General features: G+C 33.9%; 2 protein-coding genes across 4 annotated transcripts in view; both read right to left on the bottom strand.

The window, feature by feature from the left end:
- The window catches only part of PKNOX1 (PBX/knotted 1 homeobox 1), a 149,901-nt gene extending 144,436 nt beyond the window's left edge, over nucleotides 1-5,465 (bottom strand). For 2 of the 3 annotated variants that reach the window (XM_074300550.1, XM_074300549.1), the window contains exon 1: nucleotides 5,123-5,237. The gene's annotated coding sequence lies outside the window, so the exon portion shown is untranslated. Of the gene's footprint in view, nucleotides 1-5,122 lie in introns of all 3 variants that reach the window. The other variant, XM_074300548.1, reaches the window with a different exon arrangement.
- An 18,520-nt stretch (nucleotides 5,466-23,985) lies between these two features.
- NDUFV3 (NADH:ubiquinone oxidoreductase subunit V3) lies at nucleotides 23,986-54,069 on the bottom strand. The gene is made up of 4 exons (XM_074300551.1): nucleotides 53,777-54,069; nucleotides 52,688-52,808; nucleotides 27,426-28,397; nucleotides 23,986-24,225 (listed from the first exon to the last, which is right to left on the bottom strand). The coding sequence occupies exons 1-4, from the start codon at nucleotides 53,822-53,824 to the stop codon at nucleotides 24,074-24,076; spliced, it is 1,293 nt and encodes a 430-aa protein (XP_074156652.1). The 5' UTR covers nucleotides 53,825-54,069; the 3' UTR covers nucleotides 23,986-24,073.
- Between the last annotated feature and the right edge of the window lie 3,503 nt (nucleotides 54,070-57,572).

Here is a 57,572-nt window from a genome sequence, read left to right on the forward strand (position 1 = left end):
GAAAACTAGGGGGAAGGGTTCAGAAAGTCAGTAGAATTGATTCTAAGAAAATCTAGCTCCTTGAGACCAGGAATTATCTGAAGTCAGTTTTTGAATTTTCCAAGCTTAACACAGATCCTGGCATTTTATGTATTTAATAAATGTTTGGGAAAATAGAACATAAAACTGAAATTGTGTTCCTCTTCCAACACTGCTTCTACAAAACCATGTTACTAATCAGTTTACTAGCAAATTTTTGACAATTTCTTAATTTTGTTATTTAAAAAAAACAACAACATGTAAGATCCTGTCCAAATATGCTAAAAAAACAAAAAACAAAAAACAAAAACAACCTTAATAAAGTGGTTTGTATCACCTTAAAGTAGAAAAAAACACTTCTAAAAACTACAATATTATATTTTATTGCACTTTAACAGAGATTGAATTTTTTAACAACTGAAGTTTCGTGGCAACCCTGTATTGAGCAAATATACCAGTGCCTTTTTCCAACAGCACATGCTCACATTGTGTCTGTGTGACATTTAGCAATTCTCACAATATTTTAAACTTTTTTATTATTATATCTGTCATGGTGATCTGTGATCAATAAATGATCTCTGATATTAGTATTATAATTGTTTTGGGTTGCTACAAACCATGCCTATATTAAGATGGTAAACTTAATTCACAAATGTTGTTATATGCATATACATTTTACATTTAATATACATATGTATCTATGTGTGTATATGCATCTTATATATCTGTGATGTAAAACTTGTCTAATCTACAAATATCTATGGCCACTTCTGTAGATTACTTAACCTAAAGATTTATGTGGATCAAGGAATTCTTAAGACTAGCCATAATTTTTTCTCCTGACTTTCAATATGAAGATAAATTAAAACATATTTGTATAAAATAAATCTATTTAAAATAATTTTAGGGTTAATATTAGTCACAAAGACAATATTACTAGGTATTGCCCATAACCTTACATCCAATATCAATATGTGGTAGTTCAAGAACTTATTATCAACTGAAGAGCAACTGAAATACCCATTTGCTTTCTGGTGACTTGTGAGTTCTCTAAGAAAAAAAATTGCTGTTCTCCATCTCAAAATACTTCCTCCACAAATTGTGATATCTGAATGTAACAATATTAATATGCCACCAAAAAAAAAAAAAAATGACAAAAATAATTTCAGAGAAACCCAGCAAGATTCTTAACTGATGCAAAGTAAAATGAGCAGAATCAAAAGAACTATATATTTATGACAATACTGGACAGAAAAATACATTTGAAAGACTTAAGGTCTTTCAATGATCATGATCCACAATTCCTGGAACATGTTATTTGTTACATTTTTTTTTCTTTTTCCTTGGAGGGGGAAAGGGGAGTTGTTACAAGGATTGCCTTCTCTCCCTACCTCAAAAAATGGGGAAAAGTGATTCTTGAAAAAAATTTTATGCACTGAAGAGAACAGAAGGAATGCCAGAATGAAACACAGCCAAACAAAACAGCTTGGGAAGTTATATGATGAATTATATAATTAAAAGAAAAAGCAAGCTGTACTTTAGTTTTATATATAATCCTCTTTTTTGTTGTTCTTTTGATTTAATGGTTAAGAATAAAAAACATCAAATCACTTACTTAATGGAAGACATATCACACCAAGTTTTTAAAAATACAGTCTATAATATAGTGAACCACCTTCCAGAAAAAGTGGTGTTCTGCAAGAATGAGGTATATTTTATCAAAAAAAAATTTTCTGTTACAGGGGAAATGCTTCCCCTTTTTAAAGATGATCATTGAGAAGTACCAGAAATTATTTTCAAAAATCAATATGCTTTTTTGTGTAGAAAAAGGGGAACAGTTTCACTCCTTTCCTGTTTCCTACTAACATGTTCAGAAATACCCCCAACCTTTAAAAATCTCTACTTTTCCATTTCCCCCCACTTTGACTGTTAAACTGATTCCTTTACTCCACCTCCCAACTATCTCTTCCCTTCTCTACCCCTAGACATCTGACTTCTTAAAGAATTATAGGGAAACTCTACTCTTCAAAGTTACCAATAATCAGTTAATTGCTCATGGTCTCTCAATCTTCCAGACCTCTTAAGAAGTTTTTGATATGGTGGAGAGGTTAATGGCAGAGAGAGGATAAATTCTGTTTTGAAGCAGATAGTAATGCAAGATTGGACTGGAACTTGGGAAAGAGACTAGGGCTGCATGTCTGGATCTCTACATAAAAATAATTAAATCTGTAGGAACTAATGAGATCACTAACAGAAAAAGTATAGATAAAGAATTTAGGATAGAATCTTGATGGACAACCACAATGGGGATGGAAGGTCATGCATGATAAGGATGACAAACATAAGAAATTAATAATGTGGAAAAAAGAAGGAAAAGAGAGGAGTGGAAGAAAAGAGGAGGGAGGAAGACAGAGACAGAAGACAACCATCTCAAAAAAAAAAATAATAAATAATATCCAAAAGGAGATAACAGTCAACAGTATCAGCTGTTGTAGTCAAAAAGGATAACAATCAAGTCATATTTTGAGAAATTTAGAAGTCACTAATTGATAGCGAGTGTGGAGTTGGTGTTGCTTTTTCTCAGAAAAGGATAAAAAGACTATTGTGAACTGACTCAGTTACAAAAACAGAAGAAAATAATATAAACATGACAACAGAAATGGAAAGGGTAATTTACCAAGCTTGGTTTAAAAAAAAAAAAAAAGCTATATACAAATATCTTTCCAATTTTTTAAAAATTTAGCAGGGAACATAAGTATTAAATACTATATAAATTCAATTTTTTGATGTAATGCTTAATTTTTCAAATTGTTCTTTTCTCTTTCTTCTCCTTTTCATTATTTAAAGATGCTTTAACTCACTAATATAAAATTGTTGAAAAGATGTCGGCCTGCATTGGTAGAAAGAACAGACCCAGTTCCAATTCTTTTGAGGTAAGGGAGTGCTGTGGGAGGGGACACAATAGATATTTTAAATAACAAAATATATCAATTAAAATTTATTCAAAAAAATTATGAGTGACTTTTAAAAGAGTTTGTTGAATGGATGAGTTAGGAAGCCACTCTTAAAATGAGAAATGAGAGGATTTAAGGTGGAGCTAGCACGAGTCACATTTTTCAAGGAGTTAAATAGGATTAACAATTTGGAACACTGATAAGCTAGTGAAGATTTTAGAAAATTTGTCATTAATAGAGAAAAAAATCAGTAGATAAAGTAGATATTCAGTTAAAGAAGAAAAGGATATTGAGATTGAGGGAAAATGTGAAGGGTTTAGCCCTTGAAAGGTTTAGAAGACATTGAAGCATCAAAAAAGAGCTAAACTTGGGAGTCAGGAAGATTCCAAGGTTCAAAATCCTTTCTGCCATATTTATTAGTAATAAATGGCAGTTCAAGTCATTTAACCTGTCTGAGCTGTTTTCTCACCTGCAAAAATGGGGATACAAATGTGGTGCCTGCTTTTGAGTTGTTATGAGGTCTGAGATCTATGCACTTTAGAACTTCCTAAAATATATTTAAATGTCAGGTATTATTGCTTTGCAGGTTCAGAAATGTCAGCCCTGCAAAGATGACGAAAATTATCAAATTCTATTTGGAATAATAACTAAACATTGCTAACTTTCCCTCGAACTATTCTATGCTTCCACTGATTAGTGACTAATTTGGATTCTAAAATCTAAGCTCTCTTTAAGGGGCCTATTGAACATTTTAATTTGTGTAAGGCATGAGGTACAGAGCTTTTAAAATTATTCGTTTTTAATGATCTGACTCGGTTAAAAAAATGGTATTTGGAAAATTGTGAGCAAATAATCGTGCAAGATGCATCGAAATTTCCAAGTTTATGGTCAATTCACAGGTTTAGTATATTTATATTTTTATTGTGATTAACCACATTTTGACCACCAGATTCCCAACTAGTGCAAACTTTTGGTGATGGGGAACAAATTGCACATCTCACAACATGCAATGTGAGAGCTAATGCTCTGAGAAGAGAGAAGGCCTCAGAAAATCCAAACTAAATTGCAATCTGTCCCATGCAAAAGTCGGAAAGCCAGATATTTTATTTGCCAGATATGACTGCTGCTCATAATCATTAACACAGCAGAAAGGGAGGAAAAAAAGAAAAACCCTCACAAAACTGGCGCATCCAAATCATCCATACACAAGCCTGGAAGATGATTCCCACCTCCCTTTCCCTTCTTCCAGAGTCTTCCCTGCCCCCATCCTTGGAGCAGGAGCCGCCGCCATCTTCAACTCTTCCTTCCTCCATTACACAACCTCTTCTCCCCACTGCCCTCCGCCGTCCTCCAGCCTCTTTTCCCCCCCTACCCCTCAAAAACCACCCCAATGCCTAAAAAGCTGCACCAAAGTGGGTCAGCGGAAGTATCAGAGATGGAGCTTCTCGCCCAACCAGTCCCTTTAAACCGTTTTGCTCCCCAACACCTTCCAAAAGAGTCTCCCCCCAGGCCCGCGCACCCCACGGCAGACGCGAGGAAGACCGCTCGACTGGAGGCGGCGGCCAGCAGCCACCAGCTTCCACCCCGGCTCCCTCGGCCTCTCCTCCCTCGTCCCTTCCTCCTCCTTCGCCAGCTCCCTCCCGCCGTGCTCCACACCCCGCAGCGCGGACAAGCGCGCCTCCCCATGCCCCCTCCCCAGTTCTGCCCTCCCCTCTCCTGCCGTCCGCCTCCCCCTTTTCCCCGCCCCGTGCAGGAGCGCGCGCAGTGCTCCACAAGGGACGGTTTAGGAGCGCGCGCCTCGCAGCGGGGCCCAGCGCGGCGGCTCCTTCCAGAAATTTCCTCCTCCATAAACTCACGTATTAAAACAAATACTGTTTAAACCCTATCAAGATTGCAGGGTGGACCACCTCCCTCAGCCTTTTCCTCCCCCCTCCTTTCTGGTCCCTCCTGCATTCAAACGTGCCCCCCCCTCCCCTTCCCCGTCTCTGCTCCATGCCCTTGGGCGCGGTTTATGTGGCATCTCTTCTCCCCACGAACGACCTGGGCGGCAGTAGTGGGGCGGCGGCAGGGAGGCCGGTGTGATTGATAGGGACGGCGGAGAGCGGCGGCGGCGGCGGCGGCGGCGGCGGAGCGGTTGAGTGACAGCTTACCTGGGTGCCAATCTTCATCACACTGACAAGCGGCTGCAGCAATCGGGACCCGCAGTGCCGCACCCGCGTCCAACCGTCACGCCGACGCCGGGCCACGCGACACAGCCTCATTCAATGGAAGGAGGGCTACGCCGACGCTCACCTTATCAATATTCAAAGAAGAGGCGGGGCCCTCGCAGAAAGGGCTCCTCCCACCCCGTGAGTCTACGTGAAAGGGGTGGGAACTCTGGGGGAAGGGGCGGGCTGGGAGGGAGTTCTGAACGCATCCTTCCCTTTCTAGGCTCCCCTGCCCCTCCCCCCTCCGCCTCCAAGTTTAAGATTAACAGGCCACGCCCTCAGTTATGGTTTTTTTTTTGCTACGCAGCGAGGGAGGAGCCTTTGGCCACGCCCACTCCTTGTCTGGCCAAAGTTCGGAAAATTTGGAAAATGTTATTTGTTGGATGGGTAATGAAATACTGACTCGTCCGTACTGACTCTCTCCTTCTCTAATCGCAATCTCCTGGCTAGCAGGCGGGTTTGTGCAAAGGCATAGAGAGAAGGCGGTCCTTAGGTGGATGAAAACTTCCTCCTCATACGGTAGAAGGGGACTAAAAAGGAGAGATACACTGCTCTCTCCCAAGCGCAGAATTCCATCCTCTTAAAAGAGTTGATTAGCTTTGTTTTCCCCCATCATCAACTCAAGTTGTGATGCATATTAACCTAGCAATCTTTCACAAATTATTGCAGATTCCTTAAAAATTCAAGGTTTGAGATGACACCACCACAAAATTGAAGAGGAATTGTGAGAACCTTGCTGTTCCAATTTTGTGCTGTTTCTTCTTCAGAGATTGAGGATTAAAATGGCTATCTTGTCCAACCTTTAACTGAAAAAAGAATCCTATTTATGAGACAAGTGGGCCAGCCAAAGACCTCCTGAGGAGGAGGAGATGACACTATAGGAAGTGTTTCCTCACCTGAAGCCTCAGTTTCCCCCTTTACAATCTCTGCCCATTATTCCTGTATTTATCTACTGCTATCAAGAATAAATCTATTACGTTCTGGCTGTAAACCTTCAAATATTAGAAAAGAGCTGCCAGGTCATTTTAAGTCTTTTCACCTCCCTGCTTTCAAAAAGTTCTTACATGTCATGAACTCTTCTCCATGGAGCCCATGAATGTTTTGCTAAATAGTGGGACGTGTAAATACTCCAAAAGCGGTGTGAGCAAAGTATAACTGCACTATCTTTACCTAGTTTTATAGTTTTTAAAAAACTATATCCAACATAGCATTAGCTTTTTTTTGCTTTCACGTCACACTATGAATTCTTCTTGGTTTTAAAATGAAAGGAAAGAAACATCTATTAAATATGCAGGTATTTACTGTTCTCACAACACCCTAAGAAGGTAAGCACTAATACTATTAGTGCCATTTTACATTTGAGGAAACTGAAGCTGACAGGTTAAGTAACAGTGTCTGAGAATTTGAACTCAGAGCTTTCTGATTTTAGGCCAAAGCACTCAATCCACTATGCTATCCAGCTACCTAACCCAACGAAACTCTTGTCTCTCTGCTTGTCAATTATGAAGTTGATTTTTTTTAAACCATGGTAATGTTTTATGTTTACCCAAATGCTCAAATTGATATAAAATCTCACTAACTTGGAAATTCCTTCTGCTTAAAAGCTATACAGCTGCTATCCTCTTCCTATTCGACTTTTAGCCCATGTAATTGTCTTGAAAACTCTGTTTCAGATATATATATATATATATATATATAATGATGAACAAACTTTAGTTTGTCCATAAAAACATGTAATAATGTGATGAATAGATATTCTTTATTCTCTTGGTATTTTCTTTGTGGATTCTCAGGCTGAGAGGTTATTTATCTCTGTTAGGAACCTCTTCAGTATTCCTAAACTTAGCTACAACCAGTAAACAGTAAACTTGGAGGACATCACCATTTATGGGTAATAGATCTTCAACTTGAACTCTATACTGTATCTACTCCAACACAATGACTACTTTTGTTTAGCATATGTCTCTTATGTATTGATATTATTTTTTTTTTAAATTTTTTCACTTGAAAATCCATCTTTCTGGGACCTGTATGTGCTAAAATGTTTGTGGCAGCTCTTTTCATAGTGGCCAGAAACTGGAAGATGAATGGATGTCCATCAATTGGAGAATGGTTGGGTAAATTATGTCATATGAATGTTATGGAATATTATTGCTCTGTAAGAAATGACCAGCAGGAGGAATACAGAGAGGCTTGGAGAGACTTACATCAACTGATGCTGAGTGAAATGAATAGAACCAGAAGATTGCTGTACACTTCAATGTTGTATGAAGATGTATTCTGATGGAAGTGGATATCTTCAACATAAAGAAGATCCAACTCACTTCCAGTTGATCAATGATGGACAGAAACAACTACACCCAGAGAAGGAACACTGGGAAGTGAATGTAAATTGTTAGCACTACTGTCTCTCTACCCAGGTTACTTATACCTTCGGAATCTAATACTTAACGTGCAACAAGAAAATTGGATTTACACACATATATTGTATCTAGGTTATACTGTAACATATGTAAAATGTATGGAATTGCCTGTCATCTAGGGGAGGGAATAGAGGGAGGGAGAGGAAAATTTGGAAAAATGAATACAAGGGATAATGTTATAAAAAAAAATTACTCTTGCATCTATACTGTCAAAAAATTATAAATTAAAAAAAAAAAAGAAAATCCATCTTTCCCTCCCACCTGCCTCATGAAAAAAGAAAGAAAAACCTTTATAATATTCATAATCAAGCAAAATAAATTCATGCATTGGACATGTTCAAAAAATGTATTTTACTTTACACTATGAGTAGTCACCTCTCTGTCAGGAATTATATTTCATTGTGAGTCCTCTGGAATTCTGGCTGGTCATTACATTGAGTACAATTCTTATGTCCACTGTAATGTTTATCTTTATAATGTTATTACTGCATAAATTGTTCTTATAATTATGCTCAAACACGAATCTTCTCAAATTATTCAACTCCTCTTTTCACATTTCTTAAAACACAATAATATTCCATTATATTCACAATTTGTAGTCATTCCCCAATTAATGGATGCCATCTTAATTTCTGGTTCTTCACCACTGCAAAAAAAAAAAAAAAAAAAAAAAAAAAAGCTACTGTTTTTGTGCATATAGGTCACTTCCCTCTTTCTTTAATCTCTTTGGATTATAGGCCTACTTGTATCATAGAAGGGTCATACCACAGATTGTTAACTTTCTGGTCAAAAATGGCTATGCAAGTGTAATCGATGGTGGTGGTCACTCTTCATTCATGAAGATATGCTCCAAGAAACATATTAATGCAATTCTTTATCATATGAGGCAAATCCTGCTAAAATATTTTATGTTATTTTAAAATGAAGATGGTTTATGAGACTTTTATAATCTGAACCAAGGAAAAGTGAGATGGATTAAATTCTGTGATATTTGGTTAGACTTTCTTGGAAAAATTATTTTAAACAAGTGCATAAAGATTGACCAAATCAAATAACCTCTAATATGCACAAGTCCATCTGTTTTTCATCAACCCCACCATTTTCCTCCTTTATCATCTTTTCTTGTTTGACAGATAAGATAAAATATCAAAATTGCTTCAATTTACATTTTTCTATTAATGTTTTATAAGATTTCTCATATTCAACGATGTTCCAAATCACTATTGATCAGTGAAATGCAAATTAAGACAACTCTGAGATATCACTACACACCTGTCAGATTGGCTAAGATGACAGGAACAAATAATGATGAATGTTGGAGGGGCTGTGGGAAAACTGGGACACTGATGCATTGTTGGTGGAGTTGTGATTGGATCCAGCCATTCTGGAGAGCAATTTGGAATTGTGCCCCAAAAATTATCAAACTGTGCATACCCTTTGATCCAGCAGTGCTACTACTGGACTTGTATCCCAAAGAAATACTAAAGAAGGGAAAGGGACCTATATGTGCCAAAATGTTTGTGGCAGCTCTTTTCATAGTGGCTAGAAGCTGGAAAATGAATGGATGCCCATCAATTGGAGAATGGTTGGGTAAATTGTGGTATATGAATGCTATGGAATAATATTGTTCTGTAAGAAATGACCAGCAGGATGAATACAGAGAGGCTTGGAGAGACTTACACCAACTGATGCTGAGTGAAATGAGCAGAACTAGGAGATCATTATACACTTCAACAATGATACTGGATGAGGATGTATTCTGATGGAAGTGGATATCTTTGACAATGAGAAGATCCAATTCAGTTCCAACTGATCAATGATAGATAGAATCAGTTACACCCAGAAAAGGAACACTGGGAAATGAATGTGGACTACTTGCATTTTTGTTTTTCTTCCCAGGTTATTTTTACCTTCTAAATCCAGTTTTTCTTGTGCAATAAGAGAACTGTATGGATCTGCACAAATATATCTAAGACATACTTTAACATGTTTAACATGTATGAGACTGCCTGCCATCAAGGGGAGAGGGTAGAGGGAGGGAAAGGAAAAGTTGGAACAGAAGTGAGTGCAAGGAATAATGTTGCAAAAATTACCTATGCATATGTTCTATCAATGAAAAGCTATAATAAATTAATCATTTATCTATAGAGAAATCCTTCTTAGTCTTATAAATTTGAATCAGTTCTTTATATATCTTGTATATGAGGCTTTTGCCAGAAAAAATTCTTAAACATTTTCCCTAGTTACTTCTAATTTTTACCATCTTAGATTTGTTTGTTAAAAAACAAACTCTTAAATGTTATATGGTCATAGTTGTCCATTTTATCTTCTGTGATAACTTATTTAGTCCCAATTTTTCCTCTATACAGCAATCTAAAAAGTAATTTCTTCCTTGTAACCCTGATTTGTTTGTAATGTAACATTTACCAAGGTCATATATTCATTTGGAGCTCATTTTGGTATATAAGTCTGTCTAAACCTATTGTCTACCAGAATGCCATCCCATTTTCCCATAGATTTCCTTCCTTCCAACTTTATTTAATTATTATACTTTAGATACTTGATTTTCTATTCTTCCAAAAGAATTTTATTAATACTTAAATTAATAAAATACTAGTTTGGCAGATTGACTAAAATAGTGCTACATATGCAAATTTAGATAGTATTGTCCTTTGTATTAAATTGGCTCAAACATAAGTAATTATTTTTTTCTCCAATTATTTAGGTTTATTTTAATTTCTGCAAAGAATATTCTATAGTTTAGATTAGTAGAGTACCTGGGTAAGTCTAGGTGGTGGTTACACTCCTACACAGCATTTATTGTTATTTTTCTGGAATTTCTCTTTCTTCTTCCTGCTAGATTTTGCTGGATTTCATGCGCGCGCGCACGCACACACACACACACACACACACACACACACACACACACCTCAGAATGTTGAGAATTTATATGAATATTAAGTCATCCAATTTTAATAGAGTCCTTAATTATTTCAATAAATTTTAGTTGACTCTATAGGGATCTCTAAATATGCTATCATATTTTAATGTTACAAAAAATTAATAATTTACATTCTATCTATGCTTATTTCCTTAATTTCTCTTTCTTGACATTACTACAGCTAGGCTGTAGTAGCTATCTAATTTTTCTCCATTATATCTAATGTTTGTTCTTGGATTTAGATAGATATTGTTTACTATATATTAAGAAATGGCCCATTTATTTTCATGCTTTCTAGATTTTTTTAATCAAAATAAGTGGATTTTTCAAAAGTCTTTACAACATCTTTCAATATAATCATATAGATTTTAAAATTTATATCATTAATATGATTTATTATGTTCACAATCTTCTTTAAACTAAGCCAATTCTGCTTTCTTAGTATAAAATCTTCTTGGTCAAAGTGTATCATCTTTCCAATATATAGTTGTAGATTGCGTGCTACTATTTTTTATTGTATTTTTTTCCAATCAGTAAATATTATCTTTGTCATCCTCCCACCTCAAATGCACCCTAATTGAGAAAAACAACAGCAAAAACCACTTGTTAAATATATATATACATATATATATATATATATATATATATATATATATATATATATATATATATAGTCAATCACAACAAATTTCTGCATTGGTCATGTCAAAAGAAAGCATATCTCATGCTGACCTCTTGAGTCCTTCACCTGTTAAGAGATGAGTAACATGTTTCATTAGTAGTTCTTTGGAATTATGGTTGGTCATTATATTGATCAGAGTTCCTGATGTTTCCAAAGGTCTTTGTCTTAAAAATATTGATGTCATTGTAAAAATTGCTGTATTAAGTCTGTGTATTTTTTAAAAATTTGTTTTCCCAAATTCTTCTGGAACCATTAACTTATTATTTCTCATGGTACAGCAGTATTTCAACACATTTGTATCCCATTACTTTTTCAAACTTTCTTCAATTTATAAACACTCCCCTTCATATTCCCATTTTTTCCTAATTCTTCCTTTTTGCCATTTCGGATGAAAGTAAGGTTTAAAGTTAACTGCTTGTTCTACTCCTTTCTCTTTGTTTATATAGATGTCTAATTTCATACGCTGGTTGTGTGAGATAATTTTCCCTAACTCTTATTTTCTTGATTTTGTCTACTTTGTATGCCTCTTACCTTCTCTTTCCAGTATTCTCTTAAGATGATCAAGATATAACAGAACCAATCCTAATTAATTATCCTCCCTTTATAATCTATGATAACAATTTTTTTCCTCTTAATCTATTTTCTAGGTCACTTGTTTTTATATTATACCTTATATTTTCTTCTATTTTTTTCAGCCTCTTGACTTTGCTTTCATATATCTTGTTGGTGTCATTGACTTCTATTGGTCTGTTCTAATTGTCAGATAATTTTTTTTCTTGGATAAAATTTTGTTCCTTTTGTTTCAAGTTGTTAATTCTCTTTCTAAATCTTTGTTTTATACCTCTCATGTAATTTCCAATATGTTTTCCTGAAGTGCTCTCATTTCATTTACATTTAAAATTTATTTTTAGCTCTTGCTTCATCCCATTTTAGCAATTTTAGTTAAATTTAAGTAGCTAGGTGGCACCGTGGATAGAGAGTACTATGTCTAGAGTCAGGAATACTTGAATTCAAATCCAATCTCAAACATTTACCAACTTTACAAAATTCTTAGCATAAGACAGTGCAAGTTGTTCCTCCTTCATTTTCAGAGACCCAATGACTTCATGGGGCAATGTTTTGACCTGGATTTAAGTGAGGCAGAACTTCACAAAATTTTCAGCCTCATCCTCTCTTCTTGAATAATTGAAGTTCGTGGCAAGGCAAAAATCAGGACAACTAATGATGGCCTGGGATGCAGTGGATGACTTCAGTCCTTGTGATGTTTGACCAATCTCTAATCACTGCACCATGCTTGCTTCAGCCACCTTCATAGACATGGGTAGAAATTATTCTCATCTGCCCATTCTGCCAGTACAAAGCCAGTAGGAAGGGGTACATATCTTCTAGCTCACTAACAGAGCTGAGGCCTGTTGGTTACCCTAAACTTAGGTTAGCTCATCAGCCAAAACGGTTTGTCTACTTCAGCATACTATGGCTTCTTGGAGTCACAGATGAGAGTTGAATGGAAAGTGATAGACATCAATGGTAGATGAGCAGCCCTGAAAAGGACCCACAGAAGCAGAGCAAGAGCTCTCTCTTAGACCAAAGGTACTAATCCTCCCCCAAAACTCCATGGACTCCCTCTGAGGAAAATAGTAAAAGAATTTAAATGCTAGCTGAGGAAGAGGAAGAGGGGAAGAAATATTTTGCCCAAGTTGTGTTTTTCATAATATTTTGTGATCATTTTTTGGTTTTTGTTCTATGTCTTAAATTTTTATAGTGAGATTCTTTTGTTTGCCCATTCTTCTAGTCTACTTCCTAACTTCAGACTTAATGTTAGAACTGAAATCTGTAGCATGTCTGGAGGGAAAGCCTGGGTTATATCTGAAAGGCTGGAGAATTCATAAGCTTTCAGCATTCTCAAACCATTCTGATTGTCTCCCCCCCTGCCCCCCCGTCTACCTGCACAAGTTCCTGGGTTTGGTTCTGAGCATCAATGGAATACTGCTGTACATAGCACCTATCAAACAGAAAGTTCTGTTGGTTCAGAATAGTCAGAATGGAATAATTATAGGCTCCCTTTTAGTCCAGAATTCCTGCCCAGATTGGTTACTCCTCTGCTAGCTTCAGATTGGGCAAAGTGGTGTAATAGCCCCTGCTCTGCTTCTGGAGTTTGAATAGCTTGCTTTTGATCTAGCTCTTTTCTTAATAATACTGCTTAGGGTCTCCTCTCCTTATACCCATCCTTAGGATGCAGGTTCTCTTCCCAGTCTGCCATGGATCTGTAATCTAGAACTGGTAGTGAGTACCAAAGTTTACAGTTCCCTTTTGTTTGCACACCCCTGTGATGATCCAATATGGGTCTAGAACCTCATGTCCCTCTATTAAGATGCTCTGTCTGGCATTTTCCTGGCTAGACCCCAAACCTAGTCAATCAGTATATACATCTACTATGTGCCAGATCCTATGCTAAGCACTAGGATTACAAAAAAAGGCAAAAGATAGTTCTTGCCCTTAAGGAGCTCACAATCTATTGAGGGAGGTAACAAATATGTACAAGCATTTGTGTTCTCTCTCTCTCTCTCTCTCTCTTTCCGTTTCTGTCTTTCTCTATACATATATATGTATGTTTATGTGTGTGCATATATCTACGTAGATATAGATATAGATATAGATATAGATATAGATATAGATATAGATATAGATATAGTTAGTGTGTGTGTATATACACACAGAGGGAAGGGACTGGAATTCAGAGGAATTGGGAAAGTCCCTATAGAAGGTACGATTTTAGCTGGGATTTGAAGGAAGTCAGGGAAGCCAAGAGGCAGAGAGGAGGAAGGAAATCTGAGAGCTAACCAGAGAAGTGGAGAGATCTGAGAATGCTTTTGTACTGTTTGATTTAGTCAGGCAATACCCCATTGGAGTGCCCAGAATGTCACTCTCCTGCCATTAGAATGGGAACATGATAAAGAAGAAAATGATAAATACTAGAGCCAGACTGTCAAAAGATTTAAAAAGAGAATGAGAGAAAAGGAAATGTAGGCATCTATTGTGGTGGCCTTCTCAAAGAGGTTAGACACAAAAGGAAAGATAGATAAGGAATGATAGCAAGGATAGATGGATGAGGTGAGAACAGTAGAGATACGGGCATATTTGGAGGAATAGAGAAAGCAGTAAGTAAAGAAGGAGACACTGAAGATAAGGTTTAGTGGGGAAATCTGGAAAGAGAGGATGGAATAGATCACTTGTGCAAGTGGATTTGTCCTGGCAAGGAGAAGGGCCACCTCATCATGTGAGAAGAGTAAAAGGAAGCTAATTGCTGAAAACATTTGGGAAATGTGAATTGAATAATTGAATAAGGGGAGAAAAAGAAGCTCTTTTCAAATGGCCTTGATTGAAATATGATGAGAAGTTTGAGAAGAGATGAAAAGTTTGGAAGAGCTACTGTGTTGAATGGGATAATGATTTATTTAGGGAGGTGTAAAAGAGTTTCCAGAATCTGAAATGGACCTGGGCTCCATCACTGGCCAGATCTCTCATTTTAAGGATGATTTTATCATATGTCTACCCAGATTAATTTCATTGTGAACACATGACATACACATATATGCACATATGTACCCATATATATTATATTTATATATAATGAAATTAAATTACATTAGCCATGTAATAATATACATACATATATTATTGGGGATAAATGTTGTGTATTTATATTACATATAATATATAGTAAAATCACTCTCTTTTTTTAGACTAATAATATATGTAGAGCACAAATGATTATTAGTCTAAGTAGCAATTGTATTTTAATAAACAATAAATCAATAAAAAAAACTTTCCATATTTTCACAGGCTTTTTAAAAAAATTTTCTGAGATTGCATAATTTCATTTCTCTCATTTTCTCTTTATCTGAATATATTGTATTTTTGTACTTATCCATTTCATTTGTTGGTTTCACTGACCTAACTGGACAAAACAGTTTGTAATAAATATTTTTTATTCCACTTGTGAATGTCGATGTTGAGTCATTTCAATTGTGACTGACTCTTTAGCACTTCATTTGGGGTTTTCTAGGCAAAAGCACTGGAGTGATTTGCTATTGCTTTTTCCAGCTCATTTAACAAATAAGGACCTTAAGGAAAACAGAGTTAAGTGACTTGCTCAGGATCACATAGCTAGTACATGTCTAAGGTTAGATTTAACTCAAAATATTGAATTTTCCTGACTCCAGGCCCAGCACTCTATTCACTTTGGTACCTACTCTTTTGATGTGAATGCTTTTTATCATTTTTGATGCAGACAACTTGGTTTCTCTTTAATTTTTTTTTTATTTTTGACTTATTTTTAGTATTTAATTGGAGTTTTTAAATATATTTGTTGCATCCCTAATTCACTGATTTCTACATTCTCTCTTTTGCTCATAAAAATTTTAACAATATAATTTTTCTCTAAGAATTGTTTTGGATGCTTTCCACAAATCCTGATGTTTTCATTACCTTTGATAAATCTTTTTATTCTATTGTTCTTTGACCCACAAATTCTTCATTTTATTTTAATTTTATTTATTTATTTTTTTTACTGAGACAATTGGAATTAAGTAACTTGCCCATAGTCATACAACTAGGAAGTATTAAGTGGTTGAGGGCAAATTTGAACTCATGTCCTCCTGATTTAAGAATCAGTGCTCTATTCACTGCATTATCTACCTGCCTCCTCCCCATCATTTCTTTAAGAGATTTAATTTCCAATTAATTTTAAATTTCATTTTTCAATAGTCTTTTATTGAACATATTTCTATTGGACTGCAGTCTGTAAAAAATGCTTTTGATGTTTGTTTTCTGTATTTGTTTGTAATGTTTTTAAACCCTAATGGTCAGTTTTTAAAGTTATAAGCATATTTCTTTTGATTTCCATTCAGAAATTTAATGTTATACTATTCAATGCGTATATCTTAAGTACTGTTAATAACTCAGTGTCTATGATACTTTTATGCAAAATGGAGTTTCCATTAATTAAGTCTGTGCTTTTGCCTTGTCTGAGATCATGATTGCTATCCTTGCTTTAAAAAAAAATTTCAACTGAAGCATACTAGCTTTTGCTTAGGCCCTTTAACTCTGAACAAAGCGTTATGTTTGAAATGTGTTTCTTATAAACAATCATTTAAATGAAGTTTTAGTTTTTTATCTTTTAATTTTTTTAATTTAGCATTGACTCATTGTTTGTTCCATTCTATATTCAGGGAGTGTGATTTGGGTAAGTTTTGATACCTCTTGTATTAAGTTAATTTTTCCTTCCAAGGCTTTCCTCTAACCTTTCAGAATGCATTTTATCATTGTTCTTTTGAAGCTCATAGGGTTGTAGCCTGGTTTGTCCCAACAGTCATTAATTTAAGAGAAGGAAAGAACAAAACAGAAAAATGGCTGCATGATGTAGAGATGGCTTCATGTCATCCTGGGTGGAGAAAGTAAGTTATTGTAGCCTCTCTCCCAACCCAGAGGCTTAGCAGTAGTTTTCAATCAAGAGAAGAGATCTATGTGGTTTGTTAATGCCTTTTATATACTTTGTTCTTGCTCAGGGTTTCTTCAACCCATAAAAACTGGACAGGAAACAAAGAATTTCTACATCCTCTTAACTGGGAGAAGAACTCTGTAGTGGAAATATATAATGTTGTATGATCTTTTAATGCTTATTAGATGACTCCATTTTGTGAACTGGGATGCATCTTGTAATTCTAAATTCTGTTTTAATTTTAATTCTGAATTAAAAAACCAATATCTAATTAAGTTTTAATTTAATCTTACTAGTTGGTTTGCTGAATTCCTCACTACGGCTTGGCTTTCCAAGACTGTGTATCTTGATAAGCAAACATCTCCCAATCTCTTTCTTGGCATAGGGCCTTCATGGCTTGAAACATCCAAAGTAAGAATATTAGCTGAGTTTTCATTTAACCCTGCACTGGGAGATAAGTATTACCACTAGAGGTGATTAACAAGAAATCTTTGGATTGATCTTCACTTACCCTGTACTCAGAAGGAAGACTTGTCTGAGTCTCTCAAGGTCTGAACACTGGACAGACTTTTACCTTGCAATGGGAGATAGGCTGCCCAACTGAGATGTCCAAAGTCAGGCTACTGAATGGGCTTTCACTTATTCTGTGCTAGGAGATGGAGCCCTCATTATTTTGCAAGCTGAGTACAGAAAGGTTCTTGAAGATCCCTATAAATCCCCCACTAAAATTCCTAATCAATGAAACAATCACTATCAGTCCTACAACTTTTCACCACCTTTGGAAGATACCTGCACATAAGCCCTTCCTTCCCACAGGTATTACCTAACCTTGATTATTTTTCTCTCTCTCCTCCCCTTTTCTTTCCCAGAGGTTTTGCTGCTTGCTTTGCTAACTTTGTTCACATCAACCACTGTCATCTGTTTGTGGTGTCACTAACAAAGTCTTCAGTCCATCTTAGTCCATTCTTAGGTCCATCTGTTCTTATCAAAATCCAATCAAACCATCTGGATGGATAACAAACTTGGGCCACCAGCACCTCTGGTGCCCAGCACCACCAGCATCAGCCCTGGATTTCAAGTGAAAATAAGTTTCTTGGCAGCTATGTTTCCATGGACAAAGTGGGAAAAGCAGGTCTTTTGCCAACTTCTGTCTTCTCTGGGAAGGGCTAGGTCATTGAACATTCTGCTTAAATGGTAGAGAATTCTTTTGTCTGGAAATTAAGTCACTGAACAGGGCTGGGATTAGGGTTCTAAGAAGCCACATTTCCACAGGCAAAACCTCTGGCTTTTCACTGAAGATAGCAAGGACTTTGTTTGGACTCTATGTCCCAGTGACAGATCTTTTAGACAGATCCAGGAGCTGCTGACTACTAGGGTTAGCAACAGGACTTCTGGGCCTGACATTTGTGCTCCAGTGTCATAATCAAAGCAAGACTTACAGACCCCTCCATTTATTAAATTAATTAAATTTATTAAATCACACTCTTCAAGAAGTAGGTTCCCAAAAAGTCCACTCCAAGGGCTGAATCCTCATTAGTTAGTATTTTATAAACACCCATATCTGAGAAGAGAACAGCAAGTAGGCAATAAGTTGGACCTAATTTTTAGATTTAGGACCTGAAGAGATCCTAGAAGTCCTTTATCCAAACTCCTCACTTTTTTAGATAAGGAAATTAAAGCCCATAAAGATTAATCCCCAAGATTTACATTGTAAGAACCAGGATTCAAATCTAGATCCTCTGAGTCCAGAGAATACTTTCAATTATATCATGCTGCCCAGAAAAAAAGACAGCAGATTGCATTTTGGAAGTTCAATCGTGTCATTTAATAAGCCTATACTGCTTACCTGAAGAAGGACCCATCTAGCAATATAGATTCTATGATTTGATATCTTGAAACACTTCAATTTCCAGGAAATTAGAATTTCCCAATTGCTCAAAGGGCAATGACAATTAGTAGATGCAAGTAAGTTACATCATATTTCTAATGAATATTTATACTCAAGAATAGGAGAAAGAGGGAATGAATGTATGATCAAAAAGTGAGGGAGCTAATTTTGGAGTGCATAGCCAGGAATGAACATATGATAAGAGAATGAGGTTCTGACATGCAATTTTAAAGAAGAAAATCTCTGAACTACAGCTTAGCTACATTCAAGCCACATGGGAATTAGGGAATTGGTTCATCAGATCCTACAATATATTCAGCTAAAGTACAAAGATTTCATTGTTGTGGACATAAAAGAAAACTTTGCACTGATACTAAAGTTCTTGGAATTCCCTGGAATAACCATATAAAATACACTGCAATAGAGACTTTTGTGTTTTGAAATCTGGCATTTAACTCATACTGCCAATTGATGGGAATCTGCTTACTTGTTAATTTCTTAGTTTTTAGTTCCATAAAAATAGTTGCTGTAAATATTTTTGTATATAAAGGATTCATTTCTATTTCTTGATCTATTTAGAATATAGCCTTAGTATGGTACCACTAAGTTAAAAGAATATGTAGTATAGTAACTTTTGTGGCAATTATTTTCCAAAATGGCTATAGTAGATCATAGCTGGTTGCATCTTTTTAATAAAAATTAAAATATTTTTCTTCTCAATGAAAAAAAATGCTCTCATTATGCATCTTGAGCCCAACACTTCTTGAAAGTTGGGAGGCATGTTTCATCAATAGTCTTCTGGAATCATGGTAAGTCAGGGAAATGATCTTATTATTGAATAATATTATATTGTCTATTAGTGCTACTCATGTAGTTATTTATCAGTTCATTCAAGTCTTCCCAAATCTGAAATTTTGCCCTTAATTTACTTCAATTTTATCTTATGTCAATTCAATTCTATCCTTCCATCTGACCCATAACCATTCATTGAGAAGGCTAGAAAAACAAATCGTAAAAAATCTAGTCATGCAAAACAAATTCCTGTATTAAAAAAATTTCATTCTACACTCAAACATAGTTATCTAAAGGAAGACAGCATGTTTCATGATGAATCCTTTGGAAGTGTGATTGGTATTGAATAGTTACTTTGCAACAATTTATGAGCCCAGAGTTTTCTGAAACCATGCCCTTCACCATTTCTTATAAGACAATTTATTATTTAATTATATTTATATATAATTTATCCAGTCATTTCCAAGTGATGGATCCTCTTCATTTCTAATTCTTTGCCACTAGAAAACTAGAAAACAACAGTAACAACAAAACATGTTTTTTTGGGTTTTTTTTTTTTGGGGGGGTATGTATTGGACCTTTAAAAAGATCTCTTTGGAGTACAGGGCTGCTACTGGTATTGTTGGGTCAAAAGGTATGCAATTTAATAGCTTTGGGAAAATATTTTAACTGCTTTCCATAATGAATGTACTAAGTCATAGTTCTATTAATAGGGCAGTAATGTACCTGTTTTTCCTGTAGTCACTTCAATATCATTTTTTCAATTTGATGGGTATAAAATAGTCCTCAGGGTTTTTAATTTGTATTTCCCTAATTACTAGTGATGCAGAGAATTTTTTCATGATTTTTAAAGATTTTCCTCTGATAACAGCTTGTTCAGATTCTTTGATCATTTATCAACTGGAGAAATGTCTTTATTCTTATAAATTTGCAATAGTCCCTTATATACCTTAGAAATGAGAAACTTGGTTTTTTCCTCTCCCATTCACCTGTTTTAATGGCTATATTGTTCCCATAATCATTTTGCCCTTTGTCTCTAATAAATTAGATAGTTTTCATTTATGAACAGTCAGGTTTTTGTATTTTGTTTATGAGTAGCCAGGCAAAATATTATTTTGTCAATTTTCAGAGATTCTGATAATGTTTAACTTATCTCTTTGACCTTTTTCTTTCTTTCTTTTTTTTTTAAGTTTCAAAAAAGGATGAGTAGCAATTTTTTTGTTAATAAAGCTTTTTATTTTCCAAACATATGCACGGATAATTTGACAATATTGACCCTTGTATAGTGTTGTGTTTCATATTTTCTTCTCCTTCCCCTACCTCCTCCCCTAGATGGCAAGCAATTCAATATATTAAACATGTTAAAATATGTTAAATCCAATATGTACAAACCTACTCATACAATTCTCTTATTGCACAACAGAAATCAGATCAACAAAAAGTAAATGAGTAAGAAAATGCAAGCGAACACAAAAAGAGTGAGAATGCTATGTTGTGATGCACATTCAGTTCCTATAGTCCTCTCTCTGGGTGTAGATGGCTCTCTTCATCACAAGATCATTCATTGCAACTGGCATCAATCAGCTCATTGATGGAAAGATTGACCTTTTTTCCTTAACTATCAATTCTTGCATTTTAAAAAATTTTGATATTTCTTGCAAACTCATGGAGTCACTATTTGGTTTTCAGAAAGTTTATTTTTCTGATAAGGTTTGTCCTTTTCTGATATAAGGTATTCCAATTCTTCAGATTTTTTTTTTTTTAATTTCTTAATTTCTTCTAAATAGTCATGAAGTCTTTGGGAACACTAATTTTTTTTTTTCCTTTTTCACTGCTTATAATTTTTACCAGGTCATTTGCTCCTTCTGTGAAAAAAATCTGTGGATCTGCAATAATTTTTATACTATTTTTCTTTGATTTACTCAACTCTCTAGCTGAAGCTGACTTAGACCTTTATGGCCAAGTTCAGATTCTACTAAGTTATGCTTTTCAGGGAGAGGTCAGGTTATTTGCCCAACTTGCTCTTACCCTTAATTCCTGTGCTTGAGTTCTATCTGCTGGGGTTAATCCCCACTGGATCTCTGAAGTTGTGACAGATTGTTGGGAAACTTTCTGACATGTCAAGGCAGAGATCAGGGATCTTGGAGGCCATAAGTCTGGCATGGCCTGGTCTTAAGAACTGTCTTGACACTCTGGATGCTACCCAAACCATGGACTCCGCTGTCTTGAGCTAAACTCATGTGGTTGCATGTGTAGGCCCTCATTTTGCTAGTGGCCCCTTTCCCATTGTCCTTGTGTTTGTTTCACTTTTCAATGCAAGTTAGAGATGGAAAAAGGAATCACTAATTATAGTTTCTAATTTGATTTCTTAATCATTATTTGGTCTGCTTTGAATTCAGGTTGTTGTTGTAGCATATGTAAACTGGGCCTTTTCTAGATTCTAGCATCCCTTTAAATTAGGATGCTGTATCTTTCTCCCTTATTCAGAAAACTGTCTCCACTTTATTCTCCTTTTCTTTATATTTCAATGTCTTTAATTTTTAAATATTTTTTCCTCAATTGTAGGTAAAAACATTTAAGATTCATTTTTTTAATTCTGAGTAGCAAATTCTCACCCTCTCCCCCTTCTTTTCTCTTCTCCTCCCTTCCCCCCTTCCCTGAGATGGAAAGCAAGCTGAAATAAATTATATATGTATAATCATATAAAAGACTAACATATTAGTCATGTTGTAAAAGAAAACTCAAACTAAAAAAATGTTTTGGTGTACACTCAGACACCATCAGTTCTTTCTCTGGAGCCAGACGGCATTTTTCATCATGAGTCCTTTGCAACTGTCCTGAATCATTATATAGCTAGGTTATTCACAGCTACTCATCATACAGTATGACTGTTATCATACACAATCTTTTTCTGATTCTTCTCAATTTACTTTTTATCAGTTCACATTGTCTTTCCAGATTTTTGAGAGCATCTTGCCATCACAATTCTCACTTGTTCAGCCTCCTGACTGATATCCCCTCAATGTCCAATTCTTTATCACCACGAAAAAAACCTGCTTTTTTTTAATAAATAGGTCCTTACCCACCCACACCCACTTTTTTCTTATTTTTTGGGGGGGACACAGAGCTAGTACAGTAGTGCTGGATCAAATAATATGAAGTTTTAGAGTTCTTTGGACATAGTTACAAATTATTCTTCAGGATAGTTATATCAATTCACAACTCCAACAGGTCATTACTGTCCCATTTTCCCATATCCATTCCAACACTTATCATTTTCCTTTTGTCTTATTAGCCAAAGTGGCAAATGTGAGCTGGTACTTCAGAGTTGTTTTAATTTGAATTCCTCTAATCAATAGTTATTTAGAACATTTCTTCATAAGCCTGATTACTTCATCTGAAAACTGCCTGCTTATATCCTTTGACCATTTATCATCTGAGGAACAACTTGTATTCTTATAAATTTTACTCAGTTCTTTACATACTTGAGAAATGAAGCCATTATCAGAGATATCTAAAGTAAATAGATTTTTAGCAACTTTCTGTTGTCCTCATTCTGGATGCATTTGCTTTTTTATGTGTGAGAAAAAGCTTTTCAATATAATCAGGCTGAACCATTTTATATTTCTTAATCCTTATCTCTTGTTTGTTACCAAGTTCTTCCCTTACCATAGACCTGACAGGTCCATACTCCCCTGTAATGGGCCAGAATTCTGGAAAAATGTATTTGAAACAAGGATTCTTATGACAAGTATTAAATCAGTGGAATTGAGATGATTCTCTAGTTTACATGTACTTAGTATAGTTCTACAAGTTGACATCTATTCTCTTAGCTCTCATATACTCTAAGTACATCATCATAAGTGTCATTTATGATGATGACTTAGAGTATATAAGAGCTAAGAGAGCTGGGAGGGAAGACAGACTAGGAGATGGAGAAGGCAGAGCACTGGAGGCTAGAGCCTGGAAGACAAAGACTCTTATGGTGGCTCTCCTACCATTCACAAATACTATTATAACAACTCCTTTAATAAAAACTAAGAGTTCATCAAGATAGCAAAATGAGTGAATCCAGTTCCTCAATTTCTAATATGCAGATTAAAACACCTTGAAATAAATATAAAAATAGGTGTAGGAAAAAAATTTGAGATAAACGAAAAGGAAAAAAAAAAAAAAGCTTCTCATATGCTATAATAAATTACAAGTAGATACCAGACTTAGAAAATAAAAGGTCAGATATTTTATAGGCTAGGAGAAATTTTAACCAAAGGATAAATAACAAAATATAAAACAAGATTATTTACATTGATAAGTTTTTCCCACAAATAAAATCAACAATGCCTAGGATAAGGAGGAAAGTTGAAAAAAAATTTTTCATTAAATATCTCTAATATGGTATATATCAATCCAAGATATAGAAGGGATGTCGCACACATATGAAAGACCAAGAGCCATTTCCCAATGAATAAATAGTCAAAGAGTTTCTTGCATTTTCAAAAGAAATGGAAATTTTTAATAATCACAAGAAAGACTTTTCCATTAATTTTAAAGGATGAAGGCAAATAAAATATTAACACAAGTTACTGTTGAATTGATTTTATTTATGGAGGAGAAAATGCAGCAACTCACAAGTTGAATCACAGAGAAACTTGAAATGTTTCTTTTAACTCAGTGTCTAGGTGATTCTCGTCCTGAGGATGGCTGAGGCAATCTAAATTTCAAAAGATCCAGGTTAAAATCTAAGAAGGTGTAACTGTTGTAGTTATGATGTTGAAGGTTCTTGTAGGTAGAATTATCAAATGCCTCAGCACTTTCTGTGTCTGTGGAAGAAAAATAAAGCTAGTAAGTTTAAGAATAGAGGAATGAAATACTTTTTGAATAAGTCAATTAAGGTATCAAGCCACTTAAGATATTAAAATTCTTCAAAAATCTAATTTAGTATAATGTAATTAAAAATTGCTAAATTGTTTTTTAAATGCATATTTATTAAAAAAACAGTTGTTCAGAGCAAAATGAAATTAAACTTATATTTTAAAAAGTATGAATTTCAAATATCAGACAACTATGATTGGGTTATATCATTACAATTAGCCTTATTAATTACCTCATATTTCTAATATATGGCTGCATGATTCATATACTAGCCAAGTAAATGCATAGATGCATATTAACAAGCTTGAAAATGCAAATAAAGCAATAATAGAATTTCTTTTTTAAAAAGTCAACAAAAACTGAACTATTTTCCTCTAGTCTCAATGAGTACAGAACATTTAGACAAATTTCATCAGTAAACTGCTTTCAATAAATATTTTCTTGGTTATAATTAAATGAACAGATTATTATTAATGACTTATTATCATAAGTTTTGTTTTTTTTTTTCCTTCCCCAAATCACTAGTATTACTAAAACCACTGGATTTGCCTGTTCTTTGCTTTTCCAAATTTTCTTTTTAATGGTATGGAATAAAACTTTACTTCCTCATTCAAAAAAATACAGAAATACACAGCGAAATATCTGAATAATAATTTGACAAATATTTTAAACAATAGTTCCCATTCCACCCCCATTCAAAGTTTCATCTCCCCATCTGACTCTTTTTGTACTTGCTGTCTTCACTAGAAAGTGAGCTTATTGAGAATAAGGATTATAATATTTTTCTCTTTATGTCCCCAGTGCATAGCACAGTGCATTATATGTAGTAATCACTTAATAAACGATTTTTTCATTCCTTCATTTATTTTTTTTCATTCCTTCATTTAAATAGTTTCATAATTTCTTGCTAGTTGTAAATCCACTGAAAATTGAGAAATATGCTTTCCAGAAATTGAGCATGCTGCATAAAATAAAAATAAAAGTCATATGATACATTATCTTTTTATTTAAATTACAGCTTTTTGATTGAGTTCATCAAAAATCTTTAATTTCTATTTCTTGAAGCCAAGAAACAATCTTTGTGAAATTAATTCCTGACTTTTATATAGGATTTAAAGGTTTACAAAATGCCTGCTATATAGCCTCACCTTTGATTCTCACCAACATGGTGATGTAGTTGTAAACAGGTATTATTCTCCCCATTTTAAAGAGGAGGAAAGAGAAGTTCAGATTAAGTGAATTGTCTAAAACAGTAAACTCAAATAGAAGCTATTCCCCAGAGAACCCCACTTTGATGTAGAAAATCACAAATTAAATATTCTTTATATTGTATTGTATTTTTATTTTATTAAATACTCCTAATTACATTTTAATTAGGTTCTACTTGAGGGATTTTATGGCTTAGTGTCCTCTACTCTTCTGTTTGACACCTTTGGCTTACGAGTAACACAGAAAGTCTGAATTTAGATTCCTACCAACTTTCACTATGATGTTCCACTTCTATTAGACCATATTGTCTCAACCCAGACATCATAGTCTTTGTTCTTCACTCTTGCATAGTTAAATCCTCAAATAATTCTTGAATATAGCTGTATTATTTTGAAATCAATTCAGAATAAAAAAAAACTTATTACTATAAAAAGTCCTTGTTATACATTTTTCCCTTTTAAAGTTTCATGTCTTCTTTAGATTTAACAGAGAGGGAGAAAAGAGTTTTTAAAAGGAATATATGCCCTCAAAAGTATTTTCTGTAAATAGCTTCCTTTTCCAACAATACTTTTGCTAAATTAAAAAAACACAATATAATTAATCTTATTCCCAAAGTTTCTAGTATTCCCATCCAATTCAGAAGATACTTTAAAATGGAAGTATCAGAAAATATTATTTTTTGTAATTCTGAGCAAGTTCTGTAAGCTAATAGCATTATATGCATGATATTAGAAGTTAAAAAAAACAGGAGTACAGAGAATATATTAACTTAGTAAGCATATTATAATTTACAAAGGAAATATAATAGACAGCATTTAAATTAGTTGTCAAGAGACTTTTAACTAAGTGGTATAGAGAAAAAGCAAATAAATGAGTATATATTACATTTTAGATTAGTATAAAATAGCTTATCTATCTATAGAAAGAAGGTTTTATATATATATATATATATATATATATATATATATATATATATATATATATATATATATATATATATATATATATATAAACCATTATAAGCTTTATATACAATTCAAGTAATTATTATATTAAACACCTTATCTTGAAATTATTTTTTAAAGTAATAGGTACACTTAAAATTATAAGAAACTTTCCAGTTTAATGTTCAAAGAAAAAAAAACTTTAAATTAGGGCAAGCAATATTAAAAATATTGTATCCAAAATCCTTTTTATAAAAATAAGTCTTAGAAACAAAAAATATCAAGTCTCCAATACTATTTCTGTAGTAAATCAGAGAAAGCAACATGGTACACAAACACCTGTAATCACAAAAAAAAGGGTAAATCTTATAACCTTTTAGATTTGAGATTCTTTTTTCCCCTTCTAAATCCCACAATCCCTGTAAGATTAAAATAGAGAGCTAGACAGGGATTAAGTTACTTGCTCAGAATCACTTCAATTCCAGCACTCTCTCCACTGCCCTACTAGCTACACTTTAAGAGACATAGATGAAATATACTTTGAACTAGTAAGCACAAAAAACAATTGTAATGAAACCAAAGACCATATAGTCTTTAAATACTGATATTGCTTAACTAGATGATCACTTAGTTATGTGACATAACATGAGAACATAAGATTATGCCCTACATTAGAAAGTTAAGAGAAGAAAGTTATTAATGTTCAAAAATTATACTTTACAATCTAGACTACGATGTCACCTTTCCTCTTCTAATAGAAATATACATTAAAAATACTGTGGAACTGTCCAAAGTATAAGATAATTGGCAAAAAAAAAAAAAAAAAAAAAAAAGAATCTGCTAACCAGAGAAATTCTCAGAAGCCATTTTCTGGTAACAGAATGCAATTAATTAAACAAAACATATAATTATTTTTAAACTTAAAAATAATCCTTTTGATTATGAAATCCCCTTAATGACATAATAATGCTTTGAATCACAAATTAAAATTGTACCCGGTATGTTGACTTGATTTTTCAATTTCACTGCTACCCCTTGAAAGGCTTCTACTTCTTCCTTTGTACCAGTATTTCCTGCAGACACATTTTCTTCTAAGATGTCTTCTTTGGTCTGAGGAAGAGATGCTTCCAAGTTTAGGATGGGTTCCTTCAAAAAGTCTTTGTTCTTTAAATGATCTGTTGTAAAATCAATATCGGTTGGTTTCTCTTCACTGTTTTCTTCCTTTGTTATCAACAATTTTGTTCCCAGATCTGACTGGGTTGATGACCCGTCTTCCATTTGGTCAGATAACTTTCTATGAATTTCAATTACCTTTTGGGGTTTTTTAGTCATTTCATTCACCTTTAATAAAGAATTCTGCAAATGTGCTTCTTTTGTACTTTGCTCTCTAAAAGAATCTATTACTTCTGATTTGGGCATATTAGGCTCTTTATAGGCTTCTGATGGCTCAACAATGAATTTCATATCTGATTGATGAGATTTCTCCACATGTGAAGAGTCCATGTGTGCTTTATGGAAGTGAGTCTTCTTGGTTAATTTCAAATTTCTTTGGGTCTTAGTCTCAAAAGCATCTCCTTGTGGAAGGTCTCCTTTAGTTCTGATGGCAATCTGAGGTTTCAAGACAATTTCAGAGATACTATCTTCTATGTCCGAATCTGAGTCAGATGAAGAGGATGCTAAATCAACTTTAGCTGGTTTCTGGATCTTTTGGTGATTTACTAAGTAAGTATCCTTTGCTCTGAGTGAAGCTGTAACTTTTTGAGGAAATTTTACTGTAGTCTTTACTGGCAAAAGTTTCCCACTTTCTTCATCATCTTTCTGTTGTTTAATGTCATTAGAGTTAATATTAACTATGATCTTGCCTTTATCCACAGCTGATGGATAAGAATTAGGTGATGATAATTTTTTAGGAAATTCAGCTCTTGGGACTGTTAATAGCTTGACCCCTTCCTTTGGTGTCACTACATCTAGGAAATGGCATAAAAACGAATATTAATCTTTTTTTTACAATGTAATTTTTATATGAATATGGTTTTAAATAGTTTTAAAAGTATAAAATAAACTATAACCTAGGGGATTCAGATACATATAAATGCATGAAAGTCAGTTTAAAATTTTAGTCAGCTATCAAATAATATTTATATTACTTGGAGGAAATTTTAAAATTAATTTTCAACCTAATGTTCATATTATATTCATTTGTGTATATCTAAAGGGCTGCCCCCATAATAATAAACACAAATTCAAAGGAAAGCAGTTCAACATAAAAAAAGGAGCAAAAAAAATTTTTAAATCTAGGAATACATATTTCACAATAACAAATTTTGCTGAAATACTTTTCAACAGTAGAAAGAAAATGGTTTAGTAAATTGTATACATAGTCACAGGAACAACAAATAGTCATGAATGAGTTAGTTCCTACTCAACTAGCCAGACACTTTTTACCATTATAGTAAAATATTAGTAAATAGCACAAGATACAAAACAGAGAATAAATACTATCGGGTTAAAGAACAATTTTATAAAAATGAAACTCAGAAAAGTGTAACACAGCAACAAAAGAATTAAGCAGTCTCAGGAAAAAAAATGGTCTGACCACAAAGACGTCTTTAAGTTCCTAGAAAAACTGAAGCATGAGATAAAGAAATGAAATTAGAAATGAAAAAAACTCAGGGAAAAAAAAGTGAAAGGAAAAAATAATTGACAACAGAAAATACGAAATCCTAAGACAAGTAATTTACTCTCTGAAAAATGAAATGAAGCAAACAGAACTAAATGGCTCCAAAGGAATAAGGTTAAATGACTGGAAAAATTGAAGAAAATCTAAGACTTCTAACATATATATAAAACCTGGAAAACAGGTAAAGGAGAGATAAAGAAAGAAACATCAAACTTAAAAGAAATGACTGTGATGCTGTATTTCAAGAAATTATGAATATAAACTGTCCATATCGATGAGAATCAGAGAGCAAAAGTAAAAAAAAGGAAAGAATTAATAAATCATCTCCTGCCCCCAAAATCAATAACTGAAAATGCCCAGGATTTTCCTAGACAAAATCAAGAACTTCCAAGTCAAAGAAAAAAAAAAAATGACCAGCAAAGAGACAAATTTTAAGTACCAAGAGTCTTGGGTACCAGAAAGGAAAGAAAATATTCCAAAAGAGATGATTCAAACCAGTTCCAATTGTTCCATGATGAAAAGAGCCATCTACACCCAGAGAGAAGACTGTGGGAACTGAGTATGGTTTGCAACACAGCATTTTCACTCTTTTGTTGTTTTTTTTTTTTTACTTGCATTTTATTTTGGTTCTCTTTTTTTCTTGTACAGCATGACAATAACATATTTAACATATATTTCTATATTATAACTACTTGCCATCTAGGGGAGGGTGGGGAGGAAGGGGAGAGAAATTGGAACACAGGATTTTGCAAGGGCTAATGTTGAAGAATTGTCCACACATATGTTTTGAAAAAGAAAAAAGCTTTAATAAATTAAAAAATAAATAAATAAATAAAAGTTAAAAAAAAAAAGAAAACATTCCAAAAGGCAAAAGCTATATACATAAATACACACATGTATACATACATACATAAAAGTTTGCAACTATAAACAAATTCAACCTGAAAAACTAAGTATAACTTTAAAGGTAGAAAAATGAATTTTTACTAGGATAGTGGACTTTTTCCATATTCCTATGAAAAGACTAGAACAGAGTAGAATCTTTGAAATGCAAACACAAAAGAGAAACCTGGAAAGATAACCATTTGAGGAACTAGAAAGGATGAATGAAGTGCTCACATTGTAATACAGAAAGGTGACAAGTATTTCTACAGAATACTAATTTCAACTATCTAAGAGGAAGGTAAAACAAACAAAAAAATTAGGACTTGAGCATGGGTTTATTCAATTAGTTGGTATAGTTTTTAATTTTTAAAAAATATTTGTCAATTACACTTAAAATTCAGTTAAAAATGTTCTTCCACTCCTCCCTCACACTTTGAGAAAGCAAGCAATATATTGATTACACATGTGAAATTATATGCAATATATTTTCATATTAGCCAAGTTGCAAAAGAAAACACACATACGCAAGAAAAACAAAAAAAAAATTTTTAAGTAGGCTTCAATGTGGACTTAAGAATTTATTAGTTTTGTCTTTTGAAGATAGACAGCATTTTTCTTCATGGATCTTTTGGAATTGTCTTGATTAGAGTAGCTAAGTCTTTCACAGTTGATCATCCTTATACTATTGCTGTTACTATGTATGATGATCTCTTGGTTCTGGTTACTTCATTTTGCATCAATCAGTTCATAAAAGTTATCCTATGTTCTTCTGAAACTATCCTGCTTGTCATCTTATAGCACTCTATTACTTACTTACAGCATTCTATTACTTATTCAGTCATTCTCCAATTCATAGGCAAGATTTTCCTCAATTTTGCCTCCACAAAACAGAGCTACTACAAAATTTTTTGTGCATTTAGAGCCTTTCCTCTTTTCTTTGATCTCTTTGGGATATTTACCTATGACTGCTATTGTTGAATTAAAGGCTTTGCTCAATTTTATAGTCATTTGGGTATAGTTCCAAATTGTTCTCCAAAATGGATGGTGTCCATTTAGTGTCCCACTTTTTACATATTCTCTCCAGCACTTGTCATTTTCCTTTTTTGTAATTTTAGTCACTTGGATGGGTGTGAGATGGTATCTCAGAGTTGTTTTAATTTGTATTTCTCTAATTAATATTTTGACTATTTTTTGCATGTGACTATTGATAACTGTGATTTCTTCTGAAAACTCTCTATTCATAAGTCATGTATCAAGTGGGAAATGGCTCAAACTTTTACAAATTTGGTTCATTTCCCTATGTTTTTGAAAAATGGAGCATTTATCAGAGAAATTTGTTATGTTTTCCCTAGTTTCCTGCTTTTGTTCTAACTTGGACTTCATTAATTTTGTTTGTAAAAAATCTTTTAAAATTAAAGGTAATTAAAATTATTCATTTTAGTTATCCTCTCTCTATTTTTTTAGTCATAAACCTTTCCCTTATCCATAGATCTGACAAGTATTTTTCCATGTTCTCTTAGTTTAAGTGAATTTTTAAAAAATTATTTTGAGTTCCAAATTCTCTCCCTCTTGCCCCACCAAAAGAAGGCAAGCAATTTGACTTTGTTTATATGTATGAGATCATGTAAAACATTATACAAGGAAACACATAATAAAACAATAAAAATAACAAATTTAAAGTACAGTTCAATTTGTATTCAAAGTGGTTCAATTCTTTCTTTTAATTATGCCTGAATTAGTTTTGTTTGTGTAAAATGTATTTTTTAAAAAATTTCATGGAATCTAAATTATCTTTTACTTCCTATAACCTCTTCCATATCTTGTTTGGTTATAAATTATTCCTTGATCTATAGATATGACAGATACATTTTCCCATATTCCCCTAATTTACTTATTGATATCAGCTTTTATGTTTAAATCATGTATCCAATTTGACCTTATCTTTGTATGTGTTGTGGATTGTTGAGCTAAACCTATTTTCTTCCAATTTGCTTTCTACTTAGCAAATTTTGTCAAAAAGTTCTTGCCTCCGACACTTCGATTTTTGTATTTATCCAATATTAAATTACTACATTTACTACCATGTATTATATGCCTGATCTACCATTCCATTTCTTAGCCAGTTCCAGATTGTTTTCATAATTACCACTTTGTAATATAGTTTAAAATCAGGCATTCTAGGCTGTTTTCCATCACTTTTTTTTTTTTCATTTATTCCATTGATCTTGATCTGTTCTTACAGATGACTTTTATAATGACTTTTCTCACTCTATTAAATTGTACTTTGGTAGTGTAATTGACAAGACAATGAAGAAGTTAATTAATATAGGTAAAATTGTTATTTTTAACACATTGGTTTAACTTACACATGAGCATTAATAAATTTTTTCAATTACTTAATTGTCTTTATTTAAATGAAGGATGTTTTGTAATTGTATTTTATGGTTCTTATGTTTGTTGTCAGGTAAATGACAAGTATTTTATATTGTCTGCAGTTGTTTTAAATGAAATTTCTTTCAATCTCTTCCTACTGAATTTTGTTGGTATTATATAGAAATGTTGATGATTTTTTTCTTAGTTTGGTCATTTTAGACTCTGCCTGATCTTATTTGGAGTTTTGTTGGCAAAGATACTGAAGTCATTTACTATTTCCTCCCCCAGTCTTTGAACAGATATGGAAAGTGAAGCAAACTAGGTTAAGTGACTTGTCTAGGATCACACAGCTAATAAGTGTTGGGAGTTGGATTTGAACTCAGGAAGATATCCACTGTGCCAGTGCTGATAATTTATGAAGATTTATTTTAAACCTTGCAAACATTTTTGCTAAGTTGTTAATTGTTTTAAATAGGTTTTTTAGCTGACTCTCCATAATTCTCTAATCACTATTATCACTGCAAAAACTAATAAATAGCTTTGGCTCATCAATGCCTATTTTCATTCCTCCATTTTTTCCCCTTGTTTCATTGTTAAAGCTGGTATTTGTAATAATTAATAGTAGTGGTGATAATGGATTTCCTTACTTCACCCCTGATCTTTAAGCTTATCTCTGTAACAGATAATGCTTGGTCTGGCTTTTAGATATGCTTTCTACTGTTTTTGATAGGAATGGATACTGTAGTTTATCAAAAGCTTTTCTTATATTTGCTGATATAATTTTACAAATTTTTGTTTTTGTTATAGGTATAGCCAATTATTTTGATAATTTTCCTAATATTGAAACAGGCCTGTTATTCCTGGTATAAATTCCACCTGATCACATTTATGATCTTTGTGATATATTGCTGTATTCTCATTGCTAGCATTTAATTTGATTAGTTCTAAGAAAAAGGGAAAGCTATAAAGAATTGAATTGATGAGCAAGAGAGAGGAGCAATATATTTTTTCAAGTAAATAGGTTGTATAAGAAATAAGACACAAATATAGAGGAAGGCCAGGTTCTCATTATTTCATACCTAAATCCAACAGCCTCCTAAACATACTCTCACATAGGGGGTATAGATTAGAAATACAAGGGAAAAAATATGGAAATAGAGTAGTAGAAAACAGAAGGGGAATTTTCACAAGGCTTATTATAAAGTGGTAATTAAAAAGTGGAAAAGAATGATTTAAGTATTTAAGTGTACAAAAACGTATGGCATCTCTTTTTAGTGTCAAATAACTGGAAACTAAGGGGGAATGGATGAACAAATTACATGAATATAACTCGAATAAGTTTGGGCTGTAAAAATGATTAAAGGCAGATTTTAGAAACACTTGAAAATATTTGTAGGGATGCAAAGTAAAGTAAGGGAGCTAGGTAGTACAGTGGATAGAGCACTAGGCCTGGTGTCAGGAAGATCTGAGTGCAAATTCAGGCTCATACACTTTTAACTGTGGTTCCCTGGCCAAGTCATTTAATCTTATTTACCTCAATTTCTGCATCTGTAAAATGAGCTAGAAAAGGAAATAGCACACTACTCCAATATCTTTGCTAAGAAAATTCCAATGGGGGTCACAAATAGTTGGAACATGACTAAAATAACTAAACAATACAACAACAAAGTGAAATGAACAGAATTAGGATAATTTATATAGTAACAATATTGTAAAGATAATTTTAAATGACTTAGTAATTCTAATCAATACAATAACTAAACACAATTCCAAAGAACATATAATAAAGCATCCTTTTCACCTCTATAGAGAACTGATAGCCTTAAGAGTACAGGCAGAAGCTTGTTTTCTTCCATTTCTTCTTTTTTGCTTTTCTTTTAAAGGAGTAGGAGTGAAGGTTTTAACTAAGCCTAATTCAGAAATTTGTTTTTCATTTCTATATATATATATTTGTAATGGGTTTTATTTTTCTTGTCTTCTCAATGAATGGAGAAGAGAGATAAGAGACTTTAAAATTCAAAATAAAATAACAAAATTTTTGTAAATAATAAAAAATTAGCTAGACAACAAAAGACCTATAGGAATTGATAAGATGAGCAGAACCGAAACAATTTATGACACAAACTTATACGATAATTAACTAAATGTAAAAAAAAAAAATTTGAAAGGTTAAGAACTTTGATCAATACAATTATCAAACATGATTCCAAAGAATCTGCAATGATGAACCATACTTAACCATCTACTAATAAAGATGGAACCTATGTGTTTTAGAAATATTCATGGGAATTTGTTTTGCTTAACTGCATATGTTACAATGCCTTTTGTTTTAAAAGGAAAGATCTGTTAACTGAAAAAATTTACATATGTAAAAAATGCATTACTAGTGGTGATCATTTTTCTTTTCCTCTACCTTTCCCCTTCCTTTTTATAAAGGAATGGGGATAGGGGAGAGAAAAAAAGGAAAGAAATATAAGGATATAAGAAATAAATATATATTTTATTATCACCTTATATTAGAAAGGTAAGTCACATATAAAGTAGAGATTAACTGAATTACAAAGCAGAATCCAAACAAGATGACTGACATCGTTCTGAAATGAGAGGATAAGAGAAAAGCAAGAAGACAAGAGTGGCAGATGTAATGAACTAAACTGATCAATGAAGGGAAGAACATATATACACAGACATACAGACACAATTGGGTACAGAAATATACACTTTAATGAAAAAAGAAAACAGGAAGGAAAGGATATAAGAGAAAGGGGAGAGCAAGAGATAAATTGAAGCAGATTAAAGAATGTTCAATCAGAAACTAAACTCTTTAAAAAAGAGGACAGAAAACTAAAGAAAGATAACAAGATGGAAGAAATACAAATTTATTAATCATAACTGTGGATGTGAATGGGATAAACTCATTCATGAAACAGAAGACAGCTCAATGGATTAGAATCTAATATTATGCTGTTTACAAGAAAAACATTTGGCACAGAAAGCTACACACAGAGTTAAAATTATAGGGCTGGAGCAGAATCTATTCTGAATTCTGAAATAAAAAAGGCAGGGGTACAGACAATCATGATCTCAGACACAAAAAAACCAGACTTAAAAGGAAGATAAGCATTTTGCTAAAAAGATACCACGGACAAAATTGAATTAACGTCATTATACCAACTAGAGATAAGTTCATTTAAAAAAACTTTTTGAGTTCCAAATTCTCTTCCTGCCTCTCTTTTGTCCCATCTCATGGAGAAGGCAGACAATTTGACATACATTATAATTATGCAGTCATGCAAAACCTATTTCCATATCAGTCATGTTATGAAAGTAAACACAGACCCCCCCCAAAAAAAAAACCCTCCAAGAATTAAAAAAGTTAAAAAAAAATATGCTTTGATTTGCATTCAATTCTCCATCAGTTCCTCTGGAGGTAGAAAAGCATTTTTTATCATAGGTCCACACTGTATTTCTGAGAATAGTTAAGCTATTCGTAGGTAATCATTATGCAATATTGCTGTTACTGTGTTACACAGGTGTTCTCCTGGTTATGCTAATTTCACTCTGCAAGACATGTAAGGTTTTTCAGGTTTTTTTGAGTTACCCTCTTGTCATTTCTTATAGTACTAGTACAAGAGCATTTGATCACAATCATATATCACAACTTGTTCAACCATTCCCCAATGGTTGGCCATCCTCTCAATTTCCAATTCTTCACCATCACAAAAAGATGTGAAAAAAATAATTTGTGTACCATAAGTCCTTTTTGTTTAAAAAAAATTTTTGGGGGGGAGATACACTACCCTTCCCTTTGTCTACTTTCTTGTAGGATAAGATAAATTTATATACTTAAATGAGTATGTATTTTGTTCCCTCTTTGAGCCAATTATGATGAATGTTCAAGTACTCCCCCACACCAAATCCCATGTCTTTTATATAAGAAAACCTAGCCTCCTTTCCACTTCTCCCAGTGCAATCGCCAATCTCACCTTAATTTTATTTTATATGTCATTCCATCATATTCAACTCATATATGTGCCTTCTGTCTACATATATATATATATATATATATATATATATATATATATATATATATATATATATATATATATATATATATATATATATATATATATATATTCCTTCTAACTGTCCTAATGAGAAAGTTCTTAGGAGTTAAAAGTACCAGTTTCTCTTCAAAGGAATGTAAACAGTATAACCTTATTGAATCCCTCTTGAGTATTCTTTCCCATTTATCTTTTTATGTTTTTCTTAAGTATTGTTTATATTATTAGCAATATTATTGATGCCAGTTCCAATGATCCTGAGATGAAGAGAGCCATCTACACCCAGAGAGAAGACTGTAGGAATTGAATGTGGATCACAACATAACATTCTCACTCTTTTTTGTTGTTTGCTTGCATTTTGTTTTCTTACTTTTTTTTATATATCTGATTTCTCTTGTGCAGCAAGAGAATTGTATAAATATCTTTATATATAGTGGATTTAATATATGTTTTAACATGTTTAACATATATAGAATTGCTTGCAATCTAGAAGAGGGGGTGGGGCATAGGAGGAGAAAATGTCAAATTATCCATGCATTTTAAGAATCCTAACATCTTCCGCTTTCTTTTGATTTATAATATAGGTGGTAATGACCACCCTGACTTCTCAAGGAGGTGAAAACCCCCAAAAAGAAGGATCATGCCTTCCCTGACTGCTTAAAAAAGGAGTAAAAACACCATAAAAAGAGGTGATCACACCCTCCCTGACATTTCAGGAAGGGAGATGAAAACACCAAAGGAAATGGGAAATCAAATCAGATTAGTGGGTTTCTAAAGGGGCTCACTCTTAAAATAAGTATACATAAATCCATCCACATGGGAAGTATTACACATAATTACATAAATTACATAAGCACATAGCAATATAACACAAGCTAGTAGTGATATAACAAATATCATGAATCAAAATGAGGAATTATACATGTCCGTAAGTCCTAGAAATAGTCCAAAAGGACTATTAGTTCATGTACCAGGAATCCAATAATCCCTGCAAGCTTTGAAGTCCTGCAATAGTCTCATCTCGTGTTAGGGAATCCAATGATTCCTGTTGGTTTTCAAGTCCTGCAACAGTCTCATTATCAGCCATGCTCTTTCAGTGTCAGATGTTTCTTAGATCTTCTCCTTTGTTTTGAGGTTTCTCTCCTTTTCTGTCTCTCTCCAGGTGCTCATTGCCATCCATCTGTTTCCTTCTTCATCTGTAGGAATACAAGCAAACCCTCTCTCCCAGGTAATTAACCTATCTAGTGCCTTCTATTTACCACTTTCTAAATCTCTCCTCATCATCTGGCAATTACATTGGAGCTGCTCAAACTGGACATTGCTCTTCTGGTGGGTTAAAAAAGCCTGTATTCTCTCCAAATTATAATTCCTTTCTGCTATCTGATTGCTTTTTGGATGATTGATCACGTAATCCCTTTTTGCCATGTAATTGCTTTTTGGCTGATAGACCACATCAGAGTCCTGACCTTCTAGAGACTCTCTGGGTGTAAACTCAGCTGCCATCATGCCCCATCTGTCTTTTGTATGATATCTTGGAGCTGGGCCCTGCCTCTCATTTCCCTGGGTCAATCTACATTCTGAGGCCCAGTGGAAGCCCTTGTGGCATTTTGGACATAGGGTTTTAGGTCTTCTCTCAGCCTATCTTCTCACTCTATCTCCATATCTACAATGGGCTCTCAGATATCCTATTTTTCCACACTGAAAACATCGACAACTCTCTCTAGAAGTCCCTTGCCAAGAGGGACCCTGTCTTCCCATGTTCATCATAGTCTGGGTATAATAAGCATTTGTGCCCACTGTGGCACAGCATCTTATGATCTCCTCTAAAGGAGCATCTTTGTGTAGTCCTCATATAATTCTTCTGCAAACCTCGTTAGCATTTTCCTTACTCAGTTTTCTTATCATAATTTTTGTAGCTGTATTTTCTCCAATGGTTCTTGTGACAACTGTCTGCAAACATCCCACAAAATCAGTAAAAGGTTCATTGGGACCTTGCTCTATTTTTGTGAAGGCTTTACCTCCATCTTTCTCTGGGAGGGAACCCCAAGCTTTTATACCAGCAGTAGCAACCTGTTCATAAGCTGTTGTGGGGTAATTAGCAATCTGTTCATAAGCTGTTTTGGTGTAATTAATCTGTTCTGAATTCTCTCCATACTGACCTTTACTTGCTAATTGGTCAAAAGTGACTTGTATATTAACTCCTGTTTGCCTATTGGGTCTGGGCTTGAATCTTACATAATTCATGATATTCCGAAAGCATAACAAGGTTCTAAACATGTCCTTGCTATGGATTTTCAATCACTGTGGGTTAGAATTTCATAAGACAAACTATCTAGTAGCATCTTAACATAAGATGATGTAGCCCCATAAAGACTGCAACCTTTTTTCAAATCCTTAATTTTTTCCAAATCAAAAGGAGTGTATCTTCTCCTTTTCTGACCTAAAATGTCAAGCTCTTCAATCACAGGGTATGCATTTATTTTTAAATCAGATATATCCTGTCCTTCTCTCTTAGCCTTGACCAATGTCTTTTGTAATCTTGTCATAGGCTGCTTAATAGGTGGTTCTGTTTGTGTCACTGTCTCTCCCCCTCCTCCTTCTCCCTCCACCCATGAAGGGTTAATTGAGGGAAGTAGGTCAGGGGATGGGAAATGCTCTGGTTGTGAAGTGCCACACTCAGAATTGTACTTAACTCCATTCTTATATGATTCTTCATCCTTTTCACCTAGTTTATTTGGCACCTCCCCCTCTTGCTCTTTCTTCTTTTTTCTTTAATTTCCACTCCTCTAGATCCAATTCTTTTTCCTTAGAAAACCAAGGAGATATGTACTGTACAGTTTCTAAAAATTCAGTGATCTGCTCCCAAATTATAATCAAACCTTGGCTTTTCATAAGTCTGACAATGCTCTCTACACATTTTCCTTGAACTGGAAAAGAAGGCTGTTTTCTAAACATCTGTCCCATTTTAGCTGAAATTCTACTTTAGCTCTTTAACGAAGTTTCCTTGTTGTACTTAACCCTAATTTCTGTGTCACAGATGAAAGTTCTTGGTTCCACGTTCAGGCACCAAAATGTAATATTCTTCTCTAAAAAATGTTATGTTCTCTGAGAGCAGGTTTCTTGGGGGGTTTCTGGGAGCAGCCTTCCTTTCAGTTCCCTCCAAATGCAGTCAGGAGTTAAAGTTCAAATCCTTTATTTTCTCTTTCCAAGTATTGTCTTCTTCCTCGAGCGCAGTTAGCTTTCTCTCTCCTTGGTTCCGAGAGATCTTGCTGCTAGTCCTTTGTCTCTGCCAGCTTCTGCCTCTGGCTTCCTCTGAATGTCTCCAGCCAGCACAAAGTTGGAATGAATCTGTATCCTCCTCCAAGAGTGGGTTTGTCCTTTAGTGGGTTTGGGCTTGTCCTCTTTTGGCCTCTGAATGTCCCGGACTCAATTCTGGTTATCTTATATATGCTCTTTTAAAGGTGTGAATCTTGTAAAACTCTAATAAGTACTAAGTACATTAGTGAACTAAAGAACTGTTAAGTACCATGCTAAATTAGATAACTGACTTAGCATCTTGTAAGAATCCTAACAGTGCATATGTTTTGAAAATTAAAAAAATTTTTAAAAAAAACTCCTCTAGATCATTGGATATTAATTTTCCTCTATAGGATTATATTCAGTTTTGCTGGGAAGATGAACTTTTTGTAATCTTAACTCTTTTGTCCTCCAGAATTTCATCTTTCAAGCCCTCTAATCCTTCAATGTAGAAGCTGTTAAATCTTATATATGGCTGGGGAGAAACTGAATTTTGACTATAATATTCCTGGGAATCTTCATTTTGGGATCTCTTTGAGGAGTTAAATTATCTCTCCTGGATCTATTTTCCAGGTCAGGTTTTGGTTTTTTTTTTTACCCCAATGAGATATTTTACATTTTCTTCTACTTTTTCCAATTTTGTTTTATTGATGTCTCATGGAATCATTTACTTCCATTTGCCCCATTCCAATTTTTTGATTGTAAAGTTTTATACCTTAACAGGTCAGTTTTTGTGTACATACCATATACTTGTGAGGAAAGGTATACATTCTTTCTATCCCCATCTAATTTCCTCCAATGTCTATCATTTCTAACTTTTCTAAAATTCTAATCACCTCCTTAACTTTCTTGTTTATGTTTGTGGTTATATTTCTCCAGTTCTGAGATGGTGGCTGAGGTACCCCACTAATATAGTGTTTGCTATCTATTTCTTTCTGTCACTCAACTTCTCTGAAAAACTGGATGCTGTACCATTTGGTACATGTATTTTATACTGATATTATTCATTGTCTATGGTACCGTTTATTTTTGTTTTTTTTTTTTTAATTTTGCTAGATAAAATTAAAAGAGATAAAAAAATAAACTATTTTTGGTTTTGCTTTGTCTGAGATGACTGCTAGCCCTGCTTTATTTTACTTCAGCAGAAGCATAATAGATTTTGCTCCAACCTTTTACCTTTACTCTGTGTGTATCTCTCTGCTTCAAATGTGTTTCTTGTAAATATCATATTGTTAAGATTCTGGCTTTTAATCCACTCTCCACTTCTGTTTTCTGGAAGAGTTCATTCCATCCCCATTTCTAGTTATGATTACTGCTTATTTTCCTCCATCCTATTTTCCGCCCATTTATACTTTTTTTTTGCCCTGTCACTTCTTATCAGGGTTTTGCTCTTACTATCACCTTCTTCAACCTGCCCTTCCTTCTATCAGGATTCCCTACCCTTTCTTTCTGTCCCTACTTCCCTATATAAGAAAAATTTCTATACCCAAATGAGTGTATATGCTACTCCCTCTTTGAAACAAATCAGATGAGAATAAAGTTCAAACAATGTGTTCCTCTCCTTTCCCTCTACTGTTAAGACGCTTTTTGTGCCACTTCATGTAAAATAGTTTATCTTATTCTGCCTTTCCCTTTCCTCTTCTCCCAGTATTATCCTTTTTTACCTTTCTAATTGTCCTAATAGAGATAAAGTTATCAAGAATTACTAGTCTCGAATCCAACCATTCTGGAAAGCAATTTGGAACTATGCTCAAAAAGTTATCAAACTGTGCATATCCTTTCACCCAGCAATATTATCACTGGGCTTATATCCCAAAGAGATCTTAAAGGAGGAAAAGGGGCTCACCTGTGTAAAAATGTTTGTGGCAGCCCTCTTTGTAGTGGCCAGAAACTGGAAACTGAATGGATGCCCATCAATTGGACAATAACTGAATAAATTGTGGTATATGAATATTATGGAATATTATTGTTCTGTAAGAAATGACCAACAGGATGATTTCAGAGAGGCTTGGAGAGACTTACATGAACTGATGCTAAGTGAAATGTAACCAGAAGACCATTATACATGACAACAACAAAACTATATGATGATCAATTCTGATGGACATGGCTCTCTTCAACAATGAGTTGATTCAAACCAGTTCCAATTGTCCAGTAATGAAGAGAGCCATCTACATCCAGAGAGAGGACTGTGGAAACTAAGTGTGGATTACAATATATTTTTGTTGTGATTTGCTTGCATTTTATTTTCTTTCTCATTTTTTCCCTTTTTTGATTTGATTTTTTTCTTGTGCAAGATAATTGTAAAAATATGCATACGTATATTGGATTTAACATATATTTTACCATTTTTATTATATATTGGATTACTTACTACCTAGGGGAAGGGATGGGGAGAAGGGGGAGCAAAATTGGAATAAAGATTTGCAAGGGTTAATGTTGAAAAATTATCCATGCATATCTTTTGAAAATTAAAAAAAATTTAAAAAAGGATTACTAATCTCATTTATATATATATATATATATATATATATATATATATATGGATGTAAACAGCTTAATTCTAATCAACATGTTTGTTTTTTTATTTCCTGTTTACTTTTTATGCTTCTCCTGGGTCTTGTGTTTGATGATGGAATTTTTTGTTCAGCTCTGGTCTTTTCATCAGGAAATTTGAAAATCTATTTCATTGAATATTCATCTTTTCCACTGAAAGATTATGCTCGATTTTGCTCAGCAGGTGATTCTTGGTGGTAATCCAAGCTCTTTTCCCTTTTGGAATATCATATTCCAAGAACTCTGATTCTTGACTGTCAACACTACTTAGTTTCCGTGTAAGCCTAACTGTGGATCTTTGATATCTGAATTGTTTCTGGCTACTTGCAGTATTTTCTCCTTGACCAGATAATTTTAGAATTTGGCTACAATATTGCTGGAAGTTTTCATTTTGGGATCTCTTTCAGGTGGTGACTGGTGGCTTCTTTCAACAGCTATTTTACCCTCTACTTCTAGGATATATATACATCAGGGCAGTTCCTTTCTTGAAAGATGGTATCCAATCTTTTTTTGATTATGGCTTTTAGGCAGTCCCATAATTCTTAAATTATTTTTGTTGGATTTATTTTTTTCTCCAGTCAATTTTTTCCCCGCAATGAGGTATGTCACATTTTCTTCTATTTTTTTCATTATTTTGATTTTTGACTTGATTCTTGATGTCTTAGAGAAATATTTAACTTCCATTTCCTTAATTCTAATTTTTAAGGAATCATCTTATTTATTAAGCTCCTTTTCCATTTGACCAATTCTATTTTTAAACGAGTTGTTTTCCAAGATTATATGATGATCAATAATGATGGACATGACTCTTTTCAATGAGATGATTCAAGCCAGTTCCAATGATCTTTTTTTTTTTTTAATTTTATTTTTATTTACCAGACATATGCATGGGTAATTTTTCACAACACTGACAACCACCAAACATTTCCTTCCAATTTTTTGCCTCCCTCCCCCCCACCAGATGACAGGTTGACCAATATATGTCAATATGTTAGAGTATAAATTAAATACAATATATGTATACATGTCCAAATAGTTGTTTTGCTGTACAAAAAGAATCGGACCTTGAAATAGTGTACAATTAGCCTGTGAAGGAAATCCAAAATGCAGGCGGACAAAACTAGAGGGACTGGGAATTCTATGCAGTGATTCATAATCATCTCCTAGAGTTCCTTCACAGGGTGTAGCTGGCCCAGTTCACCATCCCTCCATTCAGTTCCAATGATCTTGTGATGAAGAGAACCATTTATACCAAGAGAGAGGACTGTATGGATCACAGCATAGCATTTTCACTCTTTTTGTTGTTTGCTTGCATTTTATTTTCATATTTTCTTTCTTTTTTTCTTTTAGATCTGATTTTTCTTGTGCAGCAAGATTATATAAATATGTATAAATACATATATTGGATTTAACATTTACCATGTTTAACATATATTGGCTTAGTTGCCATCTAGGGGAGAGGGTGGGGGGGAAAGGGGGAAAATTGGTACACAAGCTTTTACAAGGGTCAATGCTGAAAAATTACCCATGCATGTTTTGAATAAAAAAATTTAATAAAAAAAAATAATAAAGGAATTGTTTTCATCAATGTATTCCCTCCCACGCCCATTTGAACCTTATTTTTTTTAAAGGAGTTGTCTTCAATTTTTGTGTTTCCTTTCCCAAACAGTTGATTCTTTTTTTTCATAATTTTCCTGTATAACTCATTTCTTTCCATTTTTTTTTTCTATTTCCCTTATTTATTGGTTTTTTTTTTGTTTTTTTTTTTTATCCTTTTTGAGCTTTGTCAAGAGGACTTTTTGGACTTGAGACCAATTTATATTCCCCTTCGAAGCTTCACATGTAAATATTTTGACACTGTTGTCCTCTTCAGAGTTTGTGTTTTGATCTTCTCTGTCATTATAGTAGCTTTCTTTGGTCTCTTTTTGTTTTTTAAAAAGTTGAGCTGTGCTCTTGGCATGAAGGTACACTGTCCCAGGCTTCTGATGCTGGAGTTCAGGGGTCTGGTTATTGTCTTTCTGTGCTGATGCCTCAGGTGCACACAGCCTTGTCCACTGTGGTAGGGTGGCCTAGCCTTGTTGTACTGGTTGTGCCTAAGGTTTTAGAAATGGCAATCTGCTTTCTCTGATGGGGCTTGGGGCCTCACAGTTGGCTAAGCCAGGATAAAGGGGCTTTGGTTGTTAATTATGCTGTAGCTAAAAAAAGCCTTCCCTTTAACCCAAGTGTGATAGATATTTCCTGTAGCTAAGTAATCTTAAGCTAGAAAATTGTTTTACTCTTTTTTGTGGGTTCTGTTAGTCCAGAACCTGTTTAAAGGCTTGATTTAACATTGTTTCCTAGGGAAACTGGGGAAAGCTCAAGCAACTTCCTGGATTCTTTCTTGGCTCCATTTCTCCCTACATTATAATTTCTAAAAGCTTATTTTTTTCACTGAGCTTTTATACTTCCCTTTCTATTTGGTCAATTCTAATTTTTAAAGAGTTTTTTCTTCAATGAATTTCTGTACTTTTTCCATTTGGCCAATTCTTCCTTTCAAGTTCTTTGGTGAATTTTTGTAAATCCTTTTCTTTTTGTGTCAGGTTAGTTAAGTTCTCTTCAGTGGATTTTTGTGCCTTTCTTAGCATTTTGCCTATTTTTTTTAAAAAGGTGTTATTTTCTTCAATTTTTTTGTACTTCCTTTAACAAGTTATTGATTATTTTCTTTAATTTTCTTGCTTTTCATTTCTTTTTTAAATTTTTCCTCTATTTTTCTTATTTAATTCCTAAATTCATTTTTTTGAGCTCTTCTAGCAATATTTTGGGTGTGAAACCAACTCATATTTTTCTAGATGGCTTTGAATGTAGCAACTTTGACTTTTCTGCTTCTGAGTTTATCTTCCCTATCACCATAGTAACTTTTCAATTGTCAGATTCACTTTTGTTGTATCCTCATTTTTCTAGTCTATTTCTTGAGTAAAACTGAGTTCTGCTCCCTGGGTAGATAAGGAACTACCTCAAATGTCACACCTTTTTTTTTTTTTTTCTCCTACCCTCAGAGATAATTCTGAGGATCTGTAAGTTTTCAGTTCTTCCAAGGTGGTGTGATCTAAGGAGAGATGTGATCACTGATCTTCTGGCCTAAGCTTTGGTCTGTGAATGACCAAAAGCATTCTTTTCTACCTTGAAACTGTAACTAGGATCCCCATTCTCTTGCTGCCACAAGTTCAAGTATGCTAGTGCTCCTTCTTTTCCTGGTACTATGACCCAATTCTGTGACCTAGAACTGAGTAGGGAAAATGCAAAAGTCCTATACCCAGTACAAACAAAGACTCTCCTGTAATATTGTTCTGACCAGTTGTCCCATCTCCTGATTATCTGTGGACTGAGTTCTGGAAGCCACAACTATTACGGCTGATAAAGGTACCCAGTCTGCTGCTGGTCTGCAGCCTGCACTGGACTGACCTGCTTTGAAATGTGCTCCATTCTTATCCCAATATAACAGATCTTTTTTGTTGACCTTTCAAGTTATCTTGGCCTGAAAAACTGTTGTTTCACCTCTTGCTACTTCAGATTTCATTTGAAGACATTATTTAAAGTCTGGATTAGAATTTGGGAGAACTCAGGTGCATCCCTGCCTTTTCTCCACAATCTTGGCCTCTCGTGCAAAAATTTTAAATAAAATATTAGTAAGGAGACTAGAGCAACATATCACAAATATTATACACTATGACTTCTGGGATTCATATCAGGGATACAAAACTACTACAATGCTAGGAAAATTATGAACATATTTGGCAAAATAAAATAAAAATAACAAAAACCAAATGATTACATGAATAAATGTAGAAATAGCTTTTGATTATATAGAATACTTATTATTGTTCAAAACACTAGAAAGCACAGAAGCTTTCCTTAATATGATAAGTATTATCTAATTGCAAGTACTATAATACTTTGCTATAAGAATAATAAACCAGAGACTTTTCCAATAAGATCTGGAGCAAAGCAAGGAAGTCTGTTATTAATACATTACTAGCCAATGTAGTGCTAGAAATGCTAGTTATCACAGTAACATTTAAAAAAAAAAAAAAAAAAGAAATTTAGAAAATAAGCATAATAAATTAGGAAACAGAATGATCAGTTTTTGTAGATGACAAAATGGTTCATGTGGAGAACTCGAACATCAACTAAAACATTCACTAAAACAAATAACTTCAGCAAAGTTATGGAATATAAAATAAACCTACACAAATAATAAGCACTGCTATACATAACTAACAAAATCCAGTAGGCAGAAAGAGAAAGAAATATTACATTTAAATTAACTACAGACAATAAAAAAATACTCAAAAATCTGCCTTCAAACACAATATTTATAAACACAATTATAAAACATTATTTACCTGGAGGAAAAAAAACTGAAGAAATAATCTCGTGGATAGGCCAATACAACAAAATTATAATACTTAAGTTAATTTACTTATTCAGTTATACCAGTATCAAACCGTGAACGCTTTCTTTTATAGAACTGGAAAAAAACAAATAACAAATTCATATGGAAGAACAAAATGTCAAGATTATTAAGGAAATTAGTGATTAAAAAAAAAAAAAAAACCTAAGAAGCAAAGGAGCCTAGCAGTATCCAATCTCAAAGTATATTTAAAAAAAAAAAAAAAAAAGTGTAATAACCAAAAACAAATTAGTACTGGGTAAAAAACAGAGAGGCTAATCAATGGAATTAATTATGTATACAATATTTTCCTGCTGGATCCATACTCCTAACAGAACAAAAAAAAGAGAGAAAGGATCCATATTACAAAATATATATGTTTATATATATGTATATACATTTATATGTGTGTGTGTGTGTGTGTGTGTGTGTATATATATACATATATATATATATGTATATATATATATACACATACATATATCAACTAATGCAAAGTAAAGTGAGCAAGGAGCAGGAGAACATAAACACAATAATATCAATATTATAGAATGATCAACTGTGAAAGGCTTAGCTGAACTCTGAGCAAAATTATGACCTAAGAGAATTCCAGGCTGAAAAATGCTAGCCACCTCCAAGGAGGTCTCCAAAGGGGATGGTTTCAGAGAAACCTGGAAAAATCTATATGAAACTAATTCAATGTGAAAGGAACAGAATTAACCTTGTAAACCACCTAGAATCTACTTCAGTCCATAAGTAATACCAGTATGTAGACCAATGAAAAGTAAAATGGCTAGTGTGGGAAGAAGCTAAGGAATTTACATTCTAGTCAGAATTCACAGCATCAAAAGGGAAGAAGTCAGAATGTAAGTGACAGGATGAATAAAGGAGAAAATGACTAAAACCATCAAAGATTTTAAGGAAAAAAAATTTCAATTAAGAACCTAGAGAACAACCATTCCTGATAGATAAGTGGTCAAAGGACAGCTAGGTGCTAGCTCGCTTAGTGGATAAAGCACCAGCCAGGCCTACACTCAGAAGATTTATCTTTCTGAGTTCAAATTCAGCCTCAGACATTTACGAGCTTGTTCAACCCTGAACAAGTCACTTAACCATGCTTGCTTGCCTCAGTTTCCTCATCTGTAAAATGAGTTGGAGAAGAAAATGGCAAACCACTCTAATATTTTTGCCTAGAAAACCCCATAGGATCACAAACAGTTGGACACAATTGAAAACAGAACAAAGCCAACAAAATCTATGAACAAATACTTCCAATCAAGGAATAATATAAATGCAATTTTTTTTTTAAACCTGAGGGAGCTGTCACTTTATACTCCAGAAAATTGGCAAAAATTAACAATGGATGGGAATAGTTAAAGTTGGAGGGATTAAGAAGATAGGACACACTAGTACATTGTTGATGGAGTTGTGATTCAGTACAATCATTTTAGAAAACACTAAGAAACTTTGTAATTACATTGAATAAAATATCCAAACTCACTAATACAGAGACTATCATACTAAAGGTCACTGATAAGAATAAAGTACCTATAAACACCAAAATATTGGTCACAGTACTTTTCATGGTAGCAAAGGATTAGAAACAAAGTAGATACCCATCAATTGGGGAATGAGTAAACAAAGTGTGGTATTGAATGTAATGGAATATTACTATAATGTAAAAAACAAGGAATAAGAAATATAGAGAAAGAAGAGAAAGATTTACGTGAACTGATACAGAGTGAAGATTAAGCAGTACCAAGAAAATAATGTACACAATGACTATAATAATGTAAATGAACTGAACAACAAATCACAGTGGAATTTAAAATAAATGTTGCAATATTATAAAGAATAAGTATGCCCCAAATGAAAAGACATTTCTCCTTTGCTGATCTAAGAAATTCATGGGTGTGGTATACTGCATAATTTTCAGATTTTTTTCAAAGTAATGATTAAAATAGCCAAATCTTTTTCTTATTGTCTTCCTATAAAAAATATAGCTATAAAAGATAGATCTCTAGAAGAGCAAAAAATTGAAGGGATATGGGAAAAACTTAAGTGATATTTAAAAAGATATCAATAAATTTTAAAAATTTTACAAATAAACACATATGGTACTAAAATAAGGAAAAATAACATGAAAAGGATTACAAACTTTTAAAAATAAATATTACAAAACAAAGAAAATTGAATCACTATCCAAGGATTCAAAACTCTATGAAATCCTAGAAAAGAATGAAATCACAACAGGATTTTCTAAAATGATTCAAAAAAAATTAAATTTTCCAGAATGGTTCAATAATAAACAACCTCTTTTCAAAAGAAAGTGATAAAAGAAGGTACTAATGTCATAATTATAAGATTAGAAAAATGTATAGGACAAGTACTAAGTATCCCCAAAGAAAAAGGAGAAGAACAGAGCTGGAAAACAAATGTGACACAATGAAAAGATAATCCTGAAGAAGAGAGGTAAAAGACAAATAATTTTTGAATAACAGTCAAGATAACTCCCTGAACAGAGGCAGATGGCTAGGTTCTGATGGCTAGATTCTACCTTTCTTTCCTCTCACTCATTCCAATAAACCCCTGAAATTTACAATTCCAATAATCTCAGAATGGAAACGTCATCCACTTCCAGAGAGAGAACTATGGAGACTTAATGTGGATTGAAGAATACTATTTCCAGCTTTTTGTTTTGTTTGCTTTTTCTTCTCATGGTTGGTTCTCTTTTAGTCTGATTTTTCTTGTACAATGTGACAACTTTGGAAATAATTTAGAAGGATTATACATGTTTAAACTAAATTGGACTGCTTAGTGTCTTGGGTAGGGGAAAGGGAGGAAGAAGAAAAATTTGGTACACAAAATCTTATAGAAATAAATATTAAAACTATCTTTACTCGTGTTTTGAAAAATAAAATATTGAGAGAGAGTGAGAGTGAGAGTGTGTGTGTGTGTGTGTGTGTGTGTGTGTGTGTGTACCCTCATCTTTCATCTCTTCAAGCCAGGAAATCCGGTTGTTCTCCCTACCTCAACTTCCTATTCACTCCAATCTTTTCTCCACTCAATCACCAAAGAGATCCTCTAAAAGAGTAACTCTGATAAGAACACTAACCCCGTCTAAATCTTAGTAAACTTCCATTGGTTCCTTTTTTACCTCTAGGGGCAAATATAGAACTGTCATTTGAAGTCCCTCATAACCTGATCTCTTTACTAATTTTCCATAGTTTTCTTGGACTTGATTTCCCCCTCCATATCCTTTATAGCTACTTACTACATGCTCCTCATAAACAATACTCTATATCCCAACCCCATGCCTTTTTTCATTTTTATTTATTTTTTCCATTTTAACAGCTTTTTATTTTACCAAATACATGTAAAGATAGTTTTCAACATTTACTTTTGCAAAACTTTGTGTTCAACTTTTTCTTTCCTCTCCCCCCTCCCCCGCTTCTTCCCATAGACAGCAAGCAATCCAATATAGGTTAAATGTGTATAATTCTTCTAAACATATTTCTATATTTGTCATTCTGTGCAAGAAAAATCAGATCAAAAAATGAAAAAAAGAAAAAAAGCCCATAAGGAAAAAAACAAGCAAACAACAATTCTCTGAACATAGATAGCTCTTTCAACACAAGTCCATTGGAATTACCCTGAATCACCTCATTGTTTAAAAGAGCCATGTCCATCACAATTGATCATCACATAATCTTGTTACTGTGTACAATGTTCTCTTGGTTCTACTCACTTCACCTTGTATCATTTATTAAGTCTTTTCAGGTTTTTCTGAAATCAGCCTGTTCATCATTTCTTATAACAAAAATATTCCATTACTTTCATATACTATAATTTATTCAGACATTCCCCTATTGATGGGCATCTACTCAATTTTCAGTTCCTTGACAATACAAAGTGGGCTACTACAAACATTTTTGCACATGAGGATCTTTTTCCTTTTTTTTTTTAAAATAATCTCTCTGGAATACAGATTTATTTGATAGCTCTTTGGGCATAGTTCCAAAACTGTCCTTTAAAAGGGTTGGATCAATTCCCAAATTCCACCAGCAATACATTAATTTCCTACATTCCCTCCAGCATTTATCGTTATCTTTTCCTGTTGTCTTAGTCAATTTGAAAGGTGTGAAGTGGTACCTCATCAGCAGTTTAGCAAAAAGAAAAAAAAAATCTTGACAATATCTCTGATAAAGAAAGGTCTGGTATCCAAGATACATAAAGAAATTTTTAAATTAAATTTTACTTTACTGAATCTATGAAAATATTTTCTCTCCTTCCTACCTCCCTTGACAAAGAAGCCTGTTACAAATGCATAAGATAAATCATGATAAATTCTTGAATTAACCATCTGAAAAATATGTCAAAAAGATAAAGAATTATCACAAATGTATAAAAATAAGAGTCATTCCTCAATAGGTAACATTCAAAGAATATAAACAAATACTTCTCAAATGAAGAAATGAAAGCTACCAATGACTACATGAAAAAATGCTCCAAGTTATAATAGTGTAGGAAAAATTAAAATCAAAACTACTCCAAAAGCCCTACTGCATAGCTTCTCTGATTGGCAAAGAAAATTTTGAAAATGAAAATAAACTTCATAGTTATATAGAAGAGAGGCATATTGTAGTCAGATACACTAGAACTGCTGATAGACCTGTGAAACTGTTTTAACTATTCTGATAAGCAATATGGAATTTTACTCAAAATGTCATCTAATTATATATGCCTACAGATCCAATGATATAGATCAAGGTAACAAGAATATGTATGAGTATGTGTGTGTATATAAATATTTTGTAGGAACAATTTTTGTTCTAGTAAAGAATTCAAACAAAAAAGGTGTCCAACAAACAGGGAAAGGCTAAAAAAAAGTGTATTACATGAATGTAATGAGTTTTACTGACTTTAACCTAAGCATTAGATAGAAAACGAAGACTTCTAATTTTAACATTATCTTTAAAATGATGAAATATGAAGTATACAAAGAAAAAGAGTATGAATGATGCAGAGCAAAATTTATAGAACCAGAACTACAACAATAATGAAAAGGGAAAAACTGTAAAAGATCAGAAAATTACCAAAATAGTGCCCAATAATAACTTCAAATGACTGAGGAAGAAGCATACCTTCCACCCAAAAGAGAAAGGTGTAAGAACATAACTAGGCATGCATTTTCAAATATGACCTATGCTGTTGATTTGTTTTGTACATGTATTACAAGAAGGAAAGAAAGGAAAAAGGTGTTTATGGGTAGTAATAAACATGAAAAAAAGTTACATTGTATTCATTTAAATTCACATTTAATTGTAAATGCTAATTGTACTGATAATTTTCAATAAAAAATCTGATATTAAGAAAAGGGGGCAGAGTTCAAAGGACTCTACCCAATATCCTCATGCTTTCGTTGATGATTTTCTATGAAGAAAGTTACTGAAAAAAAGAAGGGAAGAAAGCATAGAAGGTAACATGGAAAGGAAAATTGCTGAATAAACCAAGGAGATAGTAAAATGAGACTCATCAGAACAATGAATCACAAGTGTACCTTATCCTTACATTATAAAAACACCCAGAGAATAGTAAATATGGGGGAAAAATGACGCATAAGGTTTGAAGGCTACAAATATTTCAAGATTAGAAGAAAAAGAGCAAGGTAATAAAAGACCTAGTTCACAGTAATAGAGGATTCCATTAGAAATGAAAGCATAAAACATACTATGTTGTAAAACACAATAAGAGTACACTTAAAATACAAAGAAGTGATTCAGAACAGTGCTAAAAGATGAATGACAGATCAATAGACTGCTGACTTACAAGGTCCTAAATTTCAGTTACAGAGTTTATGTCTGACTTTAACCTGGGCAATATACAATAATTTAATGCTATTTTAAATGACAATTCTATGCACAGATTTACTGACACTTTGTAGTTTTCTTTTTGTTACCATAAATTTCTTACTTTTTGGTGGTTGTTTCGTTTTAGTCTTCTTTTGTTTTTCCTTTTCACTGTCTCCTGATTTTGTAGAGAGAAAAACTGTTGAAGCAAATTCTCGAAGCCCCCATGCTTTTAGTTCTGTGGTCTGAAAATATAATTAGAAGTATTTCTTATTACAATTTCAGCCAATTAGTTTCATTTATTCTGGCTATTATTGCTGTTTTGTACTGAGGATAAGAAAGAAATTATATCGTTTTACTGGTAAAAATATAAGGCTTATCTGCAAAATATCACTTATTTTTGCTTTCAACTTCAGTGAATTAGAAAGTCAAATGCTTTACAGAGAAAATGTTTTTTAAAGAAACTCCTAGATCTTGTTCTGTTAAAAAAAATTTTTTTGTTCTGTACAAAATTATAAGCTCTAAATCAAATTGTGTGATTCGACACCTCAGATTTTATTACTTTTCCATATTAACCAACTATTTTATGCTAATGCTCAGGAACCCAGATTTTACTGAGCACGTTCTATTGTAGGGTTTTTTGGGAAAACAATCTAGTTTCTCTCTGGCTTATGTAAACAAGATGTGTTGTTGCCCAAAACTGGTTGGTATTAACTACGGTAAACTGCTTTAACCAAACCTGACTTCAGTTTCTCCTCTCAATAAACTGAAGAAAAGACATTTTAATCACTTAAATCATGAGCTAATTGGACTGACAAAGACGTCTAACAAGTCACACAAAGCTTCTGATTATAGAAGGGGATGTCAAATAGGACGGAGAATTTTTGTTCTTGCCCGGGCTAAGTGAAACGCGTTCTTTTTAATGAACCAAAATATCAAGTCGAAATCAATTAGCGTAGTTACGGGCAAGACAAGAGTCACGTGACGTCACATCCGGCAGAGTGACCTTTGTTAACCCGCTGCACATGCGCACAGGAACAGTGTCCCTCTCTCCCCTCCCCCTTCCCTCTTCTCCTCCCCCTCCTCCTCCAGACCCGAAGCGCCCCGTCGGAGAAGACCCGGGTTTAGCCTAGTCCAGAGATCCCGCGCTGGGCTCCCGACCTTGGAGGCTCCAAAAGATCCCACTGCTTACAAAAGCCTTTCCCAGCCTTACCTTCAACACTACCCCTCGGCCCTGTCTCAGGACGGAAGAAAAGGCCATGGCAGTAGAGTTGGGGGCACCGAAGTTAACCTGTCTAAAGGACGTTGACAGGATGCTCCTGCAGAGTTATCTCGAGCTCACGTCTCTTCGCCTACGTTTGAGCACGACTGGTCAATCTCAAACTGGGGGCGGGGCCAGAACCTGCCTTCCTCTGGGGTGGGGGAGGGCGTCTCAACCCAGGGCCCCTGTGACGTGAAGCCTCCGTTCCCTCCCCCGCATTCGAGTCACACGACTGACCCCGCTCTGGTGAAAGCGAGCAGGTCACCTTGACAGCAAGCCCTCTGTTCTGTTTTTGCGGAGGGCCAAAGTGGGACGTAGAATATGTGAAATCAAATCTTTGGTTTAAAAACCCTGAACAACCCTCCCCCCCGCCAAAAAAAAAAATAAAACCGAAAGCATAGTTAATACTTTAAGATGCATTCCTACTCCATGCAGTGGCTGGGAGTCAGTTCCAGTGAGATAATAACTAATGTCTTTTTTAGCATCTTAAAATGCTAAATAAACGTCACTTCTGAGTCCTATGGGCCTTTCCTCCCTCCAGTTCCCCGCAAGACTCAGCGAACTGAACAACTCCACTTATTCAATAAACTTTTTTTTTTTTACTTAAATTATCCTTATGTATCAGGCAGCATTTCCCCCCAACACTTCTTCTTACCCTACTTTCATTGATATGGCTTATACAAACTTTTATAATTTGAGGATAGAAATGGGACCTCGGAGTTTATTTGTATAGGAAATTCCCAGATGAGGAAACTCCCTCAGCAGTTAGGAATAGAAGCTGGGATCAGGAAGAAAAATCTTTAATTCAAATCTGGCCTCAGACCCTTACTAGCTATCAGGCCCTACTAAAGTCACTTAACCCTGTGTGCCTCAGTAACTCATTTGTTAAATGAGTTGGAAAAAGAAATGAAAAATTATTACAATATATTTTCTAAGAAAATTCCAAATGGAGTCACAAGAGATTGAAAGTTATTTAACAATAAATTTTACTTTGTGTGCAATTCAATCTTAGTTGCTTAGCATTAAGAAAAGTAACTTCAGGGTTACACAAAGCAAAACAATTTAAACTTTGGTGTTCCTGGCTTCAAGGTCAGATCTCTGTTATTTTATGCTGCCTGTTTTAATTTTCATGTAGTTAAAACTACAACCTTCTCTGTTTATTTTCTCTCTCCCAGCCATAGTTGAGAAAGATATATATATTTCTATGATTCTATCTCCTTTTGTGATGTGACCTTTTATGAGAGGCAACATGGGATAATGCTTAGAGTTTTGTCTTTGATATTAGCACTTCAACACAAACTGGCTATGTAATCAAAGGCAAGTTAACCTTTCTGTGGTTTAACTGTCTAAGACTATAAGTTTCTTTCTTTCTTTCTTTCTTTCTTTCTTTCTTTCTTTCTTTCTTTCTTTCTTTCTTTCTTTCTTTCTTTCTTTCTTTCTTTCTTTCTTTCTTTCTTTCTTTCTTTCTTTCTTTCTTTCTTTCTTTCTTTCTTCTTTCCTTTCTTTCTTTTCTTTTTGATGTTCTGTTGTTTCAGTTGTATCAAACTTTTTGTAACCTCATTTAGGTTTTCTTTTTTTTATATATGTTAAATTTAAAATATATAAATATATTGTACAGTTATCTTGCTGCACAAGAAAGATCAGATCAAAAAGGAAAGAAAATGAATAAGAAAACAAAATGCAAAGGAACAACAACAAAAAGAGTGAAAATGTTATGTTGTGATCCACACAATTCCCACAGTCTCTCTGTGGGTGCAGATGGCTCTCTTCATCACGAGATCATTACAAAAGCCTGAATCATTTCATTGTAGTAAAGAGTCACATCCATCAGAATTGATTATTGCCATGTATAATGATCTCCTGGTTCTGCTCATTTTACTCAGCATCAGTTCATGTAAATTTCTCCAGGCCTTTCTGAAATCATCCTGCTGATCATTTCTTACAGAACAATAATATTCTATAATATTCATATACTATAACTTATTCAGCCATTCCCCAAGTGATGGGCATCCTTTCAGTTTCCAGTTTAAGATTGTAAGTTTCAAAGGAGGTGGCAACCAGCATTAGTAGAGCTCTGGAGTTTCTTTACCTGGGAATTTCCTATTCCAGTCAAATCACAAGTCCAGTCCCTATCCCTATCCCTGTGGCTTTTTTATATTTGTTTTATATAGCATTTGAAATTTGAAGGGCAGAGAATTATGTAGTATATATATGTGATATTAGGTTCTCATGCCAATTGACAAAAATCTATATAAACCATTGTATACCTGACATATGAGCCTAATATTGTGCAAAATGGCAGTCAACACATATGCTGGAATGAGTTTCTTAAAAAAAAAAAAAAAAATTAGGGGAGTATGATCTGTGTAAGAAATTACTAGAGTAAAAATTCCCTCTGCTTAAACAGATTGCCCAACCCCAGATTGTTAGGGTCAAGGGCAAATCTCAAGAGCAGAGTCTGAGGCACTCAGAGGCTTACTCTGCCTGAGTTCAAAACAGGGTGTTGACGGGCATTGAGGTGGAAGCCTCCTCACTCTTGATTGATTATGCACTTGGCTCTGACACTCTCTGACACATGACCTGGGGACTATAGAAAAAGGGGTTGCAGAAAGGGGAGGAGCAGTAGAGTAGCAGAGTAGAGTAGATTGTAGTAGAGTAGAGTAGAGTAGAGTAGATTCATTATGTTTTAGGATTAGAGCATTAGGATATAGGGAACTCAATGTAGTAAGATAATGTAGTGAATAAAGACTAATTGCTGCATATTCGCGTGTATTGGTGTTCTGTGGGGGACCTCTTGAGGTTGTTCTTCGATTCAGATAATCGAAGCCTTGACGACGAAGATCTGGTGAAAGGTAAAATGCTAGTTGACCCAGCTGAGGTGAACGGCGGGAGTTAACGACTGGCGGCCTGAACAGGGACTGGATAGTAGGACTTGAAAGCCTTGTTTGGAAGCTCCACAACCTCACAATTAAGTGAGAAGTCGGAGTAGAGTAGACATGGGAAAGACAGTTTTGCTTCCCATTGTCAAGCCCGATAAAAATGAAAACTATGCTAAGCAGGTATATAAATTAGTTAACGGGCAAGGGGTTAGTGTTCATTTAATGGACAGTAGAACCTCAGTGGATAGGATTTGGGGTATCACAGTGGGGTATCAAATGACTGCATACGCAGAGGAGTTTCCTGGAATGTTAACTGAATTAGATTTTACAATTTATGGGATGGTAAAAGCAGTCATCTGTGGTGGTCCAGGGCAACCCAAAAGATTAATTACAGAAATTACACAGATGGGTGATTCAATAGCAGAAGAACTTGAGGAAGAAAAGTTTTTAGCACCTTTAGAAAAAAAGAATTCTCCCAAAAAGACAGCCTTTGTATCCACCATTAAGTAAATGGAGGGATAAAGGAGGTGGCAGCAAGGAGGGAAAGGAAAATTACAGGCAAGAAAAAACAGCACAGGATGGAGAAGGGAAAGAAAGGAGGAGGGGGCCCAAGAGGCTCTTTCAAGTAAGTTTGAAGAAAAGCACAGCTACGTTGCCAGGCACAGAAGAAAAACAAAATGGTTCAATGGGCACAGAAGAAAAGCAAAAAGTTTGCCAACTAGGAGCTAACTCTGAGTGGGAGGGGTTAGGTGGTTTTGGTGTTGATCTCCAAGACCTCCAAACACAAGTAAATGACATCTATGATAAATTGCAGAAAATCTGTCAACCAAGCGTGTCTGTCTATGTTGCAATGCCATCTAATGGAGGAA

The sequence above is a fragment of the Sminthopsis crassicaudata genome, chromosome 3 (assembly GCF_048593235.1).
Source record: "Sminthopsis crassicaudata isolate SCR6 chromosome 3, ASM4859323v1, whole genome shotgun sequence".
NCBI classification, from domain to species: Eukaryota; Metazoa; Chordata; class Mammalia; order Dasyuromorphia; family Dasyuridae; genus Sminthopsis; species Sminthopsis crassicaudata.

What these genes read in the sequence shown, in the direction of transcription:
- NDUFV3 (XM_074300551.1), bottom strand. Translation starts at nt 53,824, where the DNA reads ATGGCCTTTTCTTCCGTCCTGAGACAGGGCCGAGGGGTAGTGTTGAAG. An exon ending in GCCGAGGGGTAGTGTTGAAG is followed by an intron (nt 52,809 to 53,776) that starts GTAAGGCTGGGA and finishes TTATATTTTCAG; the next exon opens with ACCACAGAACTAAAAGCATG. An exon ending in AACGAAACAACCACCAAAAA is followed by an intron (nt 28,398 to 52,687) that starts GTAAGAAATTTA and finishes GCCATTTCCTAG; the next exon opens with ATGTAGTGACACCAAAGGAA.